Source organism: Benincasa hispida, chromosome 10 (assembly GCF_009727055.1).
Source record: "Benincasa hispida cultivar B227 chromosome 10, ASM972705v1, whole genome shotgun sequence".
NCBI classification, from domain to species: domain Eukaryota; kingdom Viridiplantae; phylum Streptophyta; class Magnoliopsida; order Cucurbitales; family Cucurbitaceae; genus Benincasa; species Benincasa hispida.
In genome coordinates, this window is record NC_052358.1 from 18747869 (window position 1) to 18819957 (window position 72089).

Here is a 72089-nt window from a genome sequence, read left to right on the forward strand (position 1 = left end):
TATTAGATGTATATTAAAACTAGGTTATGAGAGAAATACAATTGAATATGATTCACATGTAGGTTAAATTAAATATGTTATGTTTAATTTGGTAATTAATTAATTGAAAGATTTATTGATTATTAATTTTATCTTATTTAATTTAATTAAATTAATTGAATTAAAACTATAGGTTATGTGAGAGATGTTTCATTTAAACATGATTTAAATGAAATCATGAATTAAATTATATTTAATTAATTAATAATTATTTTAAATTAATTAATTAAATTAGTTATTTGATTTTTATTAAATCAAATACGTGGGAGTTATCACAAGTGTGGGATAGCTCCCACATTTTCTCTCTATCTTCATTCTCTCTTTCTTTCCCCAATTTTGAGATTGGTTCCCACATACCAATACCCAAATTCTCAAAGAATAGAAAGTTTTTCGAATATGTGGTGTTCGTGCATTTAATCTATAGGAGAATTGGCATTCTTCCATTCATATTGATTAGATGCTTGTATTTTGTGTAATAGGTTAAGGCAAATATAACTGATACGGTCAATTGTTTTGTTATTCTTTTCAGCATGTCTTCCACAATTATATCTTTGCTAAAGAACGAAAAATTAACCGGTGAAAACTATACGACGTGGAAATCTAACTTGAATACTATTCTAGTTATAGATGATCTGTGGTTCATCTTAATGGAGGAGTGTCCTCCAATCCCTGCTCGAAATGCATCCCAAGTAATGAGGGATGCTCGTGACCGCTGGACAAAGGCCAATGACAAGGCCTGAGTCAACATCTTGGCAAGTCTATCTGACATTCTTACCAAGAAGCATGGGGCCATGATCACTGTATGTCAGATCGTTGAGTCCCTTCAGAAGATGTTTGGACAATCGTCCTCTCAAATATAGCATGAGGCCCTCAAGTACGTTTATAACGTGCGAATGAAGGAAGGTCAATCAGTGAGAGAACATGTTCTTGACTTGATGGTCCACTTCAATGTCGCCGAGATGAATGGTGCAGTCATAGACAAGCAAAGTCAGGTATCCTTTATTCTGGAATCTCTTTCGAAAAGCTTCCTTCAATACCACAACAAAGTGGTTATGAATAAAATAGAATACACCATAACTGCCCTCCTAAATGAGTTACAGACTTATTAGTCTCTTATGAAAAGTAAGGGACCGATAGAAGGAGAGACAAATGTTTCCCATTCCAAAAAGTTCCATAAAGATTCATCCTTTGAAACTAAGTATGTTCCTTCATCACCTGGTAAGAAGATCCAGAAGCAGAAATGAGGAAAAGGGAAGGCTTCCGCTGCTGAGAAAGGCAAGGCCAAGGCCAAGGTGGCCGACAAGGGGAAGTGTTTCCACTGCAACGTGGATGGTCACTGGAAATACAATTTCCCAAAGTACCTTGTTGAGAAGAAGAAAGAAAAAGAAGATAAATATGATTTACTGATCCTAGAAACTTGTTTAGTGGAAAATTACCATAATGCCTGGATACTTGATTCGGGGGCCACTGATCATGTTTGTTCTTCTTTACAGGGAAGTAGTTTTTTCTAGCAGCTCGAAGAGGGTGAAATGACAATTAAGATTGGAATGGGAAACGTCATTTCAGTTTGTGAAATGGAAGCTACAAAGTTATTTTTGGAAATAGATAATTATTTTTAGAAAACTTATATATAGTTCCTAAAATTAAAAGGAACCTTGTATCTATTTCTTGCTTAATTGAACAAATATATTCGATTTTTTTTTTCTTTCAATGAAGCGTTCATTACAAAAATGAAGGAACTCTCATCAAAGAGAACCAATGAGTGAAAGCACGATCGATCCAAATTCATTATGACAGAATTACAAACATTCACAAATATATAAACTAGTTATGTATCTTTAACAAAATTACGGAATGCTTTAGAAATTAAATACAAAAGGGAGAGAGAGACTTACCTTTGAAGAACTCTTCTTTCATAGGTCTCTCGCTCTCGTGAAGAACTTGGATAACAAAATCTCGCTCTTGCCCAGAACGTCTACCCAATCGTCCAGTAGTCACGAACAAGTAACTTCTCAGACACTACCACTCAGTAACCTTAGTATTCTCGGAGTGAGAATCTATGAGGTGTGAGCTATGTTGGATTTGGTAGAGGTTTGGAGGAAACAACGATCGAACTGAACGACCAAGCAAGTGGAAGAGTATAGTGTCTATCATATAGACTTTGTGCTTGATCGTTTAGTAAAATTTCAGAAGGTACACGATCGTTTAGTGAATCTCACTTGCCACACAATCGTTTATTAAAATGCTACACGATCGTTTAGAGAATGGCGCGTGTACACGATCATTTAGACAAACACTTAAAGGTTGTCGTGTAGTCTCTCGTGAGCTAAACGATTAGCTGTGTACTTAATGAAGCGATTCTTTACAAAATGAAAACATTTTTCATTTTATCCTTCAGTTATGAAAACTGAATAAAACCTCCCACTTCACGCATAGTTAAAGGAGAAACTGCCTACAATTATCTCATAATTGTTTTAATTATAAATAAATATAATAACTAACTTATCATATTATATTTATAACCTACAGTTTTAATAACACATCATATGTAACATTTAAACCATAGTCCTTTTCTCCTTTACTTGATATAAATCATAATTATATCAATTTCCTCCAATTAATGTATCACATACGTCATATCAATTATATCACATATAACTGAACTAGTTTAATCATATCATATATAATCAAACTCCCTCTTGTCAATTTGAACACTTCAAACTGACCCAAAAACTGATTCTCAACTTGAATCCATTGAGTTACCAAGGGGCCTTTATGGATCTGTAGCTTGAAGCTCCAACGGTAAATGAATAGCTGACTAAACTCTTTAGTCACGAGATCCACCATTTGTTAACTGTCGGCACTCACTAAAGACCGATAGTTGCACTCTTCTCACTACAGACATATTTCTGTGTCCATCGGATATAACTAGTCAATAGTATGATAACCTTCACAGATGCTTGTAAGTATAGCTTTGCCAATTTACCGTTTTGCCCCTATAGTTACTTCTAATTCCTTAAGTACCACTGATCCCTCTAATGAACAATACATCATAGTCCTACTATGAATGGACACCTCTCGGGCCTAAGAAGATGTATGGCGTCACATCGTTCAAACCCCCGAATCAGCCCTTAAGGGAGCAATCTATCTGTTTACCTCTACTTCGGGGAAGGAGAGAATTCCATCTTGTGTAGCTAAGTTCCCAGCTCCCCAATCAAACGAATCCCCAAAGTGGTAGGTTTGAGTCAGCAATCTGGCCACTCGCACCCATGAGAATCAAAAGACCGCCTACATAGGCAGGAGTTCTCAACTCACTTAGGATTAAGATCATGTTACCTATGGTCATCCTAGTGAAATAAAAGTCTCTGTCATAAACGATGTTATATAACGAGACTAAACACTTCGTGGTCCGGTCTTATAAAAACTCCTTTGTATAGGACACCCCCACTCGCATGTCTCCACATGAATGATTAGGATCAGACCATTTGTAGCATGTCACAACACTTGTAACTATCTACAAAGCGGGTCGTATTCGTAGTGTCACCAGGATAAGGTTTCCCTCCTATATCCATATACTACAGACCATTTTGGTTATCACTTAAGGTATGATCCACTTGTATGTCTCCACATACATGCTTAAGTTACAATGACAACTAGGGATCTTAGTTTATTGGTTTGTGGTAAATGCAAATGAAACATCTCATGTTTCATAGACAATAGTGAAAAAAATATATCATATTATTACATCACAAGCGTTTGTTCATATAGGTGTTTACAAACTACAAGACTCTACGAGAGTTTAGGGCATCAACCCCAACTTGTGTGACTATTTGTTCAGCTAAATTAGAAAACAACTTGTATGTGTTAAGACCAACTGAAAAAGCACTTTTAAATCATGAGATGTTTAAAACTTTTAATACTCAAACAAAAAGGCAAAGAATTTCTCCAAGTAACAATAATTCATATCTTTAGCATTTGAGATTATATCACATAAATCTCGATAGGATCGGGAGGTTGGTAAAGAATGGACTGTTGGGATTGGTGTCCTAATTCTCCCGGAGTCTCATTGTTTGTAATATATATACATTGTTATGAATAAAATAAGAGTTATTTCATTTTGACATTTACTCATATCAAATAAACAAAGCTCCATGGTTATCGTATGTAAACTTAAGCATGTATATGGGATATACAAGTGGATCATGCCTTAAATGATAACCTAAATAGGTTTGTTGTATAAGGATTAAGGAGGGATTCCTGATCCTGGTGACACTACGGATACGACCCGCATTGTAGAGATTTGCAAGTGTTGTAAACTACTACAGATGGTAGATCCTGACCATTCATGTGGAGACATGCAAGCGGGGGTATCCCATACAAAGAGTTTGTATAAGACTGGACCATGAGATGACTAGACTTTATATATAACGCCGTTGATACTGGAGACTTACATCTCACCTAAACGACCATAGGTGACATTACCTCAATCCTAAATGTTTTAGGAACTCCTGTCTTTTAGGGCGGTCCTTTGATTAGTATGGGTGAGAGTGGCTAGATTGCCAACTCAACATGCATATCTTTTTGGGGACTTGTCTGATTTGGGAGCTGGGAACTCAGTTATACAAGATGGAATTCACTCCTTCCCCGAAGTAGGGATAAGTAGATAGATTGCTTCCTTAAGGGCTGATTTCGGGGCTTGAACATAATAGCCACAACTTCTCTTTAGAAGAGAAGATTCAGTCATAGTAGAACTATGACTTATGTTCATTACAGGGATCAGTGGTACTTAAGGAGTTAGATGTAACTACAGGGGCATAATGATTATTGGCCTAGCTGTATTTACAGGCGGTCTGTGTAGGGTTATCGCATTAATGATTGATTGATATGGACACATAATATATCTGTAGTAAGGAGAGTGCTGGACAGGTACCAGCACATAACGAAAGTGATGAGGATCGAGAAACACACTAATTGATTAATTTTGGCAAAATAGAAAACATGCTTAAAATGAATTTAATGGGCTTCAATACATACCTTTGAAGAACCGTCGAAATCTTGATTTCCAGCTGTTAAATCCTCTAAATCTTTGTGCAGACCACCATAAAATCTTCCCTACTATTCTCTTGGTGCTCTAGATTGAGTTATGGAACTCAAAATAAGCTGGAATCAAAGGAAACTTGGAGAATTCTCACTACAACAACCCAAATGAAGAACACTTTCTTCTCATGAATTTTTCAGAAAAAATATCAATTGGTTGCCTTTTTTTTCACTCCAATCTCTTCAATATATTGCAGACTATCATGAAAAGAGATATGTTGCATGGGATGCAGCTCAAGCATGGAATAATTGAAGGTTGAAGATAATGGGTTCTTATTGAGCAACTTTGAAGATGAAGATGAAAAAACTGATTTTTTTCGTTGTGTTTTTCTATTTCTAAAATTTATATTTTGATTTTAAAATCATACTTATTTTTCAAAATCAAAATTTATTAATTTTACAAATTAATTTCATAAATTAATGTTTGAATAAAATTAATAAATAATTATTTAAAAAATTTAAATAATTCTAATTAATTTAATATCCAATATTAAATTAATTTTTACACAAATCCATCTTCATATATTTAAGTCATATTTAAATATATATTCTCCAATTCCGTTTGATTCTCATTTGAATGTTTCAAATTAACTTATCACGCTACTCTAGAGCTAATCCATTTTCGAGCTAGTAGTTGGACCTCGTGGACCTACAGATTATGGGCTTCAATGATCTGAGATTAATCGGCTAACCTCATAGACTGATCTGACCCCCATTTGTTAACTAATAAGTCACTCCACTAAAGCCCATAGTTGAACTCCCCTCACTGTAGATATATTATGTCCACTCAATATAACCATGATTAGTAAGTCAACCTTTCACAGGTTGTTCGTAATAACGGATGGGTCAAATCTCTGCTTTACCCCTGAAATTACCTCTTGTTCTTAAAGTCCCCACTGATCCCCTAATGAACAATTGTTCTGTGATCCAATCAATAAAACCAAGTCCTTCTCGGGCCAATGAGAGGGTGGGGCCCCTTGTTCAAGACTCAAAATCAGCACTTAAAGGAACAACCTCTCTACTATTCCTAAAAGCGGGTAGAAGTGAATTCTATCTTGCACCCTATGTCCCCAACTATCTATCTAGTCTTACCCCTAAAATGGAGGTTTATTGAGCTGACACTGTTGAGCCAACCCCCACCTATGCAAATCTAAGGATAATTCCAAATAAAAAGAAGTTCATAGTTAGCTCAAGATTAAGGTCAATTTACCTAGGTCATCGCTTTGAAATAGTTAGTCTTAAATAGTAAACAATGTTATATAGTAAGAATGACTAATTTCGTGGTCCGATCTTGTAAAAACCCTACCTTTTGCACAAGGACACCCTCACTTCTCATGTCCTAACATGAACGAATTAGGATCACTTCATTTGTAGCACTTTACAACTCCTTGTAACAACTACAGAGCAGGCCGCATCCAATAATGTTACCAGAATAAGGTACCTAACCTTATTCATATACTATAGATCATTTTGACTATTTACTCAAACTTGATCCACCTTTATGTCTCCACATAAAGTTCAAGTACTCATCCAATAGTCATGGGACTTTTAGGTTTATTGTATTTGTGTTTAAGCAAAACATTTATTCACAACTTATTGAATTTTCAGAATAAGTTCCATTGTTTACAAAGCATGAGTTTTAGGACATAAAACCCAACAAACTCCCACTTGGACTAAAACTCTAGTGGTTACTTATTTATCCGATATATAAGACCGAGCTTCTGAAATTTATAGAGAAATACAATAAACTAGGACATCCTATACCCATCTTTTACTAAATGATATCCCATACCCGATATTTCTCCCACTTGCCCTAGGTTATTTGGTATTCCTAGTCCTACTAGGTAATTCTCAAACACTTTAGCTGAAAGAATCTTTGTAAACATGTTAGTATACAATAAGCTTTTGAATAAACTAGATGGGATTGCATCTTAATAATTTCCAGGAAACACACTTTCCTCCCACTACATTGAGGTACTTTCAACTCTTTGAGTAAGATGCATTTAACCTGTCTCAACAACTCTTAGTTAACAGTCAGATCTAGAAATCTATAAACTTTCTAAACTTTGATCTAGCCATTTAAATATCTGAATATTTACAAATGGCTTTTAACAGTTTGATTCTTAACAGAAGTTGCATGAACAAATATAATTTTTGAAAATGAACATTTCATTTATCACAAAAATATATACAATTTGTTCTTTACAAGATTTACAAAAGCAAGTAACATCAAGCAACATCTTCTCCCACTGGATGAGCTGAGCAAATGGTCCCAGGGACTAGTTAGCCTTATTACCTTTCTCTGCTCTCTTTTCGGCAAGATACTGAGGCCAGTTTCTCCTCCAGTGCCCTTTTTCGTTGCAGTGGAAACAATTCCCTTTATCTGCAGCGTTATCCTTGCCTTTCTTTCCAGCAGATTTCTTCTTCCTTTTCCCTTTGCCCTTCTTCGTAGGAATACTTTTACTCTTTGAAGAGGAGGCAACATCAGGCTTGGAGTACATTCCTCTCTTCTCGGCAGTAGTAACATTTGCTTCTGACTTCAGACCCTTTATTTTCAACATTGTTTGGTAAGCTTGTAGCTCATTCAGCAGAGTAGTCAAGTTGTATTCAATTTATTCATCAATGAATTCATACAAAATTGCAGAAAACTCTTCAGAAGAGATTCTAGAATAAAACCAACTTGGCTTCTCTTATCCATGACAGCACCGTTTACCTCTGCCACATTAAATTGGACCATCATGTCCAGGACATGTTCACAAACATTAGTTCTCTCTTTCATGTGGCTATTGTAAACGTACTTGATGGCATCATGCATTAGGGTGAAGGACGGTTGTCCAAACATCCCTCACAGAGATTCCATAATCTCTTTGGCAGTACTCATATCCTCATGCCTCTTCACCAAGACATCAGATAAGCTGGCAAGGATATAAGCACGGGCTTTATCATTAGCCCTGATCCATCTGTCATATCTATCCTGAACATTTAGGTTTGTGTAAGAGCTAGGAATGGGAGGACAATCCTCAGTTAAGATAAACCGCAAATTTTCTATCACAAGTATTGTATTCAAATTTGATTTCCTTGTAACATAATTATCGCCGATCAGTTTATCCGATGCCAACACTTGTATTATTGAACTCGTCATTCTGAAATTTTAAACCCAATCAAGTTTTAACAATTTTAATAATGTACCAAAGATTATTCTTTAGCAACAATACTACATTAAGACATTCTTGACTAAATACTACCTCCAGAATAATTCATATTCTGATAGTCGTTTAGGTACTGTTTTCGATCAGAAATTATTAACACTTGATAATTCTGTAAGTGTAGACCTGCCATTTTCAGACTTCAAAGGTCACAAAGACCTAAGAAATCCTATCCATTTTTGGAGCTTGAGTTGTTCTGAATCCTATGTTACAACCCTCCGTGGAGATAGCCATCGTTAAATGACTAGCAAAGGGCCGCTTAAAGCTAACTAGCAGGCGCATTATAGGATTCTCACGGTCCAAACTAATGGAGGAGACCGTAAAATATGTTGACACATTTCCTTCACCCACTTACTATAAATTACTTCCTTTGTTTACCTTGATATTGACGCATACATCCGCTTTCCGTATGTAGGTCACTCCCAAGGTGACACGAAGCGTTATATGAATCTCACGGTGTAAACTATGTGGAGACGTGGCAGTTGAAATCGTACACTTGATTTCTGTTCGAACAACTTCCCCTTATTCACCAGAGTTTAAATTTAAGCTAAAAAAATACTTTCTGGATGGAGGTCACTTCTAGGGTGACACGAAGTACCGCTTAAATCCAGATTGTGAACTCTTAGGAACGCGAGAGCTAAGAATAAAGTATCATATAGGTTATTAATCTCTCGTTGAAGTTTTCTAATAACTCTATCATATATAAGTTATTGACTACCACTGAAGTGTTCTAATTTTTTGGGTAAAATTTTTACTTAGGTTCTTTTCAGGCTAATAAAAACAACCCTCAGTCTATGTGGTTTATCCAAGTATAACTCTTATAGATGGACTTAAACCTACGATGTCTAGGTGATAAACCCTTTTATTATCTCACATCGCTCACGAATACTCATAAAACTGGTTACCAACGCTCAATAATTCAATCATAATCCCTAGGTAAGAGGTGTTTCGTAGACCATCAACCTAAATACCCCCAGCCTTCGACAGGATTATATACCGGTTGAGTTTGTAACCCTAGTTTTACAAGTTTTAACGACCTATTTTAACTATTAAAATAAGTGGTTAACCTATGTGAGCATGCAACTGTTCTTTGTTATGGATTTTAAATTTCTAACCCAATTTTATAACAACTTATAAAACTATAGACATGCTAAACATCCACAATACAAGCATTCAATATTCAATATAACACTTATATTAAATACATGAAACCCTAACATGCATACTATATATTATAAAAAATTATAACATACTTTCAATGCATGTTGCATGCTTCCTATGGTGGGATTTTAAATCTAAATGGCATACTATATGCACATACAAGATTTATTTAGTAATAACATACATCCAATGCATAAATAATTAAACACAGACTGATATGGTTTTAGTTTTTGACAAAAACAAGCAAGCAAAAGCCTAACTATTACAAAAACAGCTTTAACACCGCTTGAACCGCTCCAAACCGCTTGAATTTCACTCAAATTGTCTAAACCGAACAAGTAGAGTCTAAACCGAACCAGCCAAAAACTATTTGAGGCTAAACCAGACCGTATATTTAAATCATATTTAAGTATATATTCTCCAATTCTGTTAAGCAATTAAACAATTAAAGTGCTTATCGATATTCTCCAATGCTGAACCAGACCTATCTAAGTATATATTCTCCAATGCTGAACCAGACCTATCTTTTTGGGAGACTTGTCTGATTTGGGAGTTGGGAACTCTGTTACACAAGATGGAATTCACTCCTTCCCCAAAGTAGGGGTAAGTAAATAGATTGCTCCCTTAAGAGCTGATTCTAGGGCTTGAACATAGTGACCACAACTTCTCTTTAGAAAAGAAGACTCATTCATAGTAGGACTATGACTTATGTTCATTACAGGGATTAGTGGTACTTAAGGAGTTAGATGTAACTACAAGGGAATAATGATTATTGGCCTAGTTGTACTTACAGGCGATCTATGAAGGGTTATCGCATTGTTGATTGGTTGATATGGACACATAATATATCTGTAGTAAGGAAAGTGTTGGACAGGTACCAGCACACAACGAAAGTGACGAGGATCGAGAAACACTCTAATTGATTAATTTTGGCAAAAAAGAAAACATGCTTAAATAGAATTTAATGGGTTTCAATACATACCTTTGAAGAACCGTTGAAATCTTGCTTTCCAACTGCTAAATCCTCCAAATCTTTGTGCAGACCACCACAAGTTCTTCCTTACTATTCTCTTAGTGCTCTAGATTGAGTTGTGGGACTACAAATAAGCTGGAATCAAAGGGAACTTGGAGAATGCTCACTACAACAACCCAAATGAAGAACACTTTCTTCTCATGAATTTTTCAGAAAAGATTCAATCAATTGCCTTTTTTTTCCACTCCAATCTCTTCAATATATTGCAGACTATCATGCAAAGAGATTTGCTATATGGGATGCAGCTCATGCTTGGAATAATTGAAGGTTGAAGATAATGGGTTCTTAGTGAGCAACTTTGAAGATGAAGATGAAAAAACCGATTTTTTTCATTTTGTGTTTTTCTATTTCTAAAATCTGTATTTTGATTTTAAAATCATATTTATTTTCTAAAATCAAAATTTATTAATTTTACAAATTAATTTTCTATAAAATTAATAAATAATTATTTAAACAATTTAAATAATTCTAATTAATTTAATATGCAATATTAAATTAATTTTTACACAAATCCATCTTCATATATTTAAATCATATTTAAGTATATATTCTCCAATTCTGTTTGATTCTGTTTTGAACGTTTCAAATTAACTTATCATGCTACTCTAGAGCTAATCCATTTTCGAGCTAGTAGGGGGACCTCGTGGACCTACAGATCATGGGCTGCAACGATCCAAGATTAATCGACTAAACTCATTAGACTGATCTAACCCTCATTCGTTAACTAATGGGTCACTCCACTAAAGCCCATAGTTGAACTCCGCTCACTATAGATATATTATGTCCACTCGATATAACCATGATTAGTAAGTCAACCCTTCACAGGTTGTTCGTAATATGGTTGCGTCAAATCTCTGTTTTACCTCCGAAATTACCTTTTGTTCCTTAAGTCCCCACTGATCCCCTGATGAATAATTATTTTGTGATCCAATCAACAAAACCAAGTCCCTCTCGGGCCAATGAGAGGGCGGGGTCCTTTGTTCAAGACCTAGAATCAGCACTTAAGGGAACAACCTCTCTCTATAACTAAAAGAGGATAGGAGTGAATTTCATCTTGCACCCTATGTCCTCAGCTATCTATCCAGTCTTACCCCTGAAATGGGAGATTTATTGAGTCGACACTGTTGAGCCAACTCTCACCTATGAAAATCAAAGGAGAATTCCAAATAAACAGGAGTTCATAGTTAGCTCAGGATTAAGGTCAGGTTACCTAGGTCATCGCTTTGAAATAGTTAGTCTTAAACAGTAAACAACGTTAAAAAGTAAGAGTGACTAATTTCTTGGTCTGATCTTGTACAAACCCTTTTGCACAAGGACACCCCCACTCCTCATATCTTAATATGAACGGATTAGGATCACTTCGTTTGTAGCACTTTACAACTCCTTGTGACAATTACAGACAAGGCCGCATCCAATAGTGTTACCAGAATAAGATACCTAACCTTATTCATATACTATAGATCATTTTGACTATTTACTCGAACCTGATCCACTTTTATGTCTCCACATAAAGTTCAAGTACTCATCCAATAGTCAAGGGACTTTTAGGTTTATTGGATTTTTGTTTAAGCAAAACATCTATTCAATAACAACTTATTGAATTTTTAGAATAAGTTCCATTGTTTACAAACCACGAGTTTTAGGACATAAAACCCAACAGAGAGTTCAGCTGTCGGTCTCTAGTGAAGTTTCTAGCAGTTAACGAATGATGGATCCCATGACTAAAGAGTTTAGTCAGTTATTCACATACCGTTGGAGCTTCGAGCTATAGGTCCATAAGGTCCTCTTGGTAGCTCAATGGATTCAAGTTGAGAATTAGTTCTTGGTGTTGATTTGAAATGTTCAAATTGACTAGAGGAAATTCGATTATATATGATATGATCGGTGTGATATATGAGATACATCTAGTGGAGGACTAATATAAATGAGATTTACATTAAGTGTCATGGAATAGAAAAATAGCTATGGTTTATATGTTTCATGAGATGAAACATTAAAACTATAGGTTATAAATATACTATGGTAAGTTGGTTATCATATATATTTATAATAATATTAATTATTGGATAATTATCTCTTTTTCTCTAATAACCAATTGAGTGGGAGGTTATTGGTGGTTTCATGGTAATCGTGAGATAAAAGAAAAAATGTTTTCCTAAATTTAGAAGTTGTTGACTTGAGAGTTCCATTCTCGAAAATTACTCATGGAAAGGTTGTCAAGTAAATACGATTTACTAAACGACAGCTTGGAGAGACTAGACAATCGTGGAGTGTTTCTATACGATAGACACTCAGCTGGCCGATGAGCTAAATGATTGTGCAACTTTTGCTAAACGATCGCATAACGTTTGTTAAACAATTGGGCATCATCTATACGATAGACTTTGACATCTCCCACTTGTTCAATTGTTTACATGATTCTTCTCCTTCAGTATCGTCCTCTAAAAAATTCCACACAGAGCCCACACTTTTAGATTCTCACATCGAGAATACCAAGGTAGCCATTGTGGTGGTGTCATACTCAACTCGACATAGTTGAGGTTATTTGGAGGTCGTTCGCTGCGTTTGTGATTTAGGTGATCCGTGTGTTCGAGATTGTTGTGGATCATGCAGTGTTACGGTCGTGGTGTATGAGCATTCATGTGTTTTCGTCTTGCTATGAATGAGCATTCATGATCAAGGGTGTTGAAGATGAGTCTTCAAAGGTATGTGTATTTCTTTCCTTGATCGTTTAGTAAAGCATGTTGTAATTTCGATTTATGCATAGCTTGTTATTTCCATTTGTGACTGTAATTGTGTATGTTCATATACGATTGAAATTTGGAACTATCCTTCCGCTGCTCATGGAAATCCTCATGTCCGATTTCCTTCAATTGATATCAGAGCCAGGTTGTTCTGATATTCCAAATTTCTCTTCTGTTTTGAACTTCTTTTACAGTCTTCGTGGGTTTTCTGCATTGCATTTAATTGTTAAATGCATTTGTAGATGACGTTGATGAATGTTTATGGGTTTAATTGCCTCTGTTTAAAGCTTTCTTTAAATTACAAAGTGTTAATTTTAAGGGCCACTGTGTTTTGGGCATAATTAACTTGCTATCGAGTTTGTAATTCAAAGTGTTTAAATTAGTCGAGTTATCTGTGATGAAGTTTCAAAGCATGGAGATGTGGTTCTCAGCAAAGAAGAAGGCCATGAGTTGGTCATTGTCGTGTAGTCTCAGGTAAACGATCGTTGAGATTTAACTAAACGATCGTGTCGATTTTTCTATACAATTGTATAGTATTTACTAAACGATCGTTTAGCTAATGTTAAACGATGGAGTAAATCGTTTACTCTATTGTGTATCGTTGGTTGCTTGATCGCGGAGATGCTAGAGGTAGACGATCGTAGTGGGAGCATATGATGCTCATCATTTAGAAGAAGGCGCGTGCTAAACAATCGTGTAGTTAGCATGTCTCATCGCATAGTCACTGACTACACGATCACGCGGTATACGATACAAAGGCGCTCGCTCAGCGATCGTTTAGACGATCATGCTTCATCGCATCGTAGTCGTTTAGACGATCGTATAAGGCTTGTGTTGCAAAGCGCATTGCACAATCACGTACCTTATGCTTCATCGCATAGTAAAAGGTACATGATCGTTGCTAAACAATCATTTAGCTCTGAAGCATAGGTAAATGATTGAGCAAAGCATTTGTTCTTTCGTGTAGACGATCACGGGAAAGTTTGGTACATGATCAGTGGAGACGCGTTGCTTCGCCCAAATGGTTTAAGACCCGGTTTGCCTATTTGAATCGGAGACTCCTTGTTTTATAATAGTGAGCTTGTACTTTTGAGGATTTGAGGCAATTTTTTCCCAATTCATCAACATTTGTTTATTATACATGTGATGTATGAAGTTTATATGGCAAAATGTTTGACATATAGTTTTGAAACTCACCTTAGGTTGTGCAAACATCCATACATCATGTATTATAAGTGTTATAATATTGCATGAAGAAATTACTAGAGAGCATGCACATGCATCATGAAATATAAGAGTGATATTTTTTTGCATGCACTGAGCATATTCATGCATCATCTTTATATTATCAGCGTTATAGTATAAGGATGTATGGAAGCATGTTTTGCTTGATTTGTTGCTTGTTTGTATAAGTGTTATATAAAAAAGTAGCAATGAACAGACAATGCATGAAGCATGACACTTAGGCTGTTTATAAAAGTTATGAAGGTTGTATGTGTTAGCTTTGCGTTGTGGTTGATTTTGGTTGTTTCCTGTTTATAAGCGTTATATAGGAAATTAGAACTAAAATCGATAAGAAAAAGTTGCATACAAACTTAGGGTGAACTCATTTTTAAAAGGGTTTTAAAATTGGATTGAGATAGACCTAAGTTCAAAGGTTCTAATGGGATTAGCAACCTAGTTTAATCTTTTTAAATCGATTTAATAGGATTAAATTGATTGGCATAAAAGATTAAAATTGTATTAAATTTATCTACAAGGGACCTTTTGTCTAAGGCAGGTTCTGCCTAGGCTGAGGTACTTAAGCTGATGGAAACGGAACACCCCTACCTGGGAACCTACCTGGAAAGGTGAATTAGATACATTTTCTGCAAGCATGCAACAATTCGTCAAATACTCTGTTAAAGAGTTTAATGGATGATGATCAAAAGTTGTTTCAACTATCCAAAGTAAAAGTTACTCTTGGACAAACCTAAAAAATCACTTAGTTAAAATTCTTAGTCGTGTTTTTTCTAAGTAAACTAAACCTTAGGTTTGTGCAGTTTGTTAAGATCAAGGTGAACTCTAGAAATGGATAGGGTCGCTTTAGGTTTTTGCCCCAATCAGATTTTTCCCTTCGAATTGGCTACTTGCAGTGGATCTCTAGGGCCTAAAATGGCGGGTCACACTTACGGAAGATTGTTAAGTAAGTTAATGATCTCTTGACCAAATCAATGATGGTTAGCCGTTATAGGAGCAACAGTTGTTCTGGTATTAATGACTGGTTGAGAATTTCTCAATTCAGATGAGGGATAATTAACCTCCTTTCGGCGGCTTTTATCCTAAACCTTTGAAGCATCATTGCGAAACTAGATGTTACACAGGGTTCATGTTAGTTTTGCTAAACCTTATTAGATGTTGTATGTTTTTTCAATAGGTATTTGCTTAAAACCTAACGTAGGTCAATGTGTTTTTGTTTTCAGCGACATGTTTGTATTTCTGTTTAAAGCCTTTAATTTGACCAATTATATACAGTGGAAAGAGTCATATAAAACATATTTCGTGGTAAACGACCTCGAATTTTTCATGGTTGAGGAATGTCCTCAAGTCCTGACCCTTGGTGCACCACGAAGTGTTCATAATGCATATGAGGTGTGGATGAAGGCTAATTCATTGGCCATTTTGGCTAGCATACCTGATGTTTTGGCCAAAAGGGTTGAGAACATGGTCATTGCACACAAGATCATGAACTCGTTGCAAGAATTTTTTGAACGTTAGTTCTTACCTTTCGAGCATAAAGGGATAGATGACAAAACCAGTAGTGTCAATTCCCAAGTTAAACTCCAGGAAGAGGAAGCAAGTGTTGTTGACTCTGTTAAGGTTCATGGACGAGAAGTATTCTCTGAAATGCAACTTGGAGCTTATTTAGGTTTTAATACTGATCCCAATACTCTCCAAAAGAGGAGAATGTCCAAAGACAGTAAATGTGATTCATTGGTCTTGGAGATGTGTTTGGTAGAGAATGATGATTAGATTCAGGTGCTACTAATCATGTCAGTTTCTCTTACCAAGGATTCAGTTCCTGGCAAACATTGCCATAGGGAAAGATGACTCTTCGAGTTGATACTTGTGAGGTTGTTTTAATTGCTGTTGTAGGTAGACTGAAGTTATTTTTGGACAAGAAACATTATCTATTACTGGATAATATTTTCGTAGTTCCTCATATTAAGAGAAACTTAATCTCGATTTCTTGTCTCATTGAATAAGGGTATACTGTCTCCTTTTCTAAAAATAAAGTGTTTATTTTCAACAATGGAATGGAGATTAGTTTTGATTGTTGGAAGCTTAATGTATGCAATGTTGTGTACCAGACCTGACATTTGCTATGCAGTAGGGATTGTCAGTCAGCATCAGTCCAATCCATGATTTGATCACTGAACGATGGTCAAGACGATCCTCAAGTATCTTCGGAGAACGAGGGACTACATGCTTGTGTATGGAGACAAAGATATGATCCTTACAGGATACACAGACTCTGACTTTCAGATCGATAGAGATTCTCGTAAATCAACTTTGGGGTCAATGTTCACTCTGAATGGAGGGACTGTAGTGTGGCAAAACATTAAGCAAGGATGCATCGCGGACTTCACTATGGAAGCCAAATACGTAGCTGCTTCTGAAGCAGCTAAGAAGGTTGTTTGGCTGAGGAAATTCCTTACTGATTTGGAAGTTGTTCCAAATATGGATTTGTCAATCACTCTTTATTTTGATAATAGCGGGGCTGTGGCAAATTCAAAGGAGCCTCAGAGTCATCGTCGGGGCAAGCTATCGAATGGAAATACCACTTGATTAGGGAGATTGTGCATCGCGGTGATGTGATAGTCATGAAGATCGCGTCAGAGCACAATGTTACTAAAATAAGAGTTATTTCATTGTGGCATTTACTCATATCTAATAAACAAAGCTCCATGGTTATCCTATGTAAACTTAAGCATATATATGAGATATAAAAGTGGATCATGCCTTAAGCAATAACCTAAATAGGTCTGTAGTATAAGGATTAAGGAGGGATTCCTCATCCTGATGACACTACGGATACGGCCCATTTTGTAGAGGTTTGTAAGTATTGTAAACTACTACAGATGGTAGATCCTGACCATTCATGTGAAGACATGCGAGCGGGGGTATCCTATACAAAGAGTTTGTATAAGACCGAACCACAAGATGACTAGACTCTGTATATAACGTCGTTGATACTGGAGACTTACATCTCACCTAAACGACCATAGGTGACATGACCTCAATCCAAAGTGTTTTGGGAACTTCTGTCTTTGAGGGCGGTCCTTTGATTAGTATGGATGAGAGTGACTAGATTGCCAACTCAACATGCCTATCTTTTTGGGGGACTTGTCTGATTTGGGAGCTAGGAACTCAGTTACACAAGATGAAATTCACTCCTTCCCCAAAGTAGGGGTAAGTAAAAAGATTGCTCCCTTAAGAGCTGATTCCAAGGCTTGCACATAGTGGCCACAATTTCTCTTTAGAAAAGAAGACTCAGTCATATTAGGACTATGACTTATGTTCATTACAGGGATCGGTGGTACTTAAGGAGTTAGATGTAATTACAGGGGCATAACGATTATTGGCCCAGCTGTACTTACGAGCGATCTATGAAAGGTTATCGTACTGTTGATTGGTTGATATAGACACATAATATATCTGTAGTAAGGAGAGTTTAGTTGTCAGTCTTTAGTGGAGTGCCTGGCAATTAACGGATGGTGAATCCCATGACTAAAAAGTTTAGTCAGTTATTCACGTATCGTTGGAGCTTCGAGCTACAGGTTCATAAGGTCCCCTTGGTACCTTAATGGATTCAAGTTGAGAATCAGTTCTTGGTGTTGATTTTAAATGTTCAAATTGACAAGAGGTAATTCAATTATATATGATATGATCGGTGTGATGTATGGGATACATCTAGTGGAGGATTAATGTAAATGAGATTTACATTAAGTGCCATGGAATAGAAAAATACCTATGGTTTATATGTTTCATGAGATGAAATATTAAAACTATAGGTTATAAATATACTATGGTAAGTTGGTTATCATATATATTTATAATAATATTAATTATTAGATAATTATTTCTTTTTCTTTAATAACCAATTGAGTGGGAGGTTATTAGTGGTTTCATGGTAACCGTGAGATAAAAGGAAAAATGTTTTCCTAAATTTAGAAGTTGTTGACTTGAAAATTCCATTCTCGAAAATTACTCATGGAAAGGTTGTCAAGTAAATACGATTTATTAAACGACAGTTTGGAGAGACTAGATGATCATGGAGTGTTTCTATACATAGACACTCAACTGGCCGATGAGCTAAATGATCGTGCAACTTTTGCTAAACGATCACATAGCATTTGTTAAATGATTGGGCATTGTCTATACGATAGACTTTGACATCTCCCACTTGCTCAATCGTTTACACGATTGTTCTCCTCCGGTCCCGTCCTCTTCCAAGTCCACACAGAGCCTACACTTCTAGATTCTCATACCGAGAATACCAAGGTAGCCATTATGATGGTGTCATACTCAACTCGACATAGTCGAGGTTATTTGGAGGTCGTTCGCTGCGTTCGTGATTTGGGTGATTGGTGTGTTCGAGATTGATGTGGATCTTGTAGTGTTGCAGTCGTGGTGTACAAGCGTTCGTGTGTTGCCGTCTTGCTGTGAGTGAGCATTTGTGATCAAGGGTGTTGAAGATGAGTCTTCAAATGTATGTGTATTTCTTCCCTTAATCGTTTAGTAAAGCATGCTGTAATTTCGATTTATGCATAGCCTGTTATTTTCGTTTGTGACTGTAATTGTGTATGTTCATATACGACTAAAATTTGGAACTATCCTTCTGCTGCTCATGGAAATCCTCATGTCCGATTTCCTTCATGGATTCCTAAGCAAGTTAGAAGATGATTCATTACCTTCATGTAAATCTCATCTTGATGGAAAAAAATACTAAAAGTCATTTTAGTGGAAAAGATTATAGAGCCAAAGAGCCCTTAGAGTTCATACATTCAGATCTTTGTGGTCCAATAAATGTAAAAGCTCGAGAAGGGTACAAATATTTAGTCTCTTTCATAGATGATTATTCAAGGTATGGTTACTTATACCTAATGGAATATTAGTCTGAAGCCCTTGAAAAGTTCAAGGAATACAAGGTTGAAGTTGAAAACCTATTAGGTAAAACAATAAAAACACTTTGATCTAATCGAGGTGGAAAGTACATGGATTTAACATTACAAGACTATATGCGTGAAATCCAATCCCAACTTTCAGCACCTGGTACACCTCAGCAGAACCGTGTATCAAAAAGAAGAAATAAAACCCTGTTAGACATAGTTCATTCTATGATGAGCTATGCTCAATTGCCTAGCTCTCTTTGGGGGTATGCAACAGAGACTATAGTTCACATCTTGAATAATGTTCCCTCGAAGAGTGTTTCTAAAACACCTTTCAAGTTATGAAGGGGGCGTAAACCTAGTTTGCATTTCTTCAGAATCTGAGATTGTTCTACACATGTGCTAGTGACAAATCCTAAGGAATTGGAACCTCGTTCAAGGTTATGCAAATTTGTTTGCTACCCTATGGAAATAAGAGGTGGTTTGTTCTACAACTTTTAAAAAACAAGGTGTTTGTATCAGCAAACGATACATTCTTGGTGGAAGACCGCATGAGACATCATAAACCACGGAGAAAATTAGTATTAAATGAAGCTACTAAAGAGTCAACAAGAGTTGTTGATGAAGTTGGTCCTTCATCAAGATTAAATGAAGAAACCAGCACTTCAGGTAAGTCTCATCCTTCTCAACCGTTGAGAGTGCCTCGACATAGTGGGAGGGTTATATCACAAGCTAACCATTAATTGGGTTTAACTAAAACTCAGGTTGTCATACCAGATGATGGCATTGAGGATCCATTGTCCTATAAGCAGGCAATGAATGACGTAGACAAAGACCAATGGGCAAAGCCATGGACCTTAAAATGGAGTCTATGTACTTTAATTCAGTATGGGAACTTGTAGATCTACCTAAAGAGATTAAACACATAGGGTGTAAATGGATCTATAAAAGAAAGAGAGATGTAGCTGGAAAGGTACAGACCTTCAAAGCTAGACTTGTAGAAAAGAGTTATACCCAAAAGGAAGGGTTGACTATGAGGTAACTTTTCCCCGTTGTTATGCTTAAATCTATAAGAATTCTCTTATCCATAGACACATATTATGACTATGAGATATGAAAAATGGATGTCAATACTACTTTTCTGAATGATAATCTTGAAGAGAGATCTTTATGTTTCAGCTCGAGGGGTTCATAGCCCAAGGTCAGGAGCAAAAAGTTTGCAAGCTGAATCGATCCATTTATAGGTTGAAGCAGGAATCTAGATCTTAGAACATTAGATTTTATATTATAATCAACCTTTTTGGTTTTGATCAAAAAACTGATGAATCTGGTGTCTATAAGAAAATCATCAACGATAAAGTAGCTTTCTTGGTACTTTATGGACAATATTCTACTCATTGGGAATGATATAGGGTACCTTACTGATGTTAAAAAATGGCTAGCAGTCCAATTCCAAATGAAAGATTTAGGAGAGGCGCAGTATGTTCTTGGGATTTAAATTATTAAGGATCGTAAGAACAGAACATTGGCTCTGCCTTAAGCAATTTATATCGACAAAATGTTGACTTGATATTCAATGCAAAACTCTAAGAAGGATTTATTACCTTTCAAGCATGAGGTTCACTTAACTAAGGAATAGTGTTCTAAGACACCTCAAAGAATTGAGGATATGAGACGTATTCTCTATGCCTCAACTTTGGACAGCTTAATGTATATTATGCTTTGTACCAGGCAATACATTTGTTATGCAGTGGGAATAGTCAGTAGATACCAGCCCAATCCTGGGTTAAACCACGGGACAACGGTTAAGAACATCCTTAAGTGTCTTAGGAGAATGAGAGACTACATGCTGGTGTATGGAGCTAAGGATTTGATCCTTATGGGATATACCGACTTTGACTTCCAAACTGAACGAGGGAGTTAGAAAATCCATGTCAGGATCAGTGTTCACTCTGAATGAAGGAGTTGTAGTATGGCATAGCATCAAGCAAGGATGCATTGCAGACTCCACTATGGAGGCAGAATATGTAGTTGCTTGTGAAGCAACAAAGGAAGCAATTTAGCTCAGGAAGTTCTTAGGTGATTTGAAAGTCCTTTCAAACATGGACTTGTCTATCACCTTATATTGTGACAATAGTGGGGCAGTAGCCAACTCTAAAGAGCCTCCAACCACAAACGAGGAAAACATATTGAGAGGAAGTACCATCTGATACGAGAGATTGTGAAACGAGGAGACGTGATCATCACAAAGATCGCTTCAAAGCACAACATCCCTGATCCATTTATGAAGGCATTCTCGACTAAAGTGTTTGAAGGTCATCTAGAGAGTCTATGTCTGGGAGACATCTACATTGTATAATCTAGGACAAGTGGAAGATGTGTAATGGGTATATGGATGCCTATTTTATTGTATTTATTTACCATTCTCGTTGTTTTGGATTATTGGTATTATGTACATTCCACTAACTAGAGTTTTAGTTCAAGTGGGAGTTTATTGGGTTTTATGCCCTAAAACTCATAGATAAAAAATGTAAATAATTTATTGTTATCAATAAAAAGTTATTGATGTTATTTCAATAAGTGTTATTGATTATATTGAATTCGTTTTGTCTTAATAACCCTAAATCAAATAAACTAATATCCTAGACTATCTTATGAGTCTTGAACTATATGTGGAGATATACAGGGATCAATGTTCAAGATACAACCTAAAGGGTCTATAGTATAGGGATAAGATTGGATACCTTATCCTGGTGATACTATAAATACTGCCTACTTTGTATTTGATACAAATGCAATAATCCAACGCGTTTAAGTAGGTGACATGCGAGTGAGGGTATCATATGCAATGAGTTTGCATAAGACCGGACAGCAAAATAGTAACGACTAGATGTAACTCCATTGACTAGTTAGGTTTCAATTTTAGTATGATGACCTAGGCAACTTAGTCTTAATCTCGAGTCTATTATGAACTCCTATTCATGAGAGATTGTCCTTTGATTTGTATGGGTGAGAGTGGCCAATTCGCCGACTCAATATGCCTACCATTTTGGGACAAGACCGAGGTGAGAGCTGGGAACATAATAATAAAAGATGGATTTCACTTCTAGTGAGTGTTCCCTTAAGTAGTGTTCCGGGACTTGAACAAAGGGCCCTACCCTCTCACTAGCCCAAGAGGGATTTCTGTTCAATGGTTAGACGATAAACAGGTTGTTCATTAGAAGAGCACTGGTACTTAAGGATAAAGAAGTAACCTAGAGGTAAAATAGTAATTTTCACTCAAGTGATGTTACGAACACTAGTGAAGGACTAACTTGTTGTTATTTTCTATATCCATGGACACAGAAATATATTTACACTGAGAAGAGTGCAGTCGTGGGTCTTTAATAAAGTGTACTCATAGTTAACGAATATTGATTAATAAGATTAATGAGTTTAGTAAATTAATCTCATATTGTTGGAGTTTCTGATCTGTAGGTCTATGAAGTCTCCTTCCTAGCTCGTAAAGGAAATTGAGGTAATTATGTCTTGAATAGAGTTTGAAATGTTCAAATTCACATAGGAAAATAGTATAATGTATAATGATACATTATAATATAAAGTTTATATTTTAATTAAACTTTATAATATAAATTTAATTTTGAATATGATTCAAAATTAATTTAAGAGAGAAATAAATATTTAAAGGAGTTCAAATATTAAATTAATATGAATTTGATTCATATTAAAACTATAGGTTAAAATTAATGCGTATTAGATACATATTGAAACTATATGTTATAGGAGAAATACAATTAAATATGATTCACATGTAGGTTAAATTAAATATGTGATATTTAATTTTATAATTAATTAATTGAAAGATTAATTAATGATGAATATAATTTTTAATTTAATTTAAGTTGATTTAATTAAATTAACTGAATTAAAACTATAGGTTTTGTGAGAGATGTTTTATTTAAATATGATTTAAATTAAATCATTAATTAAGTTAGATTTAATTAATTATTAATTATTTATTTTAATATAATTAATCAAATTAGTTTTTTTATTTTTATTAAATAAAATAAATAAATCCCACGTAGGGGAGTTATCATGGGAGTTATTAGAAACGTGAGATAGCTCCCACGTTTTATCTCTCTCTCCATTAGTTGAAATACCTACAAAAGGATCAAGAACGGGAATTTGAAGAATGAAATTTTGCAAAAGGGTTATATGAAAAAGAAAAATCTCTCATTCTTTCCCAAATTTTGAGATTGGTTCCCATAAACCAATATCCAAATTCTCCGAGAATATTGAGGTTTCCGAATTGGTGGTGTTCGTGCATTCAATCCATAAGAGAATTGGCGTTCTTCCATTCGAGTCATCAACGAAAGTAAGTGACTTTCTATTCTTTGTAGGATTAAATTTCTAAACTATAATTCATGTTTAACTTAAATTTTACAGTAGGTTGAGGCTTTAGGTCTCTTCTTTCTATCCAGTAATTTTGCCAGTATATTAGTATTTTAATTTTTTGATTGATTTCGAGTTAGGTTTTGATTATTCTGCTACGTTAGAGCTTTTATCCCTAAATAAATAACATACCATCATATAGAACTTAATGAAGTACAACTTACCACTTGAGACCCAAAAACCTATGTGAATCACCTTTTCTCCAGGTGAATACGTGCAACTCTATCGCATGATGTGCGATATTGCATCAATGGAAACCCTATTCATTATCTATCTGTAGGGACAAAACTATGTCGTACGCCCAAATCTACCAATTCAAAAAATAAACAATATCGATAAATGCATGATAAGGTTGAAATACCAATAAAAATTATGATTAAACAAAATTAACAAACCTGAAAAGAAAACAGAGATCCGTATAAATTGTATGACTCGGGCGACTTACTATTCGCAGGCTTCTTCTTGTACATTACAACTTTCCCTTTAAGTGCACCTTGTAAGCTACTAAGAGATTTCGTAAATATCATTTCGTCCCAATCATAGCTACAAAAATCCTCCCACACATCATTCAACCCCAACATGGTCCAGTCTATGTGTTGTCTCCATTCCCTTCCCATCATAGTCAACTCGATGAAATAGAATAGAGCCATCTTCACCGCATCCTCATCACTCTCGAACTCATAATCCGAAAATTTCTTGTCCAACTCAGTCCCATTCATGTTGGACTTATCGCCCAAGTCCAACTTCCTAAGCCTAAGAGCTTTATTATGATTAAACTCAATTACACGACTGGGCCTATATCTCAAATCTGTCACTATATCAAATTCTTCCCGCCCAAATCTAAAGATCTCATAATAGAAGAACGAGCTCTTTTGCTCGCCCCTATCTCTAAAGGGGCGTAAGCACTTCACTTGATAGGGGATGGGATTCATTCACTTGCATTACTGCTAGCACTACAAAAAGCTCCGGTCTTAACGCACTTACTACTGCTGTGCAGCCTTTCCTCGAGTTTGTAGAGTCGGGTTTCCCAGTTTCTTCCCTAGTAACTTAAAGCTATTGATGTCTTTCCTATCCTCTTGTATCTCCCTCAAAAGAACATAATGACACAAAGGCCCATTAAAAACTAACTTAACATCTAGAAAATGACAAAAAATAATCTACTTAAACATGTCAACTACCTAGGTGTTAACTTGTTCTTAATATTCGAGACTGTTTTCGTCAGATGAGAACAACAAGTTAGATTTGCTAGAAAATAGTTAGAAGTACGGATCTTAGGCACCAATGTCATTTGTCTCAAAGACCACAAACCAGGCATTGAACCCAATAATCAAATAGGCAAAACAACAACAAAACATACACATAAATTTAGAATATGCCTTAAATCTCGGTGTAAAACTCGCCCGATATCGTGTGTTAATTATGAAGAACTCAGACCATTTACATCGGCATGCCACGAGATTAGGGTTTTGATCCCATTCTGTTTAAAATCTCGGGGACGATCTTGGCCCAAGATCGTATATAAAATGCCCAAAACTCAATGGTCATCCATCCAATCTCGGGATACATTCAAACGATCTCAGGTTACTTCATTGAATCTTGGCCAAGTTTCAAGCAGATTTCAATTGAAATAGGATGAAGTACTCAAAAAATCATCAATAACAAACAACATACACAAAAAAATGACCAAATATTGAAAGAAAGACAATATCCAACCCAGATTTCTCATATATTTTAGATAGACTCTAAAACCCTAACCAAGCACTAATTTAAGATGAAACCATAGATTAAATGAAGGAAATACTGAAATGTCTCTACAATAAGGAAGCTTATGGATGCAAATAATCGTGGAGAAGGAAAATTTGAAAGCCAAAACATGGATATTTGGGGCGAGGTGAGGAGTTGAAAATTGTTTCCGTGTATATGAAGGTTTTTTAAAGCAGCTGGATAATTGGAATTTATAATGTTTCAAATCTAATCTCGAGCCCAATCTCGCCTGAGAAAAACTAATCTAATGAGTATTCAGAAAGCGAGCTATTTTTAAAATGTGAAAAGTAAAGCGTGCTATTTTTTATAGTTCCCCTTAAACTTCTACAAGTAAAAATTAGATCCTCAAACTTATAATAGTTACACAAATTGATTCTCCAACTTATATAATTATTACATTTCTATATGGTACCTTTGAGATCTAATTTTAAAACTTGTAGGTTCAAGTTTTACCTTTATAGTTTGAAGGTACGTTTGGTTTAGTTGTTTTTGGAATTTGGAAGAAGAAGAAGAAGAAGGAAAAAAAAAAAAAACCGTTTACGAGGGATGGCTCGGCGCCAAGGACAAGGAGTATTTTTTTTGTTTACTCCGCCGGTAAGAAACTGAAAACACCAACTCAAGCGAACGAGAGAAAACACCGTCAAAACAGCCATATAGATGGACGGAGAACTGCCGCCGGCACCGGCTCCGTTGTCCATCCATCCCGCCGTAACACCGCTATCATTCTTACTCGGAACATGGAGAGGCAGAGGCGACGGTGGATTCCCCACCATTAATTCCTTCTCTTACGGCGAGGAACTTCACTTCTCCCATTCCGGCAAGGTAACCTTCGACTCCCTGTTCTTCGTCTCTATTTATTATTGTCGTTGATATCATCTTATAATTATAATCGTTTCACTCCACGCGATTGGACTTTGCGTATTTAGTCTAATCGGTTATCTTCTTCATTGTTTGGGGATTTCTTAATACGATGATGGTGAGAGAAGCCAGTGATTTCCTACAGTCAAAAGACTTGGAAACTCGATTCTAAAGAGCCAATGCACGCTGAGAGTGGATATTGGCGTCCCAAGCCCGATGGTACCATTGAGGTAGTCATCGCTCAAAGCACTGGTCTCGTTGAAGTTCAGGTCAACCATCGCTATCTCTCCTTCTTGTGTGCGCTTCTATTACATTCAAATTCATAGGCCGGAAGAGAATTGTAGTCGAAAATAGACGTGTTTCTGTTTTTCGATTTTGATTTTGAGAACTAATGATCGAAACTTAAAAGGCTCTATGCTGTATGAGCTCTAACAATATAATCGGGCCCTGTCCGTTGAAACGCAATTTCCCCTTTGCCCTCACCAGGCCCTGTCTTTCCCGCGAAAACAAACGGGCGTCCTTTCAAACCGTTGAAATCATAGTCGCCTTCTTCGAAATTGCAACGATTTGATTTCTTCAGTCTCGACCCACTCCATTTCCCTAAAGCTCAGATTCTTAAACTATACTGTCACGGTCAACTATATCATCAGTTGCAATGTAAGATTCCGCAGAGTTGCAGCCGCACATCAACTGTTCGATGAAATGCCCAACCCAAATGATGTGTCAGGGACCTCACTCATGGCTGGTTATGTTGAGATGGTGGGCTGATTATAGCTCTTTCACTGCTCGGAGCGATGTTGAGAAGTCCAGTTGTTCTCAACGACTTCATTTCGCGACTGTGATTAAGACCTGTTTGAAAAGTTCCGTGCCTATGTTGAAATTTTTAGTGATGGAGCTAATGTTATGGTCTTTTCCTCGCTTATTGATACGTATGCGAAGTGTAATGATGTTAGAGCTAGAAGAGTCTTTGATTCCATGTCGTGTAAGATTATTGTTTCCTGGACTTCAATGATTGCTGCTTATGCTCAGAATGCACATGGCAAAGATGTGTTAAAAGATATTTATAGAATTCATTGATTTCTGAACATCCAAATCCTTCCATATTAGCTAGTGTGATTAGTGCTTGTGCAAGCTTGGGTAAGCTGGTTTCAGGAAAAGTTGTGCATAGTGGAGTGATCTGTTTTGGCTGTGATTCGAGCGATGTAGCTGCATGTGCTGGTTAATATGTATTCTAAATGTGGGAGCAACTTCAGACCATGTTTGAACTAGAACTTCAAAGAAAAGCCACAAGACTTGGGCAGTTCTTTACATGTGTAGGAAATCATGTACTAAAAAAGTTGGTATTTCATTTGAAAGTCAGCTTTATGGATAGATGATGTGGTTGAAGTGGATAAGTCTGAAATGAAATTAACCATCATGAATTGGCCTAGTTTAGTTGGTCAACAAGGACATGCATATGACAAGGGCTTAGAGGCTTAGTGGGAATAAGTCCAGATCCATGGTGGTCAACTATCTAGGATTTAATATCCTACGAGCTTCCTTGATAGCATCCAAATGTTATACGGTTAGATAGGTTCTCATGTGAGATAGTCGAGGTGCACCCTAGCTGGCTTGGACACTTGTATATGGAAAAAAAAGTTTGAAATGAAACAAAACTGCACAAATCTCTCCATATGGATGTGTGGAACTTGATCAACCTACAAGTTCTTTTTTGTCTTTTTTGTCTTCCTTTTAGCTGTCAATCTTCTTGAGTCGATATTTTTAATTGTGCTACTGCAGATTTAATTGCTTGTGATGTAGTTGCAGCTTGTCTTTCTTTATTTTCACTTGCTGTATGCACTTCACACAACAGAAAGGAGCAGGTATTATAGTGAAACTGATAAGAGGGAAATCAGCTACATTAAATTCAAGATTCTAGGGAGGTTCTCTGAGTAGGATTGGATTTAATAATTAATCAGCAGCGAGTTCTGATGATGCAACGTGACTTTCAGATGAAGAAAGAAGAAAAATAGATCCATATCGCTTGCTCATGTGAACTTTCACATTGCCATAAAAGCTGTGATTTCTGTAGCCAATTTAAATTTGTTTCTGACATCGAAATTTTAGGACCAATACTATTATTTGCATCAGTATCAACGACTTCTGAATATTGTTTTCCATTGTCTAAAACTTGCAACTAATGGAAACATCTGTTTTACTTTTCATCTAATTTGACCCGACTTGGCTCTCTCTTTCAGAAAGGAACATATAATGCAGAAGAGAAAGTGATAAAGCTCCAAAGTGAACTTGTGGGGAACGCTTCCAAGGTAACGTAAACTAGATCATATCATTATACAGGGAAATTTCAAATATAGATGTATTTATTAGCTTTTAAATCTCATTGTTCAATGATATTAATAGTTAATTGTCATCCTTGCTAACTATGTCAAGTAAAAACCTTAGAGGGTAAACCTACGTGTTAAACCTGTGTAACCTAGGGTTAAGAAGTTAAAGCCTCTCTTTGGCAATATGAATTTGCTCGTCCCGATAGTTTATGAACCCAATCTTATGAGATCTTCAATTTATACTGCATACTAATTCTTTTAAATCATAAATCCACGAACTAAATACCATAATAGGAACTCAAGTTTCTATAATTTATTGATTTACACAATCCGAACACACGTTCACACAAATCTAAATGTCCCACTTGTAGGCTTCATAATCTGAGACTTGCTAAAATCACAAGCCAAACATCCCCTTATAGATCTATAAGTTAGCCTTTTGGACCTAAAGGATGTTTGAGAATAACGTGCTTGAGAATAAGATGTCAGAGAATCAAAGATGATTGTGTTTGGTTGTGGATGGGCAGAAATTATTTTTGTATTTAATTTATGGAATTAAACATGACAATCTTACATAGATCTATGGGTTAGTCGTTTGGACACAAAAGGTATGCCAATTTTTAAATGTAAAAAGGATTTGGTTCCATTAGATACGATAAATGAACCACATAACATGTTATAAAAAAGATAACATTATCGTTAACTGATGGGAAACAGCTTGTTCCTGATTGTATGAGGTCAATACAACAGATGGGACTCATTTTTTTTTTTCTACTTCATATTTTAACAAGGTTTTTTTCTCGTTTCCATGTGCTTTCTTTCTCCCATGCATATAAGCTAGTACTATGTAAAATTTTATTTTTTCTCAATGAAAGCTTGTTAATCAATAATTTATTATACTCATATCAACATTCCATATCTAAGAAATAACACTTTAGTTTAGTTAGCAAATCTAGGTTAGATACTTCAATACTCTAACGCTTGTTAGACACATATTAGACACTAGTCTATTATGTTAGACACTAGATATACAACGTCCATATTGATCTAACATTTGGATAAATTGAGTGTAAGTGTAACATGCATCAAACTCATTTTTCAAGGACATAAATGCATAAATCCATTGGCTTTAGTTGTAAATGTTTTCTTGCTGTGTTTATTCTTGATTTAAAAAAAAATTAACTTGTCACCATATCCATATCTCATATCTACTTCCATGTATCTTAGTACCAGATAAAAGCCAGACTATTTACCTGCCTTTATTGCAACAGGTGAAAGAAATAAGCAGAGTGTTTAAACTGGTGGATGGAGAACTTTCCTACCTGGTTCAGATGGCTACTGGCTTAACCAGTCTTCAACCACACTTAAAAGCCTTGCTTACTAAAGTTTGACTCTAAAAAACAAAATGTTTAATAAATCCTTTTAATTTTCTCTTAATGGACTGAAGTTATCTAGAATACTGAAATCTACAATAAATCTATATTGAATTGGAATTAGCGTGCATGATATATATATATATATATATAGTTCAGCGGTAATTGACTTGACTTCATTTTAGAGACGAGAGATTATGTGTATATGTATGTGTGTTTCGGTTTTTAAAATCAACAACATTTTTTTTAATGGCAAAGAGCAATTCCATTATGATATTGAAATACACATAGGGTTACAATGTTGATCATATTCAATAACAGACATTAACCAAGGGGTGAATTATTGGTCCACACACCCCCTCAGCATTTGATATAGCACACACTTTGTCTGGGTGTATATGAATTGAGTTGGATTGAGTTGGATATAGAATGTTTTTTTTGGACAAACCTAAAATTTTGAGTTGGTTGAATTGACAATTCAAACGATCTAAATAAAGTCTCCAACTCAATTCCACCTTTAAAATTTGGGTTGGATTAGGTTAGGTTGAGTTGTCCGGTTATAATTTATTTTTTTCTTATTAATTTTAAATATGTAAATTTATCTATGACATATGGCTAATAACTAGAATCTCATAAAATTCAAATGTTAAAAATCAAACTTCATAACAATTTTGAAACAAAAATATAAAAATCCATTAATTCATTAATCAAAGTAGTCAAACTTAAGAAAAAAAATATATTTTTTTTATTAATATGTATGTATTTCGGGTTGGGTTAACTCGAATTTTTATGGATTGACAAGAGAAATAGCAAATTCTAAAGTTTTATTTGAAAAAATGGTAAAAAGGTTTCAAAATTATAAAAATAGTAAAACGAATTTATATAATAGAAAATACTAATTAGTAAATGACAAAATTATCTTAAAACAACAAAATTAAGTACAAACGAGAATGCAAAGATACATTGCTTCAAAAACCACTCGAATTCTACAAATACGCTCTATTTAAACATTCTAGAACCACAAATTCGTAGTATCTAAACATCCCATAAGCGAAAACTAAAAATCACCCAATATGGTCCAATCATCCAATATGGTCCTTAACGTGTCTAGTTGCCTATAGAATGTGTATAGGCAAGGGAAGATGATGACCAGGCAATGGGGTCATTAGAAACTTATGGATGTCTAACGATGGAGTTCCTCCAAGGTGAGAAAGAGTTAAGTTGATTGTATCAGGGAAGTTGTCGTTGAGAAGTGAGTATTTGAAAAAATTGCAACTTTTTTTACATCAAACCAGTTGTACGGAGTTTTTCATCATCTTCATTCCATGTGACCATTTTGCTCATAGGATTTTGAAAGCCAACTTTAAACACTATCAATCCCAGAACGACATTGTTGAAAGTGACGTTCAAAGTAGAAACAAATGCAGAAAACATGTGTGCAAGTGAAAAAGGTCGGTGACCTGGCGAGGGTGATCGTCAAAAGCTAGCCAAGACGATGAAATTCAAGAAAGAGTTGCTGAACCAACGATCGCAGACATGAGATTGGGAAGGAAAAAAAAGAGATTTTGGGGGCGACTAAGTAAAGAATATGAAGAATATGAGATTTAAGGTTTTTTGTTATCTTATTTTAATGATGATGATGATGATGATATTGTCATTATTATTATTACTACTACTAATAATATTAGTAGTAAACTAAGCAATATATATATATATATACACGCACATGTTTCAAACATTTAAAGTTTAATTCTCATTCATATGTTTCTTTATAAGTACAACATTTACGTGTTTTTATATGAAAAAATGAAAACATCGATATATGGAAAAAAAAAAAAAAAAAAAAAAAAAAAAAGATCAAATTAATTTGATCATAATATGTATAAAATCATGAAAAAATATTTAGATACAATTGAATTTGTAACAAACATTTAAACAAATTGAAAGTTAGATAAAATCAAATTTGATCATAAAGGATAAATTCAAATATAGATTAGGGAGAAAATTCAGGAAATTTTTGTTTATTGTGATTAATTTGATAAGTAGTTCGATAAAATATAATTTGATAGTAAAATATAAATTCAAATATAATTCTGGAGAGAAAAATCAGGAAGGAGTTCGTTTATTTACATTACACTGTATTTAATATTACGGACATACGAAACAACTATTTGATTAATTTGAATACTTATTTGTTTGTCAAAAAGACAAATTGATGGTATAATAATATCATAAGATGATAACGAATAAAAGGTGATTAAAAAATACAAAAAAATGATAAAATTTAAATGAAATATATAGCTTCTTAGATGATAATATGTATACAATATTTGGTAAAATCCTAATTAGGATAAAAAAAAATTAATCCAAATTTAAAATAATAAAAAAACAAATAAAATAATGTAAAATCTAAAGGTACATTATAAATTAAAATCAAAATGGTGATAAACAAATTAAAAATTGATTAATTCAGAATATTTTTTTGAAAGGTACATGTTAAATCAAATCAAAACAGATAGTTAATTTCAATCAATTCGGGGAAGAAAATAAGGAAGAGATTGATCTATTTTAAATAAATTCGTTGAGTAATTATCAAAATCTAATTTGAATATTAAAAATAAATAATTTAAATTCCAAAAAATGGCGAAAATTACCGAATGACGCTCATTTTTAGTTTTGAAATTGGATTTGTTAGATTATAATATGATTAATTTGGTTATTAATCAAGCTCTCCAATTACATTGTTATTTATAATCCGATTATTAATCAAGCTCTCCACTTACCACACTGTATTTATATCTTGGTTATTAATAAAATTCTACATATTTATATCTTGGTTATTAATAAAACTCTATACTTACACTATATTTTATATTCCGGACATACGAAACAACTAAGGACAAGTAAGGTATTATCAAAATATCAGCTAAAATAGTGATTGAATATGAAATATGTACAATTGAATCTAATAACATATAAAAAAAAATAATGATAATAAATAAATAAATCTTAAAAGATATGGAAAAATATCCGATTAATTTATTAAGAATAGGTATAAAATAATGAAAAAAAAATTCAAACATTTCAATAAATGTGAGGAAAATCAGGAGCTACGGTTATTTTGAAGAAAGCAATTATTTTTAGTTTTTCGAATGAATCGATTAGAAGAAAGTGGGAATCGATTAGAAGAAAGTGGAGAACTAAGCCATCAGCAATTATCCCATGTATTTGCAGTTTCATCAATAACAAAAGCTACGAACTAGACAAGGGTAAAACAAGGATATAAAAATTCGTGACCATGTACATGTCATGTAAGTTACTATAAATCTTATTATTTGCTGGTTTTGCCATTGCCCTACGGTCCAATTTTTCAATTTTTATTTATTCAACCCAATCTAATCAAAATAGAAAAAATTAACCCAATCTAAGAACAAAACTAATCCAATCCAACCTTTATAGTTTAGATTAGGTAGTCCCTTTATCAACATATGAGCCACACAGTTACCCGACCTAAATGTATTTAAACCCACCTATATGGGGTTTTAATCATCCTCCATGTAATTTCTTCGAAAATAATGTCTGAAGGAGAATCATTTAAATTATTAGCATAAGTGATATTAACAAGGACTTGAAAATCAGATTCAACTCAGAAATTAGAAAAATTCCATCTACTTTTGATTGCATAAGGAAAAAAATAAATCCTTTTTATTATTTCAGCATGAAAGTTTTTCTCTATCTGCGTTACCAAAACAATTGTATTCTGCAAGGATAAGATTCTTTTACAATGTTAAGATTACTAATGTCGTAACTATTTTTTATTTTTTTTAATTTTTAGCTTTCAAAATTAAACTTATTCTCCCATTTTCTTATCACAATGATTTGCATATTTAAGAGAAAAACTTAGGTTACCTATCTTGATACATCCCAAATATAGTTAATAAGATACTATCACGTAGCATTTAAAAATATAATTATTTTTCTGAAATCTTTTTTGTGTGGTAGAGATGTGGGGAGCACATGTGACTGCACCTAATCATCATTATTCTTTTTTAAATATAAGAGTTAAATTTTTAGCTAAATTTAAAAAAAAAAATTAATTTCAAAATTCAACTTAATTTTTTAAAATATAAAAAAAAAAAAACAAGAAATGGAAAGATATGAGTGTTTATAAGCTTGATATTTAATAGCTTAAAAAAAGAACCAATTGATGATGAAATGGACTTGATTTATATATATATGCGCACAAAATAACACATAATATTGTCTAATTCAAGAAATAAAATAGGCAAAGAAAAAGAAAAATTAATGGATCACAGCTCAAGGCAACCCGTCAAAAGGTCAATACACGTCTTAATTAAAAGATCGCCAGGTGGAATATCCTAACAAAATCTTAAAATATTTTTGTTCAAGTTTTTTATTTTTTCATCCATTTAAGTAAATATTAGATCACATAGATTTGAACTAATATTTATTATCTTTTCCTTTATTATTATTAACTATAGTTTACTTAATTGAACTATTTTATTTGCGTTTATACGTCATCATGTGTAAGTGTTTAACTAGCTACAGCGACAAAATTAATTCAACACAGTAACTTGAATGTTTAGATAAAGATATTTTGTGCGTATGTATGTTTTTTTTTTTTTTTAAGAAAATAATTACGTGGTTTGGAATTGATTCACTTCATAATTTAGGATAGGATAGTATTTGTTGATAAATCTTGAATTCTAGTTTTATCTTTTACATATATTTTGAGCTATATATATAATATATTGAAAGGATTTTGAGCTATATTGATAAATTTTTTATGAGACGAGAAATGAGAAAATGTTAGAAATCAATGAACTTGCAAGATCAATAATGATAAAAATATCAATAAACCAAAAAAAAAAAAAGACCAATAAACAAAAAGATAGAAAAAGAAACCAAATACATATGAAATTCAAGCTTTCTTTTTAAAGTTAATAAAAATGGACGCGGTAGTAATTATAACACTTGGATCCAAATTATTTGTAGATATAATAAAATATAAAAAAAATTGTAAATATAGCAAAATTTAGATCTAGCTTTCGAAATCTATTAGCGATAGACTGTATCTTTGATATGAGTTTATCAATGATAGTGTCCATCACTAATAGATTTTACTATATTTATAATTTTTTTTTAAATGTTGCTATATATTTAATTATTAGGTGTAAAAGTAGGAGTGCAACAAAAAATTGAAAGATCGAAAAATCAAATCAATCCAAACCAATCCAATGATTTGGTTCGATTTTTTATTATGAAATTGAACATCTTGATTTGTATTTGGAGAAAACCAAAACGTAATTGTTCGGATTGATTTTTTTATTAGAAAACCAATCAAAACAGAACAATAATACATATATACCCTTATATATAAACTATCTTGAAGCAAAAATGATCTCAACGGTTAGTTTATCTTTTTACAAACCGTTTCTAACAAACATGTAATTAAAATCTACCTGCTATATATGCAAATCTACTTCAAAAATTACATGTATTGAAAAGAGAAAATTTAAAATAAAAAAAAAAAAAAAAACTCTTTCTCTTCTTCTAAACAACCTTCCATGAAATTACTTCCCTTCCCGTGGATGTAGGCTCCGTTGGCCGAACAATAGACATTAGTATCTTCAACTTCTTCTTGTCTTTCTCTTTCATTACTTGCATATAAGAAATCATTAGTTTAACCTACAAAATTGCCATAGATCGAGAGAAGAGTTTTAGAGAGAGTTCAGAGAAAATCATCCTACCTCAGTCTAGAGAGAGAATTTCTTTACAAAATTAATTTTCATATGAAATTTCATCTTCACATTAAAAAAGTGAAGAATTTTTCACCACGTGGATAACATTTAGCTCATAGACATGTGTTGTAAACGGCAAGACCCTCAGAAAACGAACAGGACAGTAGCAAACAGTCAGATTACGGCAGTCGAACAAAGAACAAAACCTGCAAAACAGAAGCTCGTTATAGGCTGAGTCGCGGAGCTCACTCTCTTTAAGACGTTTTGTGGCTTTGCGCAAGTGTGCAAGCAGGTCAGGAATACTGTCGCGTCGATAAGAGAGGAAAGCTTTCGATTGAAGAATGGAAGGAAGTGAAAATGATGTGATTAAAAGAGATAAAAAAAATAAAAATAAAAATAAAAATATTTTTTATTATTATCGCCATGCCACGCCTGATTGGACAGATGGCGCACGTGTGAGATATCCACCGAACTCACATTGGTCTATCTTCTCACTCCCTCAAAAACATGGGTACCCTTAGGACTCAAGCCCAAAGCCTAAGGTTGAAGTACAAAAGAGAGGCTTCCAAATCAAAATTTTCAAATGTGAGATTCTCCCATGATTCTCTCTTATTTTTAAAAAATAAATTTTCACCCAACAACATGGGACTCTCTCACTGGATCAGATCTTCTTTATTCAGCCTTTGGGTCTGAAATTAAAATTAGTGGCCCAAAATATCTTTTAATATTTTAGTTATTATGGTGTAGGAATATTTATTACTTAGTAAAAAGACCAATTATTATGGATCGGTATATTTTTATTTAGAAAAGTGTCATGAAAACAAAAAAAAAAAAAAAAAAATGTCACATTTCAATTATGAAAGAAGAAAATATACCCAAATTTTAATTTTAAATTAGCAAAAAGGACAAATTCAAAAAACAAAGTTCTAGTAAAACTAAAAATTAGAAGACAAAAAGAAAATGTTATAAGCTGAGAATTGAACCTATAATGAATCGATCCAAATAAAATCAATCAAATGGTTTTGTTATTTTTTGGACATTGGTTTAGATCTCTTCTTTGTACAATCGATTGGTTTAATTTGGTTTTTGGTTGACTTCAAAATCGAAAAAACCAATCGACTATCACTCATACTTAAAAGTGATACCTATTACAATTACCTTAATAAAAATGACATAGGAAGATGTCAAGAAATTAGGAGGAAATGAAATGAAAAGATCAAGTGTGGGAGCAAAGAGAAAAGATGTGGGGCAAATCAGTCATTTCCATCTGCTTAATAACTTTGGATTTGAAATTGATATACAAACTTAAAGGCATGTGCAGCAAAATGAAATTGATCGGTGATTATAAAAATGTTACCAACCGTATATTCTACTTGTTATTAAATATCTTATATTTTTACACCTAGAAAAAGTTGTATTTTCCACTTGTTCACAACTGTCCAATTTGACATTGAATCCATTGAGATGAAGTGTATTGCAAGTTATATTATAGTAATGTGTCATATTATATTATATAAGTATATATTGTTTTTCCATTTAACATTATTTGGTTATTGAAATTTATACCTTTAAACTTGTCTCAAGATCATTTTTAACCTAAAAATAAACGCCTCATTCGAATAAAAAAGAGACTTTCGTATTAGTTGTGAAAATACATTAAAAACTAAATATATTTGTGCTGTATAATTATTATAAGAATAATATTAAATTCTCCCATTTTAAAAAAATATTTAGTCAATTATTAATGATTAAAATAGTCATGTTGAATTTTTCGTTAAAAAAAATTGAAAGTACAAATAGGGATAGGGTTTGTTTTCAAGATCCCTTCAAGATTCTCTAGAGACCGTGTCAGCAATTTTACCTATTCAAATTTTGTAAACATTTGGATAGTTTATGGGTCCTTAATTCGGGGTCGTGACTTTTCAACAAATTTCTAATGATTTTGGAAGAATTTAGTATTGACAAAGAAACCTTCAAATTTAGAATTTAGAAATGTGGCGTTATGAATTCACTTTCTTGACCTTCCTTTTCAGTTTCAAAATAAGGTTATAGCAAAGTGACTAAGAGATACAATTGGTAAATTTGTTGAAGTTGACTATGGCCAAGAAGATTATTATTGGGGGAATCTTTGTAGATTAAGGTCTTAATCGATATCAGCAAACCCCTTCGAAAGGGTGTTAAAATTAAACCATTCTGTTACAATGAAACAGGTTGGGTACAATTAAGGTATTAATTTTGTTTTCCGTGTAGTTGTATTGGGCATGTTGCTAAAGAGTGTATGGTCTCTTTTCCTTCTAATTCAATTGATCTTAAAAGAAATTCCAGTACGGATCCTGACTCAGATTTCAGAATATCATCAACTCAAAGAAGGAAAAAAAGAACTTCATGCTAATAATTCTTCTCCAAGAAAATCATCTTCCCCTTTGAAGAATTTATCTAATGATGGTGTACCTATGTCCCAATATCAGGAAGTAAATGTTGAAGAAGCATTCAGGAATGAGGCTTTCTTTTGCCTTCACAGCTCAGGCTAGTCCAGAAAAGGCAGAATTTCGAAAGGAAGTGGAAGTTAAAAAAAACTTTTTTTGTTTCATATCAACCTAATTTGGTGAAGCCAACTCACTTGGACAAAGAGAAGTTTGATTCCTTCTCTAATCCTAAATTCCCTGATTAAGGGAAAGAAGAAGTTATGGTTAGAAGCCCTTATTTAGAAAGTGTGGGTATTTTTTCAACTACAGGAAAGTTCAAAGATGGAGAAAGAAATAAATGACAGGAGGAATCTCTGTGCTGGAAGATGAACTTTTGATTACAACTAAATGGAAGAGAGAGGGTAGTACCTTGAATTACCCCTACTAAAAGAAGTAAGATATTGTTTGACATGAACTTGAAAGTTGGAGATGATGGAGAATTTATGGCAATGGCTGCCGAGCAATGAAAATGATTTGTTAGAATGTTAGAGGGCTAGGCAACCCTCGAGCATTTTGTTCTCTGTGTAATCTTGTTTGTTCTAAAAACCCTAACCTGTTATTTATTTTTTAATCAAAATGTGATAAGGAGATTTGTTTGAGAATTAAAAACATATGCAACTTCTATGGCTTCTTACCAGTTTTTAGTTCAACAGCAAAGGGAGGTCTCTGCTTATTCTGGAAAGATTCTGTACTAGTTGACATTAAATCCTATTCAGCTCATCACATAGATGCTATGGTTGTTTGGTGGAGTGTTGTTTGGAGGTTTTCTGGGATTTATGGTTACTCAGAAGGAGATAGTAAGATCCTTACTTGGGATCTCTGACAAAGACTACACGATAGTAATTCTCATCCTTGGCTTGTTGGAGGCGACCTAAACAAAATCTTCAATGACGATGAAAAAACAAAGAGATCCTCTTCGTAATAGCAATCATTTCACATGGCACGAATCCAGGAACGAGACTCATATATGGGAGAGGCTTGATTGTTTTGTTGCAATAATTCATTCTGGGAGCGGTTTAACAGGAATTCTATAACTCATTTAAATTGGCTTTTCTCTTACTATCGTTTGATTGAGTTCCAATGTTCAAACTCTTTGTTCAGGAGAAATCTATCCAAAAGACCCTTCAACTTGAAGAATTTTGAACATTACATCAGGAGCATAAAGATATTATTACAAATGTTAACTGCTGGTCTCCAAAAGAAAATGTAGGGCATTTTGAAAATAGTTTGGCTTTATGCTCTAAAGAGTTGTGGAAATGGGGAAGGTTTTTTAATAGAGAAGTAAAAGGAAAAGCTGAAGATTGTAAAAAAGCTTTACAAGCCTCCTATGAATTTTCGACAGAGACTAATTTTGATAGAGTTTATGAAATAGATTTAATCTTGGAAATTTGCTTGAACAAGAAGAAATTTTCTGGAAGTAAAGATCTAGGGAAGAGTGATTGAAATGGAGAGATAATAATACTAAATGGTTCCATAAGAAAACCTTCTTTGAGGAGGAAGAAAAATGAAATTGTGGGGATCTTAAACTCCTTTGGGCATGGTCTGAGGAAGAAAAGGTGATTGAGAATACATTTATTTTTTTCTTTCAAAATCTTTTTACATCTGTCAAACCCAACAAGAAGCATATTGCCAGGGTTCTAAATTTTATCTAACCTCGCATTACTAATGAGATGAATGATCGATTAATAGCAGAGTTCACTAAAGAAGAAGTTGAAGCTGCAATGTGTCAAATGTTTCCTACAAAGGCACCAGGCTTTGGTGGTTTTCCAGCATTATTTTACCAAAAATATTGGAACATTGTGGGATGAAAGACAATTGAAGAGTACTTATTAATTTTAAATAAGTCTAACAATACCACAAATTGGAATTCAACCAATGTTGTACTTGTTCCAAAAGTTCCAATCCCTCAAAGTGTTTATCACTACCGCCCTATAGCCTCTGTAATGTCAATTATAAAATTGTCTCAAAAGTTATTGCTAATCGATTGAAGACTCTACTGAATGATTTCATTTCAAAACCCCACTCAGCCTTTGTTCCTGAAAGAGTAATAACGAACAATGTTATTATTGGCCATGAATATATGCATTGCTTCAAAAATAAGAAATCGGGAAGAAATGGTTTGGTTGCCTTAAAAATCAACCTTAACAAAGCCTAAGGTCGGGTTGAATGGTCATTACAAGTTGTTATGTCCAAGTTGGATTTTCAAGATGATTGAATTGCTCTTCTGATCAATTGTATCTCCTCAGCTCGATTTGCAATTATGTTAAATGATGAACCCAAAGGAAAAATCATCTCAAGTCATGGACTTCATCAAGATGATCCATTTTCTCCATGTCTATTTCTTATTATTGCTGATGTATTGTCTTCGGCTCTAAATAAGGGAGGAATATCAGGAATTTAGGTGGCTAATTTGAATTCTAAGTTTCTCACTTATTATTTGCGGATGATTGTCTTTTATTTTGTAGAGCTAATGAAGTGGAGTTAGTTAATTTGAAAAAGATTCTAAGAGCTTATGAGTCGCTTTAAGAAACTACTCAAAGTCTACTATGTTATTATCTCCTAACATCCATAAAGATAGATAAGATTACCTATGTAATATTATGAGTATAAGCCTTGTTGATGATTTTGGTCTTTATTTGGGTATTCCTTCTTCACTTTCAAGAAGTAAGAGCAAGGATTTCAGATTCACTATTGATAAGACATAGAAAGTAGTTAATAGGTGGAAAAGAATAGTTTTTTCAATAGGGGAAGACGGTTCTTATCAAAAGTGTAAGCCAAGCAATCCCAACTTATAATATGAGTGATTTTAAGCTTCCTAAAAACTTGTGTTTGAAATGGCTAAAATGTTTGCTAAATTTTGGTGGGGTTCATCTGATAAAAAGAGAAAGATTCATTGGATAAGTTAGGATAAAATGTATCTTCTGAAGTCCATGGGTGGTCTAAATTTTAGAGACTTAGAGGGCTTCAATTGTGCCTTGTCAGCCAAATAATTTTAAAAGGTTCTTGTCTACTCAAACAACTTAATCAGATTCTTAAAAGGAATTTACTTTTCAAATAGTTCGACTTGGCACAAATCTTTCCTACTTTTGAAGAAGCTTGATTTGGGGAAGGGATTTCTTAAAAGAATGTCTACGATTTAGAGTTGCTAATGGCCAAAATACCAGAATGTTTGCTAAACCTTTGGGCTCCAAAAGAGCTAACTTTCAAAGCTGTTTGTACTAATCCAAGGTTTATAAACTTTATGGTGGCTGACTTTATCAACATTTTGAAGATTCCTTTGAATATAAGATTTGTTGATAAGGTGATATGGCATTATGAGAAATCTAGAATATATAAAGTTAAAAGTGGATATAAATGGTTCCAAAAATTCAAAATATGTGTTCATTCCTCCCGTTCAAACCTTATGGAAGATGTTGGAAGAATATTTAGAAGCTTAAAGTGCCTACTATAATAAGGCATTTCATGTGGAGAAATGTGAAGAATATTCTCCCTACAAAGCTTGATCTTTTGAAGAAAAGAATAGAGATTCATCTCTGATGTCCATTATGCTCTGCTAATTTTGAAAGCATTGATCATGTATTATTTACTTGTTCTCAGGCTAGGTCCATCTGGAAAAATTTATCTTCTTGTAATCTTCTCTTTTCTGACTTCACTGATAGCTCTATAGATAGATGGTTTAAGATTAGTTCACGATGGAAGGATGATGAAGAGTCTGTTTGCCATTGGTTGCTAGACTATTTGGTCTGATCGGAACAATTTTATTCATAAAGAGAAGTTGGTTCCATTTGAAGTTAAATGTAAATAGATTCTCCAGTATCAAGCAGAATATCTTTCTGTTCAGAGTAAAAAGTTCTCAATTTATGGTGATTTCTTGAATCTACAGGTCAAATCATCTTCTCATTAGATACCTCCTTATCTGATGGTTCAAAGTAAATGTTGATGCATCCTGAAAATCTTCTCAAAATCTTATTGGTTTGGACATTTCAATCCAAAATTCATCAGGGGGTATTAATAGAGGCTGTTAGGTTGAATATGCTTTTTCTAGAGATCTTAGTTGAAATTAGAGTGATTCTTGAAGGTATCGAAATTGCTAAATTGATCATTCCCCTTCAGAAGCTTGTAGTAAAATTTGATTCTAAAAGAGCCACTGATTTAATCTTGAAGAAACATGAAAGGTAAAAATAAAAGGTCTCAGAATTTTTTAAAAAAGGTTTAAATATTGTTTTAAGGACTTATTCCATTTTAATTTTTAAATTACAGTTGTTAGTTCTTGAAAACTGAGATAAGTTTGTTATTGTTTCTTCTCTAAGCTCTAAAAACAGGGTTAGTTATTCTTAGAATATTATATGTAATAAATCTTATATTTAATTACTAGTTTATCTTTTTTTACTTCTTTTTAAAATATATTTTATTATGTATTAATACTTTATTATATTTTATTATATGAAAATCATTATTATTATTATTTAACATTTTTAAAAATTAACTTTAAGAGATAAATTTATGATTTATTAAAAATACAAAAATTAAATTGAATAAATTTCAAAATATACGAACTAAAATGAAATTTAACCATGAAAAAGAAAATAACATTGGAATTATTACTTTTTTAATCACTTTAATGATGACTAAACCACCTATCGATGCATATAATAAAATAACCGCGTTTTTTCCACTCATAACTCGTAATTCAATTAAACATACCTAATATGTCTTGTCAAGCTAAATTTTATATTTTAATTTATCATTACTATCTAATTAATTTAACCATACAATTATTTAAAGTTGAAAATGACATATATCTTATTCATATAACTGTTAATAAGATGTGATGCATAATCTTATTTTTTGTCGTTTATATTGTAATTAACAATATTAGAAGGTATACGTGATATCATTTAATATATAATTATTATTTATTTTATTTAAATAAGATGCATAATATTTTTTTTCTACATAACAACAATCGTTATGATATACGTAAATTTTTTCAATACGTTATTTCTAAAATAATCAAAATCTTCTTTGATCTCGTGGGTAGATGTTGACAAATTCATTATTTTCATTAATTTCAGGTGAATAATAATATTATAAATGATATGGTATTTATATTTTTTTAATTTTTACACATTAATCATCACACTAATCTCTATCTTATTTTAACCAAAAAAAATCTTGATCACTTCAAAGTTGAGAAGTAATTTTTTTTTATATATAATTTAACTAAAATCAAATTTTGTATAATTTCCGTCGGCAATGAGGTTGATTGGGCAACTAATTTCGTTTGTCTGTTATGCTTTTCTTTTTTTCTTTTTTTCTTTTTTCTTTTTTCTTTTTTCTTTTTTTTTTTATCAATACAACAATATCTTAAAATGGTAATGGTAATATTTCTCTAATCATATCGTATATTTTCTTCTTCGGCGTTATTTCGCACTCCATTCCTTTTATTATTTATCTAAATTTCATGTATTATTATTTATTTATTAAATCTAATTTATTATCCTTTCGCGACTAATCAAAACTTTTATTTGGCGTCCACCTTTTATGTGATCAACTTCGAAGTTACGGTTAATATTCAAAAATGAGGTGAACGGTATATTTGTCTTCTTAGAGGAAAATAATATCGATACCTTGCAAAATGGAAAAAAATTGAATACCTAAGATTAACTTGAGCCTCTATGATTTGATACCATGTACATCGATGTTAGTTTTCTTTGTTATATAGAGTATTAATATTATTTTTCTTTCCAAAATGCAAATTTATCATTGATCTATGTTTCAATATTAACAGTTAATGTGGCGGTGAAGTAAACCTTGAAACAAGATAAACTCTACTCTAAACCATCGAAACATCGTAAGTTATTTGTGTTTTGTGATTTTATATGTGTTAAATTATTTAATATAATTAAATTTACTCTATCATTTTTCAGATAAATCAATGATTTAACGATACGAAAACCTTAATTTAGTTATAATGCGAATTCACAAAAATCTATATAAGAAACTTAAACGTTCGTACGTGTACTTTTATGAATAATTTGTTCATAAAAAGAGAATTATGTTGTTCTTGTTTAGAAAGAAAAAAAAGAAAAAGAAAGGAAAGGAAATGGGATTATGTTGTTGGTTTTTGTTTACTTCCAACCTCTCATATTTAATGTTGATCTTTCAACTTTTTTGTGAAAGTTTCCTTTTATGTAACTGTTGTTGTTGTAGTGACATTTATTTATTTATTTATTTATTGATAGTTCAGTGAATAAAGACATCTAGATACTATTTGAAAATTGTTAATTCGATTTTAAACTAAAAGAATTAAAGATAAGCATCATTTGAACATTTTTAAATATATTTATTTTTTGGTTTAAATCTAGTCCTTAAATTTTGATTATTGTTCTATTTTGGTCTCTAAACTTTAAAAAACGTTCGTTTTAGGTCCTAAACTTTTAAAAAGTGTTTATTTTAGTTTCTACTATTAAAAATGTTAATTCTTCAACAAAAATGTGAGGGAGATGACTAGATTCTAGGGGGTGTTTGTTTCAAATGTTAGGCTTTGGATTAGTTAGGCATCTGAAGCCCACCCTTGTTTGGAACAAGGGTTTAGGAAGCTAGGCTTCCTACCCTCTTCTCATGGGTTTGAATAGTAAACACTATTCAGACCCATGGGTTACACTTCTTTTTTCTAATTTAATTTAGAAAGTTTGTCGGCCAACTTCCAAACACCACCTCTGGCGGTTGCTATAGGCCAACACCGGCCACCACCTCCAATGACCATCGCCGACCACCTTCGGTCACCACTTCCGCGTGACCCTGCCGACGAACTTCCGATGACCCTGTCAATGGACTTTCAACTGCTGACTCTAGCCAAACTTCAGTCAACTTTGACCACCACCTCTGGTGATCGCTGTCGGCCAACTTCGACGACCACCATCGATGACCTTGCTGGCAAACTTCCAACCACCGACTCTGGCCAAACTTCGGCTACCATCAATGAACTTTAGAAAACATTAATAAAAACATTTTTAGTATATAACGAACCAAACAAATTTGTATATAAAAACTATTCTAAGAAAGAGTTGTTAAACACATGTATTTTTATTTCAAATCAAAAGTGTTTAAATAAAAAAATTTCTAATTCATTCCAAATCGGTCCTTAGTTTAATGATAATAATTTTTTTTAAAATAAACTCTCTTTCTTTTAGTTTTCTTCATTTGGAGTTTTTTCTTTTTAATTACTATTATTTATTAGATTATCTTTTTAAATTCGCTCTTCCCTTTGTTTATGTGTTTCCTTTATTTCTAGAGATTTTTTTTTATTTTTTTTTTATATTTCTCCTAACTGTAAATCAATCACTGCAAGAAGCATCCCTTATATGTTTTTCTTCTTCTTATTATTATTATATACACATTTTTAGTAAAAATTGAATAGTAAGGAGGGGTTAAAGGTAAATTAAACTAGAATTTTGGATAGAAAACCCCAATTTAAATTAGTAAAAGAGACAAATGTCTATATAACATTTTATTTCAAAACTTAATAAAATCAAAATATCAAATTATAAAACAATAAATTAAATAAAATTATAAATTTAATCAAATCTATATTTCAAAATTCAAAAAACAAATATTCTTCTAGATTTTTTAGATTATTTTAAACTTAACTATATTAAAATAATTAAGATGACTATTTTGAACTAATCTAAAATCTAACTATTAATTAAATGCAAGAAAATATTTCACAAACTCAAAATTTATAAATCTACATTTCATTTTCAAGCTTTCTAAGCATGCACTCTAAACTTAAATCCAAACTTCTAAAACCTGCATTACAAACATAGTTTTCTGGGTTGAGTAAGATGAAGGTGAAGTGAAATACCAAGAGCAAACATACTAAAATACTAAATGACAAAAATTTTGAACTAAAAACGCCTTTTAAATTCTCCGCTTTGCCACCTTATTCAAAGTTGAAATTTTAGATTTTTTAACGTAGCTAATTTATTTGGTAGTCTAGTCATTCAAATATAAATAAACTATTTTAAAAGTCTAAGAACTAAAACAAACATTTTTAAAAGTTTACGATCAAAATAAAACAATATTAAAAAATCAAGAACTAAAACAAATATTTAAAAAAGCTTACAGGATGAAAATATTGTTTCTTAGGTAGAAGAAAGGATTTAAATGTTTGGCTATATAAACAAGATTATTAACATCTTAATCGGTGGATTAACCGTGCAATTTGAGATCAAGATAAGCATTAGATTAGATGTACTCCAATCGTTCATAATGTGTGGAGAAAAGAACAAAAACTAATTTCCAAATGGTTTAAGCAACAGAAACTTACACGTAATTGAAATTAATCATTTTGTTTTCAAAAAAGAAAATGGAAAAAAAAAAAAAAAATTAGACGAGTGATTTTTGGGATTTGATTTTGACATTTTCACAGCCATTACTTTGCTGCCAGCTGGCCACGTAGACAAATATCGACCCACGAACGCTACAAAACAGCAACAAATTTGGTTCCAAATATTTGTTATTTTGTGAATTTTTTATTTAATTTTGAAAAATTCTAACCAAAATAACCCAACTCAACTATTAATAAATTAATAATTAACGATCTTCCTTTCTTTTCCTTTTTTTTCTTTTAATAGTCATGAAAATTGATAACAATTAAAAACATACAACAGATAAAGAATCAGTTAAAACAAAATCAAAGTCCTCAATTTGATGATACTCTTTTGACATTAGTCGAGCTTTGTAACGAGCAACGGTCTTATTGGGATTGTATTTTGTTCCATTAATTTTTTTATATAATTTTATATTCACATTACTCTCTATATATTTTCATTTGTTTTTATGTTATTTTTACATTCACATCACTCATATAGGTTTTTAAAATTAAATTTAGAGTTTAAGTTAAAGGATTATTTGTTATCACTCGTTTGGATATATGAACTTGACAAGTAAGTTTTAAAATCTTCTTAGACTTTAAGTTTTTATGCTTTTAAATCTATATAATAGAATGTAGTATTCTTATTATTAATACTTTTGTAGAGTTAATTCAAAATTAAAATTGAGATCAATGGATGAATGATTTTGGAGAGAGAATATTTTCTGCTATGCATATTATGAAGATTCGATTGCGTAATCAAATGGGAGATCAATGGATGAATGATTGTCTTGTAGCCTATATTGAAAAGGATTTATTTGATAAGTTAGATACTGAAATTATCATGGATTGATTTCAGAACATGAAAATTCGTAGAGGGCAATTGTAATGTACTAAATTAGTTAATTTATGAAGTTATGAATACTTTTTTACATTCATTTATATATATATTTTTTTTAATATAGTGCCTCCTATATAAAATTTCTGGCTCCACCGCATTAGTGACCAAGTGTCGTGTTCCTGAAACACATTAAATTCTTCTGCCATCGCAGAACGCCGATGAGAATATTTTGAAACTTTAACGTAAGAAACTGGATCAGCTGAAGAATTTGTGTAAGCACTAAAGTTCAATAGGTGAGGTTTGAAGATTTCAGATTTGGCTCGGGTTTGCATTGAGTGAGTATTAGTGGGTATTCGAGGGTCTGATGTGATTAGCATTCTACACAAATTTATTCCCTTCGTCAACAATCTTTTATCTGCAAAATTAAAAGTCTTGGAGGTGGTTAATTTTGCAATTCTAGTGTCTTTTGCTTGTTCACCACCAAGGATATTCTACATCAAAATAGTTGTCCTTACACACCCAAACAAAATGGGTCACAGAACGAAAGCATAGTCACATTGTTGAAACTGCAATATCAATCTTCTAACTGTCTGTGATTCACATGGATTTCTAAAGCCAATTAGACAAAAGAATGAGCAGTTTTATTTTCGGAATGAGAAGAGAAAAGAAAAGTACGTGAAAATGAGCACAACAATCAATTCTTTATGGAAGAGACTAAACAATCTAGTTCAAAAATGTCTTTCACCTTAGAAAATAATAGACGATGAACTCATAGTGATTAATTTCCACAATCAAACATCGAAAACTCATTTCAAGAGTTAGGGAGACCCAACTTTCATTTTTATTCGAGATGTTTTGTGAAACAACATTTGCAACGTGAATCATTTTTCAGAAAGTATATATTTTTACTTCAAAAAAGTGGTAGCTTTGACTTATATATGATCATATTTTAAAAGTTAAAAAGAAACAAGAATAAAAAAAGAATATAAGAATAAAAATGGACTTTTACTTCTTCTTCTTAATATAATTACAATAACTTTTTTGTGAAATGTTCAGGGCGGTTTTGATATAGTTTTGATATTTAAATTTTTTATAATCTTTTGAGAAATTGCGTCAAATGAACTCAATTTATATATTTTCTAAAAAATGTTCTAAATAACTTTGTTTTTTATTAATTGATTTTCGTTATTTTTTTCTTATTTTTATTAGTTACTATTGCTTTTTATCATTAATTTAGAAGTTTTGAGTATTTTAACTACGTAATTTATTTTGAATTTGGCAAATTAATTTTTTCTAAAAAAATAGTTGAAAACTTTCAAACATATTATTTTCTTTTCAGATTTTAATTTTCGGTGAAAAATTAACCATCAATTCTTTGAACATTTTTTAAATTTTTTGATTTCTTTAGAAAAAATTCCAACAAAAAAATTATTATTCATTTATCAAAGTAAATTTTTTTATAGTACGATAAATATGTTGGGCGAGAGAATCAAATTTTTAATTAAATTTTTAATTTTTTAATTGAATATATATATTACTCAGTTATTGTCAGTTGATGATGGTGATATTCATATTAACATTTATTAAAGTACTTTTGGTCATTAATAAAATTGGTGAATTATTAATTGTTTATTGAAGCTTAATATAAATTAATGATAATTAAGACCACCAAATTCAATTCGGTGCGTGTCAGAAAGGAAGAAGAAATATATGTTCTTGCATGTGCTAGAAAATTAAAATTAAAATAGTCCTTTTTTTAAATCCTCCTGAAGGAATTTTAAATATATTTTTTGAAAGAAAAAAAAAAGTAATTTTAAATACAAGAAATATGGGGACAAAGATGATGTTAGTTGAAATGTGGAGGGGTATGCCGAAAGATAATTCAACGTTGGTCCCAAATTAAAAAATAAAATAAAATAAAATATATATATTATTATTTGTTTGATAGTGATTTTTGTTATTGATATATGTTATTTTAATTGCGTGGTCTATTATTTCAAAATTATCCTTCTTGGAATTCAAGAAAGAAAAATACATACAAATAAAATTGAGAGATTTTTAAAAATAGAAAAATAAGGAAAATTAATTATTCAAAATAACAAAAATTAATCTTATTTGATAGTGGTTGATAGAAGTTTATCGATGCCTATCGATAATATAAACGGATAGAAGTTTATCATTGATACTGTGTATTAGACGCGGGTAGAAGTTGTCTATCAATTTTTTTTATTATTATTTCTATAAATAGTTTGATATTTTTCTATCTATGAAATTTTTTTAATAAAGTTAATAATTTCTGGATATGGAAATATAATATGTAATAATGTTTTCAAAATGTATAGTAAAAATGTTCATGAATAACAATAGAAAATAAAAAATAAAAAGACTAAATTGAAGATTTATTTAAAATATATGGACTAAAATTGGACAATTAGAAATATAGAGACTAACATTGAACAAACTTTAATTACAAGGACTAAAATGATATTTTAACTTTTATTTTTTCAACTACCACATTTCATTAGCCAATATAAACATAATTCAAGTGACATGAAACATGACTCTAGTCCAATCAAATATTCGAAGTTTTTCGCTCTACATATTGTTGAGAATCACTTGAAAATATGTATATAATCATTTAAAATATGTTTAATTTTACACCATTAGATGTGATTTTTGTTCAATCAAAATTTATTTTGAAGACTTTGAATCTAATAAAAGTGATTTTTAACAATTTTAAAATCATTCACAAACATTTACATCCGATTATAAAAGGACTTTCATGTGATTTCATGTGAACTTGAACTGTAAATCACATGTCTCAACTAAACATAGTCTATACATAAAATATTTTTAAAAAAAATGAATGACCTTAAACTAATTTGACTATATGGCAATTCTAATAAGACATTACTAATATTTTCTATACAACAAATACCAAATCTCCACTCCACATTTTCACATTTTGTTCTAAATGAATAACAAAAAGTGACTTTAAATTTATGTTAACATATAATGATAAGAACCAAACAAAAACTTGGACATAACTTAAAAGATTGAAATTTGATTTTCTTTACGTAATATTTGAAATGGTAATTTGTGTTGTATTTACTAAGTTGGGTTCGAATTAACATAAGAATTTGATTTTCACGTCCAGCGCATTTGTTGACCTAAAAAATCGGAGAAACGAATATTTTCACAAACTTAATACCATTTTAAGCCAAACATTATTTTTAGCCTAACAAAATATGAGGTTGATATAATTGAGTGGAAAATGTAATAAATTATAAAGTGTGTGTTAGTAGTTAAGATAATTAATTATTTTATTATTAGAAGGTAGCGAGAAAACAGAACATTAGGTGTATGAATTTGAATTAGTTAGTTATATAAAACAGGGGAAAGAAAAGAAAAGGAAAAGTCCCCATTAATAGCCACACTATATTTAACCCTTTTCAGTTAAGCTTCGTCTTCCTTCTTCCCTTTCCCCCCTTTTTAAGTCCGCCATTATCATCTTTCTTCTTGCTCCATCTCTCTAACATTACATTCTCTGTTTTGTATGTTAGGTTACAGGAAGCCAATGTCGCCCATTTCACATTTTTGTTTGTTCTTCCTCTTTTTCTTCCTCTCTGTTCCCATCGCATTCGGCGACGGCAGCCATGATCAAGAAAATGTAAAACTGGATCTACTTCACCGCCACCATCCACAAGTCTCCGAGAAGCTTCACGGCGATATAAAACTTGAAAATATGAACGATCGAATCAAAGATATTCTCGAGCACGATCAAAAGCGTTACCAAACGATCTCCTCGTCGTTGAATCGGAATGAACTTGATGAGCAATTAAGGAAGGAGGCGGCGGAGTTGGCGGAGAAGGATCTAAAACTTCCACCGATATCGTCAACACCAATAGGGTTGAAAATGATATCGGGTTCTGACTATGGAAGTAGTGAGTATTTTGTTCAATTGAAAGTCGGAACGCCGCCGCAGACGTTTATGTTGATCGCCGATACTGGAAGTGATTTGACGTGGATGAAATGTAGATATCGGCGGTGTATCGGAAATTGTAGCAGTAATCCGAATCATAAAACCCGAAATGAACGGAAAGTGAGATTTAGAAATGCGTTTTTGGCGAATTATTCGTCATCTTTTAAGACGATTGATTGCAGCTCGAAGATGTGTACGAATGATCTTGCTGATTTGTTCTCAATTGGGGAATGCCAAACCCCAACTAGCCCTTGTCTCTATGATTACAGGTAGGTACGTACATTTATTCAACGAAAACTAATTTTGTTACCTCTAAACTAAAATAAATCCTAATGTAAATCTCTATTAAAAAAACAAAACCATTCTAAAATATTTTTAAGAGCCTAATCCTATGTTCTCCTTCTTAATTATTATTATTATTATTAGAGTGGATGGATACACCTATCTAGAGTATATGTATATATGTTGAGAAGTAGCTAATGAATATTATTATTATTATTAATTTTTATTTGGAATGGAAATAGCTACTCAGGTGGAGCAAGTGCAAAGGGATTATTCGCAATCGAGACTCTAACCGTAGGCTTAACAAACGGAAAAGAAAAACAACTTCACAATTCTATAATCGGCTGCACCGAATCAGTTCAAGGCAGAATCTTCGGCGGAGCCGACGGCGTCATTGGCTTAGGCACTAGCAGCTATTCTTTCACTTACAAAGCCGCCGAAAACGCCAACGGCGGCGGCTTCGCCTACTGCCTTGTCGACCATCTCAGCGACCGTACCGCCACCAGCTACTTCATCCTCGGCAACCCTATCTCTTCCACTGACTCTGCCGCCGCCGCCTCCTCCGTCGCCCCTACCGGCAACATGTCCTTCACTAAACTCTTCCTCGGCGACCCTTACAGCAGCTTCTACGGCGTCGATCTCGTCGGAATCTCCGCAGACGGCGTCATGCTCAACATCCCTCCCCGTGTTTGGGACATCAATTCCGGCGGCGGAACCATCGTCGACTCCGGAACTAGTCTCACCATGCTGGCGGCGCCGGCGTTTGACATGGTCATGGAAGCTCTGGTTCCGAAGCTGAAGCATTTCGAGAATATTGAAATTGAACCTTTCGATTTTTGCTTCAATAATAGCCGATATACCCATGAAATGGCTCCGAAGCTCCGATTCCATTTCGGCGACGGCACGGTGTTCCAGCCGCCGCCGAAAAGCTACATTGTGTCGGTGGGTGAATATATCAGCTGTATTGGTTTCGTTTCTATGCCTTTTCCGGCGACCAATATCATTGGGAATATTCTTCAGCAAAATCACCTTTGGAAATTTGATTTCCATGCAGGAACAGTCGGTTTTGCCCCTTCTGAATGCGTCTAAGGAACTTCATCATCTTCTTTCTTCCTTTCGTTTCTTGATTTTCAATTTTATATAATTATTATTATTGTTTTTTCTTTTCTCTTTCTGTAATACCTGTTATTATTAATTATATTATACAATGTGAGCAATCTCTTTTGTCCTTTTTATTTTATTTTCTCTTTATTTTTTCTCAATTGGAATAAAATTGGAGAGTGGAGATTCCTTTTAAATTTTTTGGGAGGGAGTTAGATTTATTAAAATGGAAAAAATGGATATTCTTTGGTTCTTTGTTCGAGAGTCTTTTGTAATTAATGTGATATCATCATTGGGCTATTTAAACTTTCCATTTTGTGTCCATTCAATCATATATCTAGTAAAATGTAAAATGGCACTATTTTACATTTGACAAAAAAAAAAACATAAAATCACTAGAATAAAAATTCAAAATTTAAAATTTTTTAGACATAAAAGTCAATTTTAAATTTAATAGATCTATTAATTTATATATAATTGTTTATTAGGTTAGAGACTTATGAAACACAAAATTGTGTAAGTTCAAAATATAAACATAAAAAAATTGAAAATTTAGAGATTTATTAATATTTTTAAAAATTTAAAAACCTTAAACTTAAAATACAAAAGTTTAGAACCCAACTTATAATAATTGAACTAAAAAAACGTATAGAAAAAGTATAAGAGAGTGAGGTTAAATAGAGGAAAAGTGGAGGATACAATATAAAAATTTAAGCTAGAATAATTTTGAGGATTGTGCATTCCTAAATTTTCAACCGAATTAAGTATTTAACTTTTTATTTCATGTCCAATAAATCGAAAACATAAAAGAACTAGATAAAATGTATAAATATAATGCTTCGTTAAATATAGGAGTCAATTTTAATATAATATAATTGTTTGTTATGTTAGGGACTTGTAAAACATAAAATTGTAAGTTCATATATAACACAAAATTAAAATTGAGAAGTTTATTTTATATATATATATATAGAGGCATCTATAGATATGTGTATTGATATAATAAAAATGTGCAATAATTTATCGGTCCAATTGATGAGCATTACTGTGTTCTTCCTCGATATAACCAACATATAATAATTATATGTAGATTTTATTTTAGTTAAGAAAATGTACCAAATTTTTTTCTTAAAAAAGTATCATATTTCTGATTTTTTTAAAATAACATTTTTTTAAAAAATATAATGACAAAAATAGAGATGAAGGGAAACCTTACACCTATTGATAAAATTGGGATAGTGGAATCGTGTACCCGGTACACGAGTACGTTTAATCCACAACACCAAGTGGATTATTTTTTTTTAAGTTTGTTGACTATTTTTTTTTTAAATTGTAGATGTACAACAATATTAAAATTTTAGGAATTGGTCCACAAATTCCTTCATTATTAAACTTAATTCTATATTTAATCTACAATGAAAATATCTTGCACTCATATTAAAAATATATATATCATGATATTAAAGAATATTTACAATTAGTTCTTTAATGTACAATTTGAAAATGAAAGTTTACATGAAATTTAAAAACGACCCCCTTGGCCCTTACCCCTCCCTCATGTGAGTTGTCTTCGTGTCCCTCTAAATTAGGTTCACCCTGTTGTCGCTGTCATCTACGACGAATACGTCTTTGATCAGTGTCAGCAACATTGAGTCGTCTTGTTTGTTGAATAATACCTTCTACGTTGACCAATGTTTGGTGATACATTGAACTCAATTCTGGTAAGTTGTTCTGCATTGAATATTATTGAACATTGTCGATAAAATTATTCTATACAATAAAATAAATAAATATTAAACAATATTCATATCATATATATGGAAAATGTCTGATTTTAAATCTCTTACCATGCAATAATAGTAAGCGCCGTCAGGTGATAAATAGTCTTAAATTGTACCAGGGAAAGTAGTCGTCTAATACAGCTGACCCATTTGTTAGTTATCCCTATGCACAACGATCATGTCGTCCATGCCAGTAGGATAAATATTCCGCATGGATTCGACACCAGTCTTGGTCGTGCTTACCTTTCAAATCGATCTGGTGTAGTGCTTGGAGTGTATAGGACAACGAAGGTATCGTTTGTCGCAGACCAAACTGTCTCAACACATGATCTGGATGATGCCACTCTATTATATGGAATCATATAAGAGGGTTAACGGTCAACCAGATGTCTTCACCATCACGACAATAATCAGGTAAGAATGATCAAATCTGTTGTGTATATAGCGTCCAAATAATCTGACAAAAAACAAATAATAAATATACATATAAAATGTTTTAAATATTCATTTATATACACATTTACTATTTGATTGTGCATCAGCATGTCGAATATTTTTCTGTACACGAGCAACATATTTGCTGACTGTTCAGAGGCAATTAATACACCACCCCATCTAAAATTATAAAAAATACAATTAATTTATATTCTTACATAAAATGGTAATGAAATAAATATATAAATGAAATAATACCTAGCAATAAGTAGACGATGATCTGGGGCCTGTAGCTGGACTTGTGGTGCTATAATTGGAAATCGATCATAAGTCCATACTTGTAATAGTATCAGTGACCCCACTATTTTCAATGGTTGTGCATTGGAAGCCCGACAAAGTTCTCTATACAACCATGCAAGACATGCACCACCCCACGAGTACGTACCAGCATGCTCGAAATCAGACAATAGTGGGAGGAACATGAGATGCACTAGAGTATTTGACTTGTCAGCAAATAAAAATCCTCCAATAAGCTGTAGGATGTATGCTCGTGCGTACCTACGTACGCTGATGTCGTCGACATCCGGAGGTAATTATGGAAACTGGGACTGCAACCAAGGGATACTCAATCTTGATCCCTTCAGATCCTTTGGTATAAGGCCTAAGAGCTCTTCACAAATGTTCTCCCAGTCATACTGTAGTGAACCTGTCAATGGTTGCCCGTCCACTCGTAACCCAAATTGTATGGCAACATCCTGCAGCGTAATCGTACATTCCCCACAAGGTAGGTGAAATGTGTGAGTTTCTGGTCTCCAACGCTCAACTAGAGCAGTAATAAGGTGCCAATTAAGATGGATGAAACCAATTTGTGCAACCCCAAGAAAACATATCTGCTGAACATATAGAATAATGTGGTGATCAAATGGGATAGTATGGTAGAGCGGTTAATTCAAATTAAGAACTACCATGCTATTAGAGAAAAGATTTAGAGTGGTTCATTCAAATTAAGAACCGCTCTAATCCTTTCTCTAATAGCATGGTAGTTTACGTGTTTATCTATTCCGTCTAGTATAACGATTTTATTTATTGTAAAAATCGAACCACAAGATATAAGGTGATCCCACACGAGAACACTTCCATTGCGGGATTTGATCCCTTTAGATCCTTGTATGTCTTCATATACAGTTCAAGACTCATAAGATAACCTTAGATGTTAGCTTATTGGATTTATGGTTATTAAGAAAAAATAGACAACAACACACACAATAACATTTATTGATTTAACATCTATAACACTTTATTGATGACGGTCAATTAATAACATTTATTATCTATGAGTTTTCGGGCATAAAATTAGATATTATATATGAAAGTGAGAATTCTGAACCAAAATCTGTTGAAGATTGTCGACATAGAAAAGATTTGTTTTAGTGAAAAGAAACAATTGAGGCGAAATTAAACTCACTTTCAAAATGCCAGGTTTTTTTACCAGTGGTCCAAACACCAGAAGGTGTCAAACCTGTGGGATACAGATGAGCATTTGTAAGAAAGAGAAAAGAAAATAATGTGGTCACAAGATATAAAGCAAGACTAGTTATACAAAGTTTTTCACAAAGACCTGATATTGATTACGAGGATACGTATTCTCCAATGGTGGATGCAAAGATATTTAATTGGTCTGATTGTGTATAAAAGTCTGGACATGGATCTTATGGGTGTAGTCACGGCATATTTATATGGATTTCTTGATAATGATATTTTTATAAGAATCCTACAAGGATTTAAGGTACCTGAAACATATAAGTCAAATTCTCGGGAATTGTATTCAATAAAGTTACAGAGATCGCTATATGGATTGAAAGAATCAGGACAAATATGGCACAATCTCCTGAGTGGATATTTGTTGAAAGAAAGATATCAAAATAATCCAATATGTCCATGTATTTTTATAAAGAAATCACAATCAGGATTTGCTATTATAACTGTATATGTTGATGACTTAAATATAATTAAAACTCCTGAAGAGATTTCAAAAGCAATAAAATATCTTTAAGAAATAATTTGAGATGAAAGATTTCGGAAAAACAAAATTTTGCCTTGGCTTGCAAATTAACATTTAGCAGATGAGATATTTGTTCATCAGTCAACTTATACAGGAAAAGTTTTGAAAAGATTTTATATAGACAAAACACATGCATTGAACATTCTAATGGAAGTTCGTTCATTAGATGTGAAGAAAGATATACTTCGACCTCGAGATGATGATGAACTTCTTGGTCCTGAAGTACCATATCTTAGTGCAATTGGTGTACTTATGTATCTTGCTAATAATGCAAGACCAGATATTGCATTTTCATTAAATTTATTAGCAAGGTATAGTTCTTCTCCAACTAAAAGACATTGGAACGAAATTAAGCATATACTCCGCTATCTCCGAGGAATGATTGATATGAGTTTGTTTTATTCAAATAAATCGAATTTTGATCTAGTTGGTTATGTAGATTCTGGATATTTGTCTAATCCACACAAAACTAGATCTCAAACAGGTGATCTATTCACATGTGGAGGAACTGCTATATCGTGGCGATCGGTGAAATAGACTATAACAGCCACTTCCTTAAATCATGTTGAAATTCTTGCAATTCACGAGGCTAGTCGAGAATGTGTATGGCTAAGATCAATGACTCAACACATTCGTGGAATATCAGGTTTGTCTTCTAGTAAAATCTTCCAACAATATTATACAAAGACAACACAACATGCATATCTCAGATCAAATGATGATATATTAAAGCAGATAGAACAAAACATATTTCACCAAAGATTTTCTACACTCATGATCTTGAAAAAAATGGTGACAGTACTATACAACAAATTTGTTCAAAAGATAATCTGGTAGACTTATTTACAAAGTCATTACCTACAGCAGCCTTTGAAAAATTGGTGCACAACATTGGAATGTGGCGACTCGGAGACCTCAAGTGATGTTTTCATGAGGGAGAATAAATATACTGTATTCTTTTTAAGAGTATTAGATTATATAAATATGTACTCTCTTTCCTTTATTAACATTTTTTTTCCCAATGGACTTTTTCCTATTAAGGTTTTAACGGGTATATATATAATGGGCATCTAAGGGAGAATATTATAAATATTATAGAAAATAGATGCCCATTAGATGCTCATGCTTAGTGTCTATTGATCATGTGTCATACCCCCATTTTTCAAAGTATTATCCATATGTGCTGTAAATACTCATTCTTAGTGTTCATGTAATCCATCTCATACTTGTCAAATTGCTTATAAATAGTGGCATTTTGTGGGTTTTGGAAGACACACATACATTGGTGAGAAATCCATTTTAAATTTTCACTGAGTCTTCATATTATTAAATTTTCATAATTTTAGTTATTTTATTTTATTATTATATTTTATTATATTTTCTCCATATCCATTGTACTCCGCAATTGCATAGCACCGTTTAAAATTTTTGTAGATAGTTTCATTGTTTTGTAGATACTCTTTTCTCCCAGTTATTCAATAAAGTCATGCAGGTCAAGTAGATTTTGGAGTGTGTTTGGCGAGTTTTCTATGTTTTGTTGGAAATTTTCTCCAGATTCATTATTAAGATAGTTCAGATCAAGCAAATTTAAAAATGATTGTGATGAATACATTAGAGTGTTCAACTTCATCACAATTTTACAAGTATTCGTCTTCTAAATTATATTTATTTAAATGTGTTGTTATCCTAATATTGAATTTTTTTTTTTCCTTTTTGGTAATGTTATAATGTGTATATATATTTGATATATAACTTGTGTTTATAAAAACACGAAATAGGAAGAGAAAAGTTGTTGGACGAAATCACCCTCGCATGCCCAAAGAAGGCAAAATTATGGGTTGCTCCGTAATTGGGCCAGTGACCCCTATGAGCAACTAATAGAGTAGGGATTTCTACATTAAGCCCTTAAAAATAGGTCTATATTAGATTAATGTGTTTAACATTTCATTTTTTTTTTTTTTAAAAAAATCTATTGCTCTTCCTAGTGCCTTCATCTACGTTATATATATATATATTATTCTCTCTCATGCATATATTTTTTGTAATTGGGCCTAGGGCGATCTGGCGACGGGGTAAGCATGAGACGACAAGAACGGCGATGACGAACTTGGAGCGAATGAATGACAATGATGGATTCGGAGCAAATGAACAGTGACAACGGACTCGAAACAGACGAATGGCGGACTCGATTCAGCTTTTAATTTTATTTTTTCCCTATTTTTTATATATTCTGTGATATATATGTACTTTTTTTTAGCTTATGTAGGAAATTTGATATATATTGTGGGATATGTATTCGTTTATTTGATATTAACGAGAGTGTTTTTTTTTATATATTTAGACTTCATGTATTATGATATATATACTGTGGTGTAAATGAAATTTATGAAGATTTATAAACTGTGGTATATTTCATATATTGGTTTATACTGTGATTTATGTTAAACATTGAGTCAATTTCTAATTTATAAACGGTAGTATACTTCATATTTTGGTTAGAATATTTTCAAATACCAAACAAAATGTTTTAAGGTATATTTAAAATAATCATGAATTCATTGAAATATTCTAAGGTAGATTTAAAATAATCATTAATCCGACAAAAAAAGTCAATAAGTTGATACGTGAAAATTGACATAAATAGAAAATAAAATTTCATTAAATGCATTTTTTTCAATTGAAAAATGAAAAAAAATACAATAAATGTATTTTCTTTCTCCAATTGCTAAATGAGAACAATTATATTAAATGCATTTTCTCTCTCTATAATAAATGTATTTTCTATTTTCAAAACTACTTTAGTGATGAAGAGAGTTATATATAAATGAAAAATGTTATAATTGTCCAAAATTAACCATAAAAGTCATCTTTGAAAAAAAACCAAATTTTAAGACATTTATGAAATATAGTATTTTCTTTAGGCCTTCTATGTTAAAACCCAATAGGTAAGAGATTTATATCCTTGTCATATGTGGGCCGAAAAAAAAAACCTAACTAATTCACACACACACACCCAAAAAAGATGATATTAATAAAGCTCAAATCTTATTTTTTTAATATTGAGATATCTAAATTTTCACAACCTCTTATATAATATTTTTCATTGAGTCTATTATAGATAATTTTGGAGCAAAGGCAAAAGCTTCATAACTAAAAAATAGAATAGCAGATGTAACTATGAAAAGACCATAATGGGCCTAGGAGAAGGGGGTGACTCAAGCCAACGACCTCAACCGACCCAAGGCGAACACTTAATAGGGCATGCATTGATCCAAAGTAACATTTTAGACCCAAGATATGGCCTAGGGGAGGCCGAGGCCAAATACGAAACCAATCACGCCCATTGGCCTATAGATTATCTACTTATCCTAAAGCAACTAAAAAATCTTAGGGAATACCATAGGTCAACTTCCTTTATAAATACATCATTATAACTCTATGCGAGATAACTTGAGTCCTGCTCTCAAACACTCAAACTTCCACACTTTTTCACTCTCTGACTTAAGCTAATACCACACTAGTATGCATGTTTACCCTTATGTTCTTTTGTAGGCCACATTCTTCTCTCCAAGTTACAAATTTAACTATTGTTGGTGTCTCATAAAGGTCAGGTGTGTAACATTTGTTTAAAATTTGGCATTAATAAAGTCAAAAGTACAAACTTTATGTCCGTCGAGTTATACTAATTTTAGCATTATTTGTCCATATATATATATACATAAATTAGGACATTTGGATTACAAATTTTTCATTCATGTATTTTAGTTTTGTAAGCCAAACACAATTTTGTGTTTTACTTAAACTAGCAATTTGAAATAATAGAAGTACAAAAGGATTCAAAACTCATCTCAAAGATTTGTACATTCAAATATTTACAAATTTTAAACTTGTAAATTATGCAAACCTTCTAAAACTCATTCTTCTAAATAGTACAAATATAAATTATAAGAATCTAAGGACTTTCTAATTCCCAAGTAATTTTTAGACTTTAAACCAAATACTTCTTTTTTTTATTTATTTATTTTGAAAAAATATACCTTGAAGACGACTTCCACCCATCAAGATATTTTACTTTGAGCAAAGTGTATTACTTTTTTCAATTCTTCAAAAGAAACTTTTTTTTTTTTAGTAACGCTTATTCTAAAAGCATATAATCTCTCCAAACAATTAAAAAGGAAAAAACATATTTGACATAAAAAAGTATATATATATATATATATAATTTCATAAGGTGTGCCAAAGTTATCTTTTCAACGTAAAATTATTATGTTTTACCGCTAATTTGAAAATTTTTCTTTCTTTCTTTCTTTCTTTCTTTTTTTTCTTTTTTCTTTTTTTTTTTTTCTTTTTTTTTTTTATAAAAAAATATATTTTTGAACCTAAATTTCATGTCTAATTCTTCGTTCTATAAGTTTCAAAATATTACAACTTTACTTTTGAAATTTGAATTTGTATTTCAATATATTTAAATTTTTAATCTTGACTCTTCACTAAATATGCTTTTGACCTTTAGTATTAATGTTTATTAATAAATTTTAAATAAGTAAAACAAATTACAATTAATTAGACTTCACTGTTTTTTTTTATCCCTATTATAATTAATCTTATTTTTTTTCTTCATAATCATTTTAAATTAATTAATAGATATTAATGTAAAATACTAAAAGTGAGTGAAAGTTGAGGTTAATTGAATAAATCTTGAAATCTAGATGTCGAATTAGAACAAAATTCAAATCTCAAACGTAAAATTGTAACATTTTGAATCTAGAGACTAAATTGAAATCAAACTCAAATCTTATAAACTAAAAGTATAACATTTTGAAACCTAGATACCGAATGGAAATTGAATCCAAACCTAGAGACCAAAAAAATATTTTTTTTCAAAAAGAAAATAGTTAGGTTAAAAAATATTGATTCATACCCTTAAACATTGGAGTTGTACCACTTAATATACTAAACTAAAAATTATATCAATTTAAATCATGAATTTTTGCAAGTGTATCAACTTATATCCTTCATTATGTTTTTTTATTATTATTTATGAATATCGTGTGAGACTTAAAATTTCATCAATTAAACTCCTAATCTTTCATAAGTAAATCAATATGGACTTAATTTCCTTAATTCTAATAGTCAATTTTTCAAATCCGACATTTGAAGAACTTTACACGTTTAAAGAATTGATGCATGAACAATTCATTTATGACAATTTAAAACTTAAGTCGATACAACTATAAGTTTCACACAATATTTTTTGAACAAAATTAGAAAAAATGTGTAAATTGATATCCTTATAAAAGTTCGAAACTTGATACACTTATAAATTAATACAATCATAATAAGTCTTAAGAGTATAAATTATTTATAAGAAAAAGAATGAGAGAGAGAGAGAGAAAACATTCTTTGAAAATAAAAAAAAGGCATTGAATGCAAAGCTTAAACTCCCAACTGATCAAGATTCTAATGATTTGATATGGTGGACCAAGACTTTTTCTGTCCCTTTAGGCCTTTAAAAACTTGGCAATTTTATATACATTCTTAGTGAAATTAAACTACAAATCAAATATATAAATATATATATTAAAGTCTTTAAATTTGGGGTTTATTCCTCAACAATTTAACAACTCATAAGCCCCAAAAAAAGGGGGATAGAGAGAGGTTGAAGCACATGCTAAGATTCCTATCTTCATTTGTCTTCAAAAAAAGGTTTTGCCTTTTAACAATTGGAACAGCACACCACTACCCACATGATCACCATATAACCATCAAATCAACCACACTCCTTTCCTTTGCCCAATCCCCCACAATATTATTCCCTAAACTAAAACATCTTTTTTCAATCATCTTCTTTTCATTTCTTCATTTACATTTATACCACAATTTTTGGGATTTTTTTCTTTTCCAAAAAACATTATCTTACTGTTTGGGAGGTTAGAATGTAATTAGGATTATCAAAAATTAGAAGAGCGTTTAACTGCGTGAGATATTAAATTAAAGGTGGAACAGTAATAGAATCAATTTATACTCATAAACTTTGGAGATTGTATCAATTTAAACCCTAAACTAAGAATTGGATCAATTTAAACTTTAAACTTTAGATTGTATCAATTTAAACCATGAATTTTGGGATTTGTATTACTTTAAATCCTAAATTAATAATTATATTAATTTAAATCTTGAATTTTTGTAAATATATCAATGTGAATTCTGAACTTTCATAAATATATCAATTTAAATTCTAAACATTCATAAGTGTATCCAAATAAAATATAATGAAAGAGTTTCAATCGATACAATTATTAAATTGATATATTTATAAAAGTCCATAGTTTAAATTATAATATTTGGTAAAACATTGAGTGAGGGTTTGATGGAAGCAAAGTTGGTTATGGCAGAATAAAGCAAAGCAACAGGCTGTTAAAAATAAAGGACCAAAAAAGAAAAAGTCCTAAAATAAAAATAAAAATAATATAATAATGATTAATAATGTTTGAAATTTGGATGGATCACATGGGAATTTACAAAAGCAAACTGACACACTCACATGCCGTTGCCTACCAATTGCACAAGCACATGCTGTCTGTCTTCTATTCTAGCCCTACCACTTCAATTTTTTTTTTTTCTTTTTTTCCCTTCTAATTATACAAGCATTTTCACTAAAATTCCCCCAAAAAAAAAAGAAAAAAGAAAAAAAACACACAAATTAACAACCCCACAATCTCTTTTTTCTTTCATTTTTTTCTCTTACAAGTCTTTTTATATAGACATTAATATNCCCAAAAAAAAAATAGTTATCTAGTTAATTAGCAAGCAAATCATCATTGATTGACTCCTTGTAAAGGTTATCACTTTTTCTTTTTGTCTGTTAATTAAATTCTCGAGTCAATTCTAGAGAGTTTCAGAACCCGCCGTCGCCGTTGCCGTCTCTTCCACTTCCGTCGTCGTCGTCGTCGCCGTAGTACGGCGGCCGGCGGCGATTAACGTACAGTGAAGGTGCCTGTGGCAAGTGGTGAGATGGTCGTTGGTCAGACCGGCGGCTTGCATGAAGGAGTGAACCACCGTCGGTCCGACCGATCGGAAACCTCGTCGGACCATATCTTTACTTATGGTCTCTGATTTTGATGTCTTCACCGGAATTTTGTGGCCGGATTTGTACTGCGGTGAAAATGGCTTGTTGTTCACAAATCCCCAAATGTATTTGTCGAATGACCCAAATTCCTTCTTGATCTGTTTTTTAACCATAAAAATGTCACCAACTAATTCATAAAAGCTTGGAGTAATTAGAATATTAATCAAATGGGGTTGATTATTAAGTCAATGGGTTTGGATTTTACTAATATTTGAGTAGTTTTTAAAATTACTAAAATATTTTTAGGTATAATAAAATGTTATTGTCCATTGTATCTATTATTAATAGAGAATAATTTTTTTTTTTTAATTTCTAAATAAGTCAACTCATTTTTTTATTTAAAATAAATTTAATTTAATTACCTGGAGAATTCGAATTGCATTGTCGACGACTCCTCGGACTCTGTTGATGTCGATGCCATATTCTGAGCTGATTGAAACCATTTGTTTGTCGGAAAAAACTGCCACAATTTCTGAATCGAAACTTGAAAATGCATTTCTGGACAAAGAATATAAATTAAATTAGTGAATTAAGAAAAAAAAAAAAAAGAAGAAAGAAAATGATTAGTTAATTGGAAATTGTTTGTTTTTTAGTACCTGAAATCTTGGCGTTTCTTCAAAATTGATGTCCAATCCGAACCCACCTGGGCTACGCTTAGAACCAGCAATTCAAACAACATCCTGTATTCAATTCCAAGATTCAGTATTTAAAAATTTAATTATATTAGTATTTTTCAATACTCAAAAGAGCATGAAAAATTATAAAATATTTAATAATTTAAAATTAATATTAATAAGTAGAAGTTACCAGTGTACGGGTAAAAATGTTATTAAAATAAAACTTCACCGATCAAAAGTATATATATTTTTTTCTTTTTAAAGCATAGACATTGAAAAGTAGAAAAAGAGTAGTGGTGTTCATAATTAAATTATACATTGATCTCGAATATTTCTAAAATGGTAACTGTGAGTCTCACAACACTTTAATATTATGTTAAATCACCACTAAATTTAAAAGTAAGAGTAAATTTATTATATAAATATTTTAATAAGGTAAATAAATTTAATTTTTTTTGTACTCTAATTGAAGATAGATGAATTTCTATTATTGACCTCGTGGTTTCTACTCAATTTAAATGTCAATTGAATTATGTTCAATTCGACATACTATGTTTGATCCAATGGTTGGTTGGTATCGAGGAGAGAGAAACTCACTTGTCATCATGAACAGGGACGCCCCATTCTTCATCATGGTAAGCAACATAAATGGGATCTAAAAACAGAGAGAAAATTTAAATTAAATTTATACAGAGGAAAATAAAATTAAAGAAAAAAAAAGGTAATTTGTTTTTTTTTCCTTGAATTACCTGAATTTGGAGTGATGAAGCTACATCTTCTATCTTCAACAGCGGGTTTAATTTTAGAATCAAGAGGAACAATTTTTTCAAAACGAGCAGATTTAGATCTTCCATAATGAGCAATTCTCATCTTCCTCTGCGCCTGTTGCAGAGCCACCTGTTCTCTTCTCACGGCGGCGATACTTCCCGGCGACTCAGTGATCAAAGAAGAAGCGTAGCTCAAGGGCGCCACCTCATATCCACCATTATCACAAATCACAACATTCCCATTGCCACCCAATTTGAAGCTTTTCGATTTCTTCCTATCCAACGTAGCTCTCGGCCGTGATACAGACCCGCCACCGTTCGTGGCGGCCGGAATGAGGATCTTGTCGGAGCTGGAGTTCATGGGATTATTACCGTCATTGGCCCGTTTGGTGGCCGGAGGACGGGGGGATTTGGATTTAGGGGAGGTGGGAGAGACGGCGGCGACGGCGGCGGAAGGGGGCTTGAGAGAAGGTTGTTTTTTGAGGGAATTACGGCGATCGAGGACACGGTTGCAAGTGGGTTGAAGGACGGGACGGGCGTTGAATTTGGAATCAACGACGACAGTACTGGCTTCCAAGGCCTCCTCGGAACGACACATCGTTTTTTTGGTTTTTAGTTTTGGGAAAAATGAGAGTGAGAGGATAAGAAGTTTGAGAAATGGAGAATGGGGAATTAGTGAAGGGAGAGGGAATGGGAGAGAGTTGGGTTTTATAAAGGAATTGGATGAGAGATGACAAAGGATAGTTGGACACATTCTACACTCTATTATTAAATTTGCTCCACAACTATAAATATAACAATTAGATTCAAAGTATTAACATATATATATAATATAAAAAAATTATAAAATAAGATAAAATTTAGATAATCTAATAGTGACAGACTATGTCGTTGATAGAAATCTATCTGTGATAGACCATATCGCTGGTAAAAGTCTATCAGTAATATAAGTCTATCGTTGATAAATTTAGCTATATTTGCAATTTTTTAAAAATGTTGCTATATACTTTGTTATTGAAACTAAAAATGCTACTGTTGCAATTACCTTTTTTTTTATTCACTCGATTGTCTAATTACATTTTGTCACGTGATAAAAAAAATTCTAATTTATTAATTACTTTTTAATATTTTTGCTTCAAAGTAACCTGCAAAAAGATGATGACGAGATCTCAATTTTATGAAATATCGACAAAATGTTAATCTGGATAGAAATTTGTGGAAAATTTCTTAAAAGAAAAAATTTAAAAACATATTAAAATTATAATAAATAAATATTTTACACGTTTTAAACAAGTTAAAATACCTGTTATAATATTATATTCACGTTAGATTACATTTTGTTTTTATTGTTTTAATAATTCATTGATTTTATATGATATAATAGAAATGACAATTTACTTCTCTTGTCAATGTCTAATTCACTCAGAATTACTGAGAATCAGAAGAGTGTTGGAATAAGTGAAAATGGATAGCGAAACAGAAATGGGATCATGAAACGTGAAAATAGAAAAATGGTTATACTGAAAACTGTATAAACAAAACTTATTTAATATTATAAATTGAGTCCAAAACACTGAACTAAATATAGATTTAGAACTACATTACAATTCAAATCCATTCTATTACAACGTAAAAAACAGCCCTAATACTATACTAAAAGATGCATCGAAATATTGGGAGAAAGAAAAAGGGCGTTTTGGTTGGGGTTTGGTCTACCATAAAGAATACAGCCTCAAGTGAGGGGCATTGCCTTTTGGGAACTACGCCACGAGGATGACAATGACACACCCTCTTCAATTCTTAATTACTTCTCACTCTTTCCCTTTTTATTTAACCCTCAATTTCTTTCTTTTAACTACCTTGTTTTTTTTTCTTATGCTAATTATAAATAGGTTAATTAAATTATAAGTCGAGCTTTCGATTTATTTTTATTTATTTCTAAATTTTTAAAAGTATTTATTACATTTTTGTATTTTTTTTAATTTTATATCTAACACATTTCTAAATTTTGAATATGGTATCTAATAGGTCACTAACCTATTACTATTTTAAAATTTATGAATTTTCTAGAAGAAAAATTGAATTTTTTTTCAATTAAAATTTAAAAGTTTCAAATATGACAGGATCTATCCCACACAAAGTTCAAAATCAAATATATATATATATATATAAATTAAGCATCATAAATCTTCTTAACTAAATAATAGGCTTAGTGTTATGAAAATTCAAAATTACATAGTTTAAGAATTTTCTAGTAAATCTTTACTATATATGAACTAAATAGATGCAATCAAGGTTGTAGTCAAAACTTGCAATGTAGTTACTATAAATTTTAAACTCATTACCTCAACTGTTTTTTTTTTTCTTCTCCTTTTTTACGTATCTTAATGTCATTAAGACAATTGGTAATGACTCTACCAAAAATATATTTAAAATTTTTAGTTTTGTACTTTGTTTGCATTAGTCCATATTAGATAATTTACTTGATGACATTTGTATTTGTAATAATATACATCGAGGTAGCTTAAAATTCTATTAAATACAATACGTCAATTTTTATGCACACACATTACAAAAGTCTTTTATGCAAGGTTTATAATTTTTAGCTTTTGTAAATACCTAGCGAAATATTTTAATCTCTTACTTCAGTAGATTTGAAGTGTAAAAACCTAGTAGAATATGTAATATCTAACCTAAGTAGACATAAGTGTAAAAACCTATTCGAATATTAAAATCTTAGGTAATATCAATAAAGTCAAAACCTATAAGATTTGAAAAACTATATCTTTGTTATTAAGTAAAATCACCATGATTACAACTTAAACCACTCAAGAGGTAAGGAAAAAAAGAGAGAGAGAGAGAGAGAGAGATTTTAAAGTTTTGTGTAGGAAAATTTGCTTTTTGTAATTATATAGAAATGAAGATGGGAAGAGAATGAAAGGTGGGGGATTGAATGGATAGGAAAGACCCCACTTTGTTATGGAAAATGGGAGATGATCACTTGGGAGAGTTAGGGTGTGTTTGAGGCTTTGCACAACTTTTGTTGGCAATTATTTGTATGTATAAATAAATTCCAATCACATTCAATCCAACCCAAACACAACCTAAAGGGTGTGAAATGGAATGGAGTGGTGGATAAGGAAGGTAAGTATGGATGAAAAAGACTAATCATTGAGCTTCACTTTTTAGCTGTATGGGGATTCCAATTCCCCCTCCCTTTTTGTGATTTCTATGCCAAACCACTTGGCCTCCCCTTGTCCCTCTTTCTCATTTACATGTTATTATCATCAACCAATATTATATATATATATATATATATATATATATACACACTCTCTAAAAAGAAAGTTAGATAGCGTTCCGACGAGTGCTAAGTTAGTTATTATAATTGGTAGATTATAATTGTCTATGGTAGATTTGACAAAAATCTCTGACAAGTTGAGTCTTCGCGGGTTCTCACTCTGATCAGAGCAAGGAATCTCAATTTGACTGGGGATTGGAGTCAAACCGGGAAATAAAATAGGATCGCCGACTGGGAATGGGGTGGAGATGAGGAGAATATCCTCGCCTCGTCCCCAACTCCAAACCCACCCTGTTTAATTCTTTAATATAAATTATAAATATATATATCAACCAATTATCTATTTTTTATATATATATATATATATCATTGGTTTTCTTTTTAGAAAAAAAACCCTCATGTCTCTAGTGCATACTGCAATTTTTTAAAAAAAACCTCATCTTTTTCAGATTTTTTTTTCCTACCGTTTTCTTTCTTTAAATAAAGTTTGTATCTATTGTTTTGATTTAATTTTATCTTTTTTTTAAAAAAGGACTCAATTTTATCTTGTTTTGATTTAATTTTTAAAAAAATTGTTTTGATTTAATTTTATCTTTTTTTAAATATATTTTTTTTAAAATACTATTTTTAACGATATATGCTTAAAAATTGGGTGGAAACTCAATTATGCAATGAGCTTGTTCCTAAAGGAACTCTTATTCAAGAGTACCTACGAGCGAAAGCGGATCTTTCCAATTCATTGTGACAGAATTACCGCATATACACTCAAACATACTTTCATAATGCTAAAGGGATCAAGAAATCATATCAGATGAAGATTATTTCTCGAGTCTGAAGCCCAACTGTCTACCTCGAACAGTCACCACTCGAATAGAAGAAATCGGAGAAGACAACACCACTTAAAGCCATCAGTATTCTTGGAGTGAAAATCCAAAGTGTGGGCTTTGTTCGAATTTGGTAGAGGGAAGGAGGAAGAGCGGCCGTACACAACGATCAAGCAAGTGGGAGATGCAGTCGTCTATTGCATAGACAATATGCTTGATCGTTTAGGTAAAGTATACGATCGTGTAGAAAAAGTAAGCGATTGTTTAAACGACCGTGTAGGAAAAGGTAAATGATCGTCTATACAATCGTGTAGCAAAAAGAGAGAGCGATCGTCCAAAACGATCGCGTAGGAAAAACTAAGCGATCGTCTATACGATCGTTTAGTAAATACCGAGAGTTAAACAATTGCTTAGTAAAAAGGTAAACGATCGCTTAGATAATAGTGTGCGATGGTGTAATTGGTATGCGATCGCTTAGCAATATCGTATATGTAAGCGATCGTACAGTCCTATCGTATAAGCACTGATTTTCTAAACGATGACACTATCTTTTTCACAATACCTGTACACATCGAGATCAACATACCGTCTGCTATTTATAATGCATTCATTCGTTATTTTAAACGAAGAGGGCCCTTCCTATTTCCTTTAAAACCGTCCAATTAATGTAATCTTATCACATTCATAACTTATAAATTAATATCAAATATTAATTATAACTTTTTTTCTCTACTAGATATAAATCATATTTATATCCAATTTCCTCCAAATTAATGTATCTCATACATAAAGTTAATTATATCATATTTAATTAACTCGTTCAATTATATCATATATAATCGAACTCCCTCTTGTCAATTTGAACATTTCAAATTGACCCAAAAACTGACTCTCAACTTGTATCCAAGCTGAAGCTACCAAGGGGATCTTATGAACCTGTAGCTCGAAGCTCCAACGGTACGTGAATAGCTGACTAAACTCTTTAGTCACGATATCCACCATCCGTTAACTGTCAGACATTCCACTAAAGACCGACAGTCGAACTCTTCTTGCCATAGATATATTTCTATGTCCATTGGATATAACCAATCATCAGTACGATGACCCTTCATAGATATTCGTAATTACAATAGGCCAATTTACCGTTTTCCCCCTATAATTACATCTTCCTCCTTAAGTACCACTGATCCCTTTAATGAACAATACAATATAGTCCTACTATGTGTGAACACCTCTCAGGCCATGAGAATGTGCGTGGCGCCACATCGTTCAAGCCCTGTAGGGTTAGCAACGGGGTCGGGGCGGGGTGGGGGGGCGTCCCCCGGCCCTGGCCCCGTGGGGGAAATTGTCCCCCATCCTCACCCCTGTCCTCGTCGGGGATTCTTCGTGGTAGACTTCAACGGAGGGGAGGGACGAGCGAAAGGGGAGAGATGAGCGAGAGCGAGAGGGGAGGGATGAGCGAGAGTGAGAGGGGACTGAGGAGGGGATAAAAATATATATATAAATTCGGGGTCGGGGTCGGGGTGAGGTCCGGGTCGGGGCGGGATTACTGTCCCCATCCCTCTGCCCCGTCCTCACGGGGCCCCGAATAAATTCTCTCAGTTTGACCCGATCCCCGGTCAAACCAATGAATCCTCTTGTCCATCGGATTTTTTGCCAACCCTAAAAACCTTTGGAATAGCCCTTAGGGGAGCTATCTATTTACTTGCCCCTGCCTCGGGGGAAAGGAGTGAATTTCATTTGTGTAGCTGAGTTTTCCCAACTTCCAAATCAAGGGCGAATCCACCAAAAATGTAAGTTTAATCGGCGTTCTGGCCACTTGCACCCATGCAAATCAAAGGACTGCCCTCAATGGGTAGGAGTTCCCAAACTCACTTCAAGATTTGAGGTCATGTTACCCTATGGTCATCCTAGCGGAAGTAAAGTCTCAGTTTATGAACGTTGTTATATAACGAGACCGTTAACAACTTTCGTGGGGGGGGTCCCACAAGGTTCCCTTAATCTAACAACTCTTTTTTTGTAATTAAGGAAACGCCCCCGCTCGCATGTCCCCTTACATGAATGATCAGGATGAGATCATCCGTGACAAGTCACAACACTTCGACCATTCCACAAACGGGTCGCACTGTAGGCATTACCAGGATAAGGTTTCCCTCCTAT

General features: G+C 32.5%; 3 protein-coding genes across 3 annotated transcripts; 2 read left to right on the forward strand and 1 right to left on the reverse strand.

Annotated features, from left to right (window-relative positions):
- Positions 1–26146: 26146 nt before the first annotated feature.
- LOC120087876 (UPF0678 fatty acid-binding protein-like protein At1g79260) lies at positions 26147–30368 on the forward strand. Its single transcript, XM_039044871.1, has 4 exons — positions 26147–26470; positions 26635–26775; positions 28744–28812; positions 30102–30368. The coding sequence occupies exons 1-4, from the start codon at positions 26306–26308 to the stop codon at positions 30219–30221; spliced, it is 495 nt and encodes a 164-aa protein (XP_038900799.1). The 5' UTR covers positions 26147–26305; the 3' UTR covers positions 30222–30368.
- A 20744-nt stretch (positions 30369–51112) lies between these two features.
- On the forward strand, positions 51113–53228 carry LOC120088639 (aspartic proteinase NANA, chloroplast). The gene is made up of 2 exons (XM_039046055.1): positions 51113–51899; positions 52155–53228. The coding sequence occupies exons 1-2, from the start codon at positions 51205–51207 to the stop codon at positions 52999–53001; spliced, it is 1542 nt and encodes a 513-aa protein (XP_038901983.1). The 5' UTR covers positions 51113–51204; the 3' UTR covers positions 53002–53228.
- Positions 53229–64072: 10844 nt separating this feature from the next.
- On the reverse strand, positions 64073–66501 carry LOC120089476. The gene is made up of 5 exons (XM_039046961.1): positions 65787–66501; positions 65635–65692; positions 65017–65100; positions 64783–64918; positions 64073–64518 (listed from the first exon to the last, which is right to left on the reverse strand). The coding sequence occupies exons 1-5, from the start codon at positions 66400–66402 to the stop codon at positions 64180–64182; spliced, it is 1233 nt and encodes a 410-aa protein (XP_038902889.1). The 5' UTR covers positions 66403–66501; the 3' UTR covers positions 64073–64179.
- Positions 66502–72089: the final 5588 nt, after the last annotated feature.

Bases quoted from the DNA above. Each gene is read 5' to 3' on its own strand.
- LOC120087876 (XM_039044871.1), top strand. From the start codon at position 26,306: ATGGACGGAGAACTGCCGCCGGCACCGGCTCCGTTGTCCATCCATCCC. The intron at 26,471-26,634 runs GTAACCTTCGAC...TGGTGAGAGAAG, and splicing joins ACTTCTCCCATTCCGGCAAG to CCAGTGATTTCCTACAGTCA. The intron at 28,813-30,101 runs GTAACGTAAACT...TTATTGCAACAG, and splicing joins TTGTGGGGAACGCTTCCAAG to GTGAAAGAAATAAGCAGAGT.
- LOC120089476 (XM_039046961.1), bottom strand. From the start codon at position 66,402: ATGTGTCGTTCCGAGGAGGCCTTGGAAGCCAGTACTGTCGTCGTTGAT. The intron at 65,693-65,786 runs GTAATTCAAGGA...CTCTGTTTTTAG, and splicing joins CTTCATCACTCCAAATTCAG to ATCCCATTTATGTTGCTTAC. The intron at 65,101-65,634 runs GTGAGTTTCTCT...AATTGAATACAG, and splicing joins GTCCCTGTTCATGATGACAA to GATGTTGTTTGAATTGCTGG.
- LOC120088639 (XM_039046055.1), top strand. From the start codon at position 51,205: ATGTTAGGTTACAGGAAGCCAATGTCGCCCATTTCACATTTTTGTTTG. The intron at 51,900-52,154 runs GTAGGTACGTAC...GAATGGAAATAG, and splicing joins CCTTGTCTCTATGATTACAG to CTACTCAGGTGGAGCAAGTG.